At 38.7% G+C, this 72,089-nt stretch overlaps 2 protein-coding genes across 2 annotated transcripts; both read right to left on the bottom strand.

The window, feature by feature from the left end:
- Nucleotides 1–48,716: 48,716 nt before the first annotated feature.
- Nucleotides 48,717–56,908, bottom strand: LOC311289062 (uncharacterized protein; the record flags this gene model as incomplete). Its single annotated transcript, XM_084406821.1, has 8 exons — nt 48,717–52,625; nt 52,721–52,805; nt 52,936–53,051; nt 55,125–55,288; nt 55,415–55,583; nt 56,107–56,189; nt 56,270–56,398; nt 56,845–56,908. 8 exons carry the CDS (start codon nt 56,906–56,908, stop codon nt 52,524–52,526), a joined length of 912 nt encoding a protein of 303 aa, XP_084262947.1. The 3' UTR covers nt 48,717–52,523.
- A 2,055-nt stretch (nt 56,909–58,963) lies between these two features.
- On the bottom strand, nt 58,964–61,113 carry LOC311289742 (coiled-coil domain-containing protein 63-like). Its single transcript, XM_084407986.1, has 5 exons — nt 61,058–61,113; nt 60,483–60,611; nt 60,104–60,402; nt 59,811–59,974; nt 58,964–59,101 (listed from the first exon to the last, which is right to left on the bottom strand). The coding sequence occupies exons 3-5, from the start codon at nt 60,258–60,260 to the stop codon at nt 59,087–59,089; spliced, it is 336 nt and encodes a 111-aa protein (XP_084264112.1). The 5' UTR covers nt 60,261–60,402; nt 60,483–60,611; nt 61,058–61,113; the 3' UTR covers nt 58,964–59,086.
- Between the last annotated feature and the right edge of the window lie 10,976 nt (nt 61,114–72,089).

The raw sequence follows: 72,089 nt of genomic DNA, 5'->3' as shown, positions 1-72,089 counted from the left end.
TACTGCTAATGTAACGTTATGTTTTGACAGGATATAAAATATTACCCAGAGCACTCTGCTTTAATACGTATGTAGCCTTAATGTAACTAGAAACACTATTAATACAGTATAATATATAATATTTAAAATAAAATAAATACATTTAAATTTATTTAAAATAAAATGAAGAAATACATCTTCATTCCTTCCCATACCCACTAACATTTCCCTTAGTTTCAGATAACGTAAGCTAGCCAAACTGAGCCAAAGCTTCTGGCCTGGTTGCAAAGTAGTTGTAGAGTTTTTGACTGCATCAATGATAATGTAGACGATGGGCTATATATTAAATGTTCTAGCCTAAAAATGTTAGACAAGCTTTCTTCCAACTTACCTTCTCCATCATCACGACGTGTGTTCGCGCGATGTTGTTGGTTACCTAGTAACGAACGTACGGTGGCCGAGAATGTTCCGTCAACTTCCGTGTTTTCGCGCATCTATGTTGCCTAGTAACGAACGCAATCTGGCCGAGATACGTGCTGGCGGCAGGAAACTTCACTTTGTGTGCCCGCGCCTCATATACAACGTTATATATAAAGCTTGTAGGACAATTTGGTTGGCATTGCCTTTTCAGAGTGAGAAATACACGGTGTGGCGTGTGAGCGTGTGAACTGGTTGAATTGCGTGTGTCTCACGGCCAATGTGTGAGACTTGAGAACCCTGATGACGTTACACCACCGCATCACGTAACTAACTAAAAACCAACTTATTTTTGAAACAGACACTTGAACTTACACCAGCGTGATAAAAACGACAGCAAATGAAAGAAACCACCTTTGGAAAAAAGATATTTGAAGTGTAATTTAATTGTTTAGTTGGTCTCACGTCCCGTTGAATAACATGGGGAGGCGGGGCTTATGACCTATACTAGGACCAGTCACCGGGGGGCGATCGAGACGTTTTGGCTTCACTTTTCAGGGCTTGTGTGGCACGCTTGCTCGGTCCTCACAGCGCCGCCAACTTCACCAGTTCAGTGAGTGTCGTGTGTGAGAACATTTGAGCTGATAGTGTGGCTGTATACACCCCTCTAGTGGTCAAGCGATTTTTTTTTCAGCCTTATAGTGTCAGCAGAAATCAGGGTCCTCACAACATGCTATGTGGTCATGGTCCTCACAAGGATAGCTAAACACGTATGTGTGTGTGTGTGTGTGTGTGAGCGTGAGTGAGTGAGCTAGAGAGAGAGAGAGACAGTCCCATGCCGTACGATTGTGACGTCACCACAGATCTCGTCTAATCACCACCACAACAAACAACTCTATGATATATTAATTATATATTTTTTTATTTAAAACAACCCAAATATGCCGTAATACATTTGGATGCTGCATTAAACAAATTCTTAAAGGGGAACAAATGTAAATAATAAATAAACTCCATAGCTGATTCCAAGTGATCAAGGACGTTCCAATTCAGCCCGCCGCAGTTTCCGCCAGTAGTGGGCACTCGTGCAACGTAAGCAATGACATACATCCGAGTGAACGAGACGGAGGGAAGTTAGCGAGTGAAGGGCAGGATACGCAGAGCTGCATGAAGTCCAACAAGCCTATAATTTGTATACCGCACATGACAGCTTCACACACTCATTTGAAACGGATCTAGACTATGACGTCGTCATATGACATGCAATTGAACAAAAAAAACAAACATTTACACCACATGTATCTTATGATCATCGCATATCTTATGAACGTAATCATTTAAAAAAAATTTTTTTTACTTCTCTGTGAGTCTAACAGTAACTGTCAGTGACAGTGATCACTTGGTCACAGTGAAGTTGGACTTTTCAGTATAAAAACAGATACAAGTCAATTACATCAAATCGTCTACACGAGCCACTGATGCTTTAATATTTTATTTTATAATAATAATTTGTTTGTTACATTTATATAGCTATTTTCTAGGTACTCAAAGCGCTTTACATGGAAGGGGGGAATCTCCTCAACCACCACCAATGTGCAGCATCCACCAGCAGCCATATTGCGCCAGAACGCCCACCACACACCAGCTTACTGGTGGAGAGGAGACAGTGATGAAGCCAATCAGTATATGGGGATGATTAGGAGGCCATGATGGACAGAGGCCAAGGGGCAAATTTGGCCAGTTTATCAACAAGTATTTTTATAATAAGTAAATCTAGCCAGCACATTAATTAAACTTAAAAAGATAACAAAAGCATGTTGATGTGTGTAAGATTTACCTGTAGTTTACTGTATTAGTGTGAAACTTGCTTAATACTCATTGTTTTACCATATTAGTTAACTATAAAATGTATACTTGAGTATGAAGTGCAGTTCATCTGTGGTGTTCTTTTTGGAGGGGCAGTCAGTGATCTCCGTAAGGAAGTTGGGCATTGCTTTCTCTTCTTCATCCCAATGAATGCACTTTTCCAGGGCCCAGCCTGCAGAGTCCTTCCTGAACGCCTCCTCTAGATGCCAGGCGACCGCATGCGCCCCTCTCCACAGGGCGTTAACATCTCTGCGCAAAACAAGTATGTCTTTATTCAATGGAGCCATTCACTTTTCTGTATGTACACATCACAAATAAATTATGATATTATTGTCCCCATTATTAATCAAATAAGGAAATCAACTGGTTTTAACCACAGTGCTTAAATAAAATGCTCTGAACAGTTTTTTACAAGTGCCAGGACCCATTTCTCCATTTCACGTCAAGTCAAGTCAAGTCATCCTCATTTATATGGCGCTTTTAACAATGTAGATTGTTTCAAAGCAGCTTTAGAGATAAACGTATAATTTAAGGTAACAAGAGATTGTTTTGGCTTTATAGCGGTTCTTTAATAAAGATATTTTCCAGTTTTGATTGATTCGCTTCCGTCGCAACGATCATTTGTTATTAAATTAGGGGCCGCTAAGACGACACCATTCCCTCTACATAGAATTTAAACGTGAACCTGTGAGAAACGCTGATGCCGTTCACATGCGCATTAAGAATTGGTTCTATAGTTATGTGCGTTTGAATATATGTGTGCAGATAATTCTATGAATATATGTGCATTTCACCCATTTCGATAACGGGAATGTCCCAAAATAACGCTTCAAAATCAAAGTCCTTTTAAACAAGTAAATAAATTAATATTTGTTTATTTATTTGAATAAAATCATCTTTCTGCGCATCAGTCGACTCCTGACATGATTCACAGCGCCACTGAAGCGACTCCCACTGAATTATGATTCACATCATTAGTAGAAGTCAGGGGGTATTATTAGCCTATTATCATCCTTCAGTAGACGAAATGTTGAAGGAATCTTCGAATTAAGTTGTAATATTGTAAGCTACTTAACTCTTTTCTGAAGGGTGTTTTATCCACTGAAGAGCTCGACGGCTTGTCAATATATTGTGAGGGTAAATAAACACACTTCAGCATACAGAGCTGATGTGTATGGCCCGTTTTCGCCACATTGAGTAAAAAAAAAAAAAAAAAAAGATTCTTTAAGTCATAATAAAGAGAAACTTTCTCGTAAAAATGACTTAACATCTCAAAATAATGAGAAACTTTCTCATTATAATTATGTCCCATTATTGGCTGTCAGCCAACAGCAGTGACCTGAAGATCAACCAAGACTGGTTCGAGGCGTCATTTGACAGCTAGACGCCCCAGAAAAAGTACTTCTGGTTCAGAGCATGACTATAGTAGACATACAGGAAAAAGGAGGGGAAAGGGTTGTCAGGGTACGCCACAAATTGTCAGAGTCTGTTGCAATGAATTTCTCGCATCAAGCTTAAAATGCCACAAGTTTGCATGTTTTGTGTGTGTGTGTTGGAGGGCGGGGGTTAATTACAGGTACAGGGTAATTAATAGTGTTTAAAAATGTTAATTAGTATATAAGTTAAAAGTATTATTTAGTATTTATCAATTCTGTGCTATGAATTCTTGTTAATAGCAACTGCACATAAAACTCATTTCTTGCATCCTTTTAAAGTTTACTTTATTTATATATATATTGTGAATTGTAATGTTGCTTTTTATGTACCCATAAAAGACAAACACATGTGTAATAAAAAAAGATTGTGTAATAAAAAGCGATTTGATAGAGTTGACCAATGAAATCGAGCCATAGACGCGAGTCATCGCTGCGGGGCGTGGTTTTCGGTTAAGGGGCGTGGTTTGCGCTTAACTGGTTTGGGGGGAAAAATCACTCGTGCCAGAGCCGTTAAATATGATGTTTGTTTTGTGAACTTTTAAAATGTTTTTCAACGGCTCTGACTCGTGCTTGCCAGAATCTCCATGACAACGCAAGACAACTAAAAGGAAGGTTTCCCTCACGGCCTATGAAATCGCTGAAACTGTATGTAACATACTGATATATTTTAGTGCTTTTGAACTGCAATTACAACAAAAAGGTTTAGCAAGGTTTGTTTATCCACAAAACCATCCGGGAACCGTGTTTCTCAAGGTTTCATCTTGATTTTAAACTTCAGACAAGCAGCGCATGTGTATTCTGGCTATGCCAATATCCAGGCCCAAAAATACAAGGAGTAATCAATCACACACTCCAAACACTCTCCTTAAAATGGCTACCAGGAGCCCTTTTATAGAGTTAGGCTCCTCCCACTTCTGGAACATACATGTATAAATAAATAATCATTTTAAAGCAAGATAAAACTACACAAATATTTTAAACAAATGGTATTAACATGCAACCTATGCATCACACTATTAATTACAAAATGATGTCTAAACATTGCAAAGAAAAATGTCTGAGAAATGATAGTTTCCCTGATTTCCCCCTGTGATGTCACTGACAATGAAAGTGCCCTTCATACTGGGCAAATGGAAGCTTTAAAATGGCAGCCGTCGCTGCACATGGGTTCGCCGGTAGAGCGGTGACCCACAATGTGAGTATAACAGTATTTTATGTGTATATGTTAGTTTGTTATAGGGGAAATAAACTGTTAACAATTGTAAAAGAGTTTGGTGTGGTTTTTTTGAATGTTAAATCATTAACAAAACAAAACATTAAGCATTGAGGCAAAACAAACAACCAACAAAAGAAAAGAAAATTATATTTAAAAAAAAACATGGAACTAAGCAGAGGGCCTATTACACCACCTAAACAGAAAAATAACCACACATCTAGTATATGATGTTATTTTGCCGGCATGTAGATTGTGTGTGTGTGTATTGGTGTAAACTGTTTATGGGTGTACATGCACTTCGGCAGTCCTTTAAAAATAAAAGTCCTTTTAGTCATAGGTCACAGGCTATCTGTGACAGTACATATATTCACAGACGGTACTTTAAAATGGTAAGAAGGTCATTTAAATTTGAGATGGCACCATGAGTTTAGATCGTCGACAGTTCAATAATTCGCAGGCTGCATTCTCACATCTGTGAGCAGGGCCTGGACGAAAACCTTGATCTGCGCTGTGAGATCACCTGGGATGGCAGAGGTATGGAAGCAGATTAGTCTCAAATATAATTCACGCAAAAAACATGATTCACAAATGCGTAGACAATTTCACATGCATGAAACCTAATTCACGTGCGTGAAAAAAAAAAATATATTCACAAAAAGCAATTCACATGCACAAAATAAAATTATATACTCAAAAAATACATTTCACAAATGCAAAACACAATTCGTAGATATACAACTGTGCACAAAAACCTTTGAATGTTTAAAATGTACGAGTGTATCCTTGCATTTGAATGTGCAAATCGTCATTCAAGTACGAATCGCCTTAGATATATGTGTGAGTTTTTGAGACTTTCCTGGCAGTATAACACTCGTAACACAGAGCAGTCGTACTCTTTAGCCAATCAGATTTAAGCTTATCAATCGACCAATCAGTATCACGTGAGGGCGGGCCTACCTACATGTTACGTCATCAGCTTTCGACCAGTTCATGGCTGAGCAGAGGTAAGTGCAGTTAATCGTTAATTTCTGTGTTAACTGAAGTTAAAGAAGTTTGAGATCAGTTGAAGCAATAGTTTATGAACTATTAACTGATGTAAGCAAGTGTTGTTGTAATCAGATGTCCCATATCGTGTCAAAAATGAAGAAGAATGATGCTTGTTTTGTTGTATTTTAGCTGAAGGTACAGACAGCTCTCACAGCTACAATCACGCTAATGATTGCAAAACCATCATCTGTGGTCAATACCCATCGAGATTGTTCTTTAAATAGTGAATAGACCTATTTTAATGAGCACCCAGTGTTTTTTTGCCATTTGTGTATGATGTTAAATTATTATTAACACTTGTTTCCCTGCATTTTATCAGGATTACTCACCTTTGGTGTGACATCTGGATAGCAGTCACGAACATCTTAATTCATGTTGTGTCTTTATTCTCTTTTATACTTTTTTTTTTTGTATTTGTCTTAATTGGTAACACTTTATTAAAACGTTTCATTAGTTAACATGAACTAATAATGAACTGCACGTGAACAGCCTTTATTATTTTTTGTTAATGTTAACATTTACTAATACTTCATTAAAATCTTGTTAACATTAGTAAATGCACTGTAAACTAACAATGAACAGCTGTATTTTTAACTAACGTTAATAAAGATTAACAAACACAGCAACAAATGTATTGCTCATGGTTATTTAATACATGAACTAATGTTAACTAAGTTATTGTACCTTATTGTAGAGTGTTAGCAATATATTCAACATGCATTTCCTTATGTTTTGTGCTGTATTGTCATCGCAAGGTTTTTAAATAAGGTTTTTTATTGTCATCTTAAGGTCTAAGGACAATATTGTGAAGCATTAATTTTACTTTGCCTAGTAAAATAGGCAAATCAGATTTTATGCTGATAAGACAAAGCTACTTGTCATAGAGAGGCAATTAAGATTATGCGACTAAGATTACTCAGTAAACTCTATTCAAATACCATCACTTAATTTCCCACGTCCTCTGTCTGCAACTCTTGTACTATAGGGTTTTAGTACTTTAAATATCAGGACAAAATCTTATATGTCCTAACAGAGAGGTCTACTGATGACCGGACTGAACACAATTCATTTGTTAACTTTTCACTTGATGTATTGCACTTATATTTATATACTCTAAAAGCAAAGTACACTCTGACTGGATCTCACAACTCCTGAAGAAACGTATATTTCTCTGTACTGAATATTGTGCTTCACAGTTTAGACTGTCAGTTCATGATCTTCATATGTAACAGGAACATTAATCATGATCAAGTCATTTTATATATTTTATTCCCAAAGGATTCAGAAACTTTCAAATGAATAAAACGTATACATCAAATTGAACTATGTCTGAATCTTTTAATTCTTACAAGGACATTTAATAATGCATGCATAGCAAGGCTTTATTCCTAAAAGCGTGTACATAGGCTATAGTCCGCAGGAGACAAATGAATACAGTAACAATGCATCACTTTCAACCACTTGTTGAAACAACTGTCAAAATGGATGGCTTGCAACATGACTGTTTTCAAAGAATTACAGTAGAAATGGTAAGATCACAGTACTGGTTGTCTGCAACTTCATACATCATCTGTCTTGGAAATCTGAAACAATAAAATTACATAATATATGCAGATCAAAACATGTATCCTATTTATGCCAGTCATTACATTATCATCAGTTGAATGTGTGGTGGACAGGACATGAAAATCCATCAATACTAAAAATAAATGTTTATGTTCACATGTGGACTAAACAGCAGTTAATAAACTATTGCTTCAAATGATCTCTAACTTCTGAACACAGAAATGAACGATTAACTGCACTTACCTCTGCTCAGCCATGAACTGGTCGAAGGCTGATGACGTAACATGTAGGTAGGCCCGCCCTCACGTGATACTGATTGGTCGATTGATAAGCTTAAATCTGATTGGCTAAAGAGTATGACTGCTCTGTGTTACGAGTGTTATGCTGCCAGGAAAGTCTCAAAAACTCACACACACATATCTAAGGCGATTCGTACGTGAATGACGATTTGCACATTCAAATGCAAGGATACACTCGTACATTTTAAACATTCAAAGGTTTTTGTGCACAGTTGTATATCTAAGAATTGTGTTTTGCATTTGTGAAATGTATTTTATGAGTATATATAATTATATTTTGCCTATGTGAATTGCTTTTTGTGAGTATATATTTTTTTCACGCACGTGGATTTTTTTTGTGTGTACGTGAATTAGGTTTCATGCATGTGAAATTGTCTACGCATTTGTGAATCATGTTTTTTGCGTGAATTATATTTGAGACTAATCTGCCTCCATACAGAGGAGGTTGACTCTGGGAGCAGCTTCTTCCAGCTCTCTGTTCTCTTCGGGCCAGAGCTCCAGCTCCTGACATCCTGATCATCCACCTGGTTGGGAACAGTTTGTGTCAGGAGGGCTGCGATCGCCTTGGTTTCCTTCAGGAAAGAACGCGTGACCTGGCCAAATGCTTCATGATGTTTCCCAGTACCAGGCTGGTGTTTTCACACATTCTGCCCCATCTGATTTGGAGAGGTCAGAGAGCCAAGACTGGCTACGGCGTGGAGAAGGGCCGGCGGTGGATCAACGGGAAGGTGACTGGCTTCTTGGCAGGGAGACAGATGTGCTGCATTCGCCACAGAAACATCTGTCTAGCGATGGAGTCCACCTGAGCTCAGAGGGAAACCAGCTTCTGCTGAGCAACCTCAGAGAAGCTCTGCGGGAGGAACTCCAAAGCTGAAGTCATCAAATGTCCTTTTAAAGGCAACAACGGCTCTTTTAAGAGCCACCCACTCATTCACATAAAGAGCATTTTTACAAGTGTGTCAAATTCTTTGTTATTCACATTATTTGAGGTCCGGTATCATATATACTTGTTATAAAATAAAATTTATAAAATGCGAAAAAAAATGAAATGAAAGAAAAAGTGCTTTTAATGTGATTTTAAATATATCAAATATATATAGTGTTCACTCAAAACACCCTAGCAACAGTTTAGAGCCACCTAGAAACCATATTGCAACATATAGAAGCCATATTTCAGCCACACAATATCGTACAGACATGGTTGTTCAGCCAAAACAAAGTCTCATAGACTTAACATTGCCACAAAATTTGTGAGATTACATCTTTGGATCAGAAGGTTATGGGCGATTCCATGCAAATGTCAACCTTGCCATGAAAAAATAAAGTTGTTATCAAAATATATAAACCCTTTCTAAGTTGTCCATTTGGGTCTGTATTTTATTGTATTGATGTGCTGTCGTAAATTTTAAGGAAATGTCTGTGTTTATTCACCTCAGATAAGGTGTGTGCACAGATACTAATTGCTTTTTCAAACAAACATATTTCATGCTTTAAAAAGAGGGATCAAAGACTCCTTTTTTTATACTTTATGTTGACAGTAAGCATTTTGCAGAAAGATGGGAGCATGACTGAGATATAAATACACTCACTTTGTTATAACTGCATTGCCCTTTAAATTTATAAAGGCTATATTTAGGAAGTCACGACGCTTCAGTGCTGTGTCACGTCCGTAACGATTTAAAGAATAAGTTTATATTGTATAATAATTATTATTACAATGAATTTGAAACTTTATGTACAAAGCCAAAATATGTCCATTCTAGTTATGATTGACAATTCATCTCACTTATTTAATCTAAACAACCTAATTATGCGTTACGGACGTGACTGTTATGGACGCTTCATATTAAATCATGCATGATTTGACCAGCGCATATTTGTTGAATGAATGATTAATTTATTTATTTCAAGCAATATAATGACACATAACAAAAGCCAATCAAGAAGCATTCTGATTAAATCAATACGAAAATATAAATTCATCAACTTTACAACATAAATCGATCTATTGCTTGAAACGGAGTGGGAAGAAGTCAAACTTATTTAAACCCACCCCGGTCTTTCAACATGTTCAACATGTTGTTACTGTTAAAAAAACCTGCACATATATTAAATTGATCTCTTACTGTACATCAGAATATTTTAGAAATCAATTAATACTAGTACCATAATGTTAGCATTATTACAGTCTCTGAGAAAGAGAGAGAGAGAGAGAGAGAGAGAGAGAGCGAGAGAGAGAAATATGAGACATGCCTTTCGTGATGACGACTCACTTTCTTTCCCGCACGCGCCCTCTGTGGTCAAGAGCAGTTATTTCTGTGGTGATTGTAGATCTGTGATTTCTGGACAAAATCTCTACTTTATTTGCAGCAATTGGTAAGTCATTTGATATTTATATGTACATTTTAATTTAGAGAAAAAGTGTATAAATTACACACTGGCCATGGAATGGCTAATGAAAAAATCAGCTTATTCAGCTTTGAACTATTTTTTATTACAAAATATCAATGTGAATAACAGTAATTAATACAATAACCAATAATAAAAAATAAATACAATAACAAATAAAGAAACAACAATAAAATGTATTTATAATATATACATCTTATCCTACAGCGCAATAGCAAAAACTAATACTGAAAGACAACGTACATTCTACAATGTAGAAAAATAGGAATAATGAAAATTTCAAGGAAAAGGAAAGGATAAGGGAAAAAGCAGAAAGACTAAGAAAGAAAGAAAGAAACACAATCAAACCAAGAGGCAGAAACAGTTAGGGAGCTTGAAAGACAAAGAAGAAGTCACAGGTTCCTGCTTCGCAGGAGTCCCCACAAAATTCACCTTTTAAAACAAGACAATCACTAGGCAAGGCTGTAAACAAGCACTCCAAGCTTTACCTAGGAGCCCTCGAAAAATATGTATAGTTATAAAAAAAATTTAAAAAAATCGCAACATCACTTCAAGAGAAAAAGAAAAAGAATAATACCACAACTACTGCGTATGATCAAGTCAAGGAGTTCTATGAGAGAGATGACATCTCAAGGCAAGCACCGGGGATGAGGGATGTGCTCACAGTCAGAGAGGGAGGAGTAAAAAAAGAAAATCCAGAAACAATAATATCAGAATAAGTATCTCGAGTTGTGTATCTCTGTATTTTGCTGAAAGCTAAAGTAGGACCTTTAATTTAGATTTAGGTCAGATTTAGGACCTAAATCTGACCTTTCACCCCTATTTCAAGTTCATCTTATGAACTATTCTTCAGTTCTTATTTTATCTCAATATTTTGACACTCTTTATGATAATAGTTGTTGCAATTACATTATTTCTTAATTTCTCAATTACCAATAATTATTGATAATAATATTATAGAAAAATAATGTTACCTTTGCAAAGAAATTCATATCTTATTATTATTATTATTATTATTATGCAATCAACAACATTGATTCGTACTGTAGGCTAGCACCATGCACAATCAATGCCCACATTTTTAATAGTCAGTTGTTATTCTGGTGTGATCCAATTGCGTAATTTGTAATTCTTTAAATATAATTACTTTTAAAATATTTGTTATTTCAAGTGTGATTGGCTGAGACATACAGAAAATCGTTTTATAATTTTCAAATTTAAACCACTTGTCAGATCAGAGATTACGTTATCGAGGTAAGCTGTGTTTTTAATTTCGCTAAAATAAGTATTATTTTTGTACATTAATAGATTAAGTATAAGCGTGAATACTTAGTTGACTCGTTTGTATTACATTTCAAAGAGCGGCCGCTATCTGCCCCACATTGATAAAATGTTCTTGCAGAAAAAATGGCACTCAAAAGTCCATCAAAAATTACCTGTGTGAAAGGAGAGGAGTTCGTCAAAATAAGAGACCAGTTTTGCTTACTAGCGGTAAGTAGTAACATTATGTACTTTGTATGTTGTTAAACAAATCGGTTTAGTTTTTAATACTGGTGCAAGATTATGTATTTGGAATTTTTTTTAAAGTAAATGCTGGTGTGTTATTTTGTGCAGTATTTAGTGTTGGATGAGATGATGAGACTGTGAACCGTGGGAAACTATACCACGAACTGACAGAGTTGGGCGAACGGGTTATGCAAAAATTTGCTGGGATGGATGCAGAGAATAAATATTTAAAAAAAGAGCTGGCCAAATCTCAGATAATGATTGAAAAGATGGAACGGGAGTTGGAAGTTACAAAGGCGGCACTCGATTTTATAAAAGATGGTACGTAAAGACTGTTTTGTTTATTTTTGTTTATGATGTATAAAACTTTATTGTCTTTTCTTGTTGGAATATTGAACAGTGGCGGAGCCAGAGGGCTAGTTGGGGTGGCAATTGCGTTGCACTGTAGTGCTTAGCATTAATACTTCAATGAGCATTACTAGTCTCGTGAAACTGACTGACTAATACTGTCACGCCTGAGTGAAGATGCTTAAAACATGTCGTTAGCAAATGTTCAGCAACAATCACAGACATTAGGGAAACTGAAAAAAAAGGAAAGCAGCTTTATTGAGAATACTAAAATAATACACTTACAATCTACTTAATACATTTATGTTTGAGATGCAAACATAATTACATTGCATAAACTCCAAATGAAATTCAACACAGTCATCAAAAAGTGATATGATCATGTTGCAATAATATGTTCAAATCAATTAAGACTCAATTTACCATCAAACAGATGGTGTTCACTCAAAATGATTTTACTGCTGTTCCATTTACTTAATTAAAATGAGCTAATACAACACAATTGTGTTGTATTTTGGCACTTAATTTCATCATGTATAATTAACCTAATTCAGTTGTTGCAACATGTAAATATTGCATCAGTGTATTTCTGAAACTGCATTAAAAAAGAGAGGTACATGTTTGTTTCAGCTTATTCTATTTTATTTTATAATTTTTATATGATGCAAACAAGACGATTTGGCTTCCATGCGTTCTCAATCTGAATATTTAGCAAATGCGGGTTTCTGGTATGTCATTTCAGTGCTGGGAAAAAAGACATATTTTTAGACTTATGTTGAAATGCTGCCCACAAAGTCAATTTGGCTTTTATTGAAGAAAGGAAGAAGAAAAAAAATCCCTGCACATTTTTTTTTTTTTTGGTCTGTCTTTTTTGAGGTTATTACTTTTAAATCTTCGTGTGCGCGGGAGTATTTGGACGAGAGCGACCGCGCACGCGCAATACACGACAGGACCGTTGGTCTGGAGCTATTTTTACAGTCTATGGTCTGGAGAAGGACATCTGAGGGGATTGACTTTATGAGGTAAGAATATCATTACAAATTTAATATTATATTCTGAAAATATCTGTCCATCTAACTTTAAATACAATAAATTGTTTTTTAAGATAATCCCACACTTTTTAAATCATGTCGACTGTTTATTTCGTCGAGTGTTGTAACGTTAGCCGCTTGGTCAGGGTTTGTCCTGCATAGAAAACTACGAGGTTTTCCGCCTGACCGACTCCATAAAAGTTCGTCCCACTATATTCAAAGTTATCAAAAGCCATTCTATAGATTAATGTGAGGGACAGAAGAATATTTACATCCTAAAATTAAAGTTCACGGAAACTTGTCTTCCGTCTGCTGTGGCTGTCAATCATTCTCCGTTCAGCTGCAGCATTCCAGCGTGCCTCATATGGTTAACGTTATATGATATAATCCCATTATAATGCTTGATCTGTATAGAGCTGGTAAGTCCCGCCCCTTCCGTAAAACCCCGCTGGACCTCAAGGTTGAAAAATCGTCAATGCAAGTGAATGGGAGAAAATATTTATTTTCTGGACCCGTTTGAATTTTGCCATGAATGTGAACACATGTTGTCTGTGAATTTTTTATATAATTTTTCATGTAATGAGTTTGACAGTATATTGTATGATTCTTTGGCTAGCAGTTGTGGAAAAGACAAAACTAGAAAGACTACATGTCGCATATGTGACGTCACCCCATAACACATCTTCCCTCCACAAATCACGGTGCGATAATCTATGAAGACAGATCGAGATGCCTATGTGTTTTGTACCCAAATGTCACCATTCAAACAAAATGGGCTGTTCTTTCTTCAGATTCCCGTCTGAAGTAAAAACTAGGAATCGCTGGATAAAACGGATCAGGTATGTGAATCTAGCAAACGTTGACTTACCCACTAACGTTACTCTGCTAGAAGCTCCTGAAATATTAGCAGGTTTGCCTAGTAGCACTAACGTTAGCACAATAAAAAAGGTGCTGCTTGAATTATTATAATTTCAATAAAACCCCTCAACCAAGTCCTCCTGGCAACAATGAGATATGCACAGTATGATCAATCAGTGCAGCAATTCACAAAATTCTAAAAGGTTTTAATAGGTGCACATGATGGCATACGTTAACTGTGTAAAGGTGATTTGGTTTCAGAGTTATGAAGAGAAAAGGTAGCACTAGTGAGCAAAAGGTAATGATAAAATGTATATTCTTTGAGGTGAAATGTAACTGGTGATATAATTGTTAAGGAAAGTACCCTCTTGTAATATTATGTAATCATGCAATCAAAATGAAAAACCAAAATCAGACAGATCAGGGAGAGTCGTAGGGACCATCAGCCATGCATGAAATTCTTTCATTGCTTTGAGGGGTGAGTCAGACCAATCACTGTTACTGTTACCATGCGTGAATGCGTCTTTATAATTATCATTTTTAGTATTTCTTTCCTCTGACATTAAATGCATCATGTTCTGTTTTGTCCCTTTTATTTGTTTTGCAGGAACTGCCAAAGACCCCCAAACAGGACTGGTCCACAGTCATTTTCAGGTCATGTGTTTTATTAACTATAGTGCATTACAGTTCGCAGTTAGCAGTGTCATCATACATATCAGTATTTTAAATTTAACAGTGACCAACTGGGCACTTAACCATGAACATGTCCACATATCTCAGTCACAGAAAGTATCCACAATACACCACCCCACGTTGATCATATTGCACACAATATGAGGGATGTGGCGTGGTGCCTTGTGCATATATTTTGTTAATTAATTACTTACACCATCCAGACCTCACAAGAACGTTTACACACCAAAAATGTAACATGTAGCTTGAGATTTAATGTTCATCACATGAGCTTATGTTATGTTCTTCTATCCTCAGCTCCATATGTTCCTGTGTGTCCTGCTTGCAGTACCCTGGATTTATGTACCATTTCAAATAAATGAGGTTTACTGTACTTTACTTTGAGGACCTTATGCTGTGTTTCTTTCCGAATGAAAAAATAATGTTTGTATTTAAAATACAATTAGTCGCATAATCTTACAGAACACAAGCTGACTTCAATAAGTAGTATTTATAACATAGAAAAATATACTAAGTGTAATCGCTATAGATTGAGTCACAAAGTTGGACATTAATTGAAACAACTACAAAAACCGTGTCTTATCCTGTAAAATGTATGCTGACATATCATTAAAGAAGAGAAGGAAGGCTGGAATACACTGCACAACGTTATCTCCAGGCACACCACCTGATGGGACGATCTCAAAGGTCACAGTGAGGGTCAGGACTTCACAGTCCTGGCAAGGGCCTAAAGGGAGAAGGAATACACACATGCACCATAGGACTAACACCACTCACTAGCAATAATAACTTAAAGTAAACAGCCGCATAGGGCTTCATTTAAGAAACATTAATTCTGTACAGACCGTGAAGGGAACATTTCCTTTGGTTATCTCTCGTGTCAAAAGTCAGTGCGGATCATGGACCATGTCTTCATTGATCTGCCTAAATCAAAAGAGAAAAAATAAACAGTGACACACACACACACATTACTTTCATAGCACTGCAAATACTTACCGGTGATAATTTCTCTTTTTTTTTTGCAGACGAGCTGACAGAGTACCCTGTTTACATAATACAACAGATTTTAGTTTACAAGAACTGTAGTAGTACAGTCTGTATCTGGATCATTGGCTTCCCTGATTACAGGTACTGACAGGAGACGCGACGGGAACGCTGATCCACGGTTTCCCAAAATGTTTGGAACATGAACAAAAGAACTGATTGTATATATATATATAAAAAAAACTATTTACATATTATTTACAGATTCAGTCCTCTCTACTGACCAACACTGGGAGAACGTGCTGCCGGTAGAAGTCCTCGAGCACGAGGACGTGTTGTCCCCACGCAGGGTCTTTGGCGATGGGGATGATGACTGCCTCCTTCGTGGTCCACACCACAAAATAGCATACATCCCGGCCAGCTAGGTAAAGCTGACCCTGGACCTGGTGCCAGTATGTGTGGGTCTTTTTGAGGGCATACCCCTGCCCCTCCACACACAGGCAAAACGATGGGACCTCTGTGACAGCCTCTGTGATGGTGTTGTTTCGCTGGCTATAAGGGCACTTTACCTCCAGCAGGGCAGATGTCCCAATCAGCCCATCAGGTGACGCTCCCAGGATGCCTGATCGGCTCACAAAGAGTCCACTATCAAGCACCTCCAACCTGATGAGCCATTTTAAAGGCTTTCACCCCCTCTGGCTCATTCATTACGCCCCAGTTGACAGCGAGGACACCATCCAAATTCTGTCCCCCAAGCAGCCGCTTCATGAGGGATGGACAGGGAGCAGAAGACCGGCGCGAAAGCACAGCGCCAAAATTACTGGCTGTCAACCGGCCCTGCCTGTGCTGCTGCCACTGGGGATTTGCCCGTTGCCCCACGGTGGCTGTTAGGATGGCCAGGCGTTGATCCTCAGAAAGCACCAAGGAGGCAAGGACTGTCTCCAACCCCCGGTCCTTGTGCTTCCTCACCAGCTGAGACACAGTGGGGAGAGCCTGATGCTGGGGCTCTGGCTCTGGCGACAACAGCCATGTCATCCCACATTGAGTCCCATGAAGCGCCGACCTGAACCAGCCCATGTCCTCCTCAGTGACGTCCCAGGCAAGAGCGTTGTATGTCTCCTCTACCTGGGGATACAGCTCAGACACTGGCCTTGTTGCTTTAGCGGTGGCAGGTTTCCTCCAGCGGCACTCCATGTCAGTCACGCTGACCTCCCGCATGCCAAAAATGGCAAGCGCTGCAGCATGACTGCATTTAACGTCCCCCACCGCGCACTCACAGGAGGACCTCAGAATGCTGCCATCATCACGCAAGGAGATCTGTTAAAACAGGAGCTGGGTAGAATATCAATCCCATGGTTAGATCGTAGATGGTTCATAGCTTGTTGTGGCTTGGATACACAGTGGCTTGCGTGTTTTCCAGACATCCCAAGTCTACCGGATGTTCCGGGAGTCTCCCGCATATTGACAGCGGCTCCCTGATGCCCGCAAATGAGTTAAAATCTTCCGGAATCTAGAGAGAGCGAGCGAGCGAGCAAGAGCGCGCATGTGAGACAGAGACTGTGTTTCAAACTGTGTAGCGCGCGCACGGCAGAGAGGGAGCGAGAGCGAGAGACCTTGCGCCATAGATGGTGTGTGCCTCATGAAGCGCATGTAAGCTAGAGAGCATCCTGATTGGCCTGTTTCGGTAAGTCAACCAATCAATTGTCACTGTGGGCGGGCTTTTATCTCTTCTCCCGAACCGCAAATTAATCAGCTCAGTGTATCTAGAAACAGGAGAGCCATGGCAGAGAAAGAGTGCCACGAAAAACAAAGTATAAGACACATTTTACGCCAGACTACACGAAAGTGTACCCCTGTCTTATAAGAGTAAAACATAATGACAGTCTTGCACTCTGTACAGTTTGTAACAGTGACTTCAGCATTGCCCATGGCGGGTTAAATGATTGTAAAAGACATGTTGAGGTGAGTTCAACAAGTTTCATTTCATGTGCATATTATTCAGGCCGGCTAGTTGCCGAGGTATACATGAAAACAACAAACTTCTGTTTAAAAAGACTCAAAAAGAAAACCAGACATCCCAACCTGCAAAAAGTCATTTTTATATATATATATATATATATATATATATATATATAAGACTTACCAGCTCTATATAAAGGGCTGTGGATCTGCATAAAATTACTTCGTCTTGCTGAAGTGTAACGTTAATGCGGTTTCTAAACGATGTCGTCACTGCTACTGGTGTCTGTTAGGCCTCGTTCAGATTTTCAGTCCATCACACTAGCACTAATACACTAATTGGCATCATAAGCAGAATAACTGGAATTTAAAACTGTAAAGAAACAAATGATCTATAAACTGTTGGATAGATATACACTAGGATGTGTGTTTTTCATACATTTCAGTGCGCACTGTGACTCCATGGGCATATTGCAAACAGCAATATAACTTAAATAGTTTTTCTTGAATGTATTTCATAAGTATACATGTAGTAATTTGTATTTTATTATTAACATGTGAAGATTTTATAAAATTACTGTCCACCCTTCGCAGGGAGCTTGATTGACAGGTGATCTGACCAATCATACTTCGCCATCCGCCATTTTGTCCGACAAAGCAGTCAGGAGAGTTAGTAGATTAACATGGGAGGATTTGAACTTGTAAAACGGAGTGTACTGACGTCTTTCCGTGGTTAAAACAACATTCCTTCTTATGTTTGTTCATGTTTATTTGAGGCTATAAATTAACTAGAAGGAAGAGATGATCGGTTCACGAGCAGGTTTAACTGATGCTCTACAGCGATCTGTCAAGATACATTAAAGAGCCACAAAACGGTATTTATTGTTTAAATTTCTTTAAAATAAAGACCAAATTTGAAAGGTGAGACTTTGTTTAATATGTTTAATATCAAACGTAACCGAAAAGTAACCTGGTCTGTCCTGTCTGTCAGCGTGCCGCGATGTATTTTTCACTGCGTGAGAACATGGTGTGGCGTGAGAACGGCGCAAGTTAGCTTGTCGGACAGTAACTAAGGGGGGCGGGTCTTTGCGAACGGTCAATTGTCATATATTATGATTATATAATTTTATTATTGTTTTTATTTATGACTAATTGTTTCTATTTCTCTCTTTTCAGTAACATTTGCTGTATGTGGACTTGCAAGGCCTGTTCAGTAGTTGTAACAAGTAGGTTGAAACTATTGCAGCATTATAGGCTGAAACAGACATTTTGGACGTAATAGTTGTTTTCCATGTGTATATTTAAACTGCCCATGCTCGTTTAGAACGTGGAATGCTCTTAAGATTCATTTGAATAGATTCCATGTGACTCAAACTAGGCAGAGACAGTCTAAAAATAGCATATTTAATTGCCATATATGTAATTGTGGAGATCTGTACTCAGAGAAAGATTATTGGGCTCATATTAATGCACATTTGAAAAAAAATGAATTGATAACGTGCATGTTTTTACATTGTAACTTTAAAACAAACATCTGTGGTACGTTTAAATCTCATAAAAACAGAAAATATTCTTTTTCACTTAAAGATTTTAAACCTGGGATAGTAACTACTACCACAGTAGTTTCACAGGAATCAGATGTTGAAGAGGATGAGGTAGAGGCATGTCATGATATAGATTCTGCTTCTGATGTCTGTTCCACAAAGGACCTACCAAATATAATCAAACACAATTTTGCAGCAGCGTTGTTAAAGCTTGAACATTTGGCCCATGTACCAAGTTCACAAATTGATGAATTTCTACAAGAGCTTTACAATCTAAATAGCACTTTATAAATTCCTCTTAATACGGATGTTCTTTATGATGCTTTTCAGAAGCATAATCTTCAAGTTGAGAAATCTGTCCTGAAAGAAATAGCTACTACACTGTGCACAGTTAACCCTATACACAAAGCTATACAAAAAGGTGGCTCCCTTAGTTCTGCTTATCAGCGTAGGCAGTATTATAAGGCTAACTTTAATGTAGTTGATCCAGTTGAATATATTCTGGATGCTAAAAACAAAAAGACTTTTCAGTACATTCCTATTCTTCATTCCCTAAAAGTTCTTTTGAATAGGAAAGATATTTTAGACAACATATCACAGGATCTGAAAACACAAGAAACTGAGGCGGAAGGTCTATATCAGTCTTTTAGAGATGGTCTTCATTTTAAGCAAAATAGCTTCTTGTCAGGACAGGACTTAAGACTGTTTGTGGGTTTATATATTGATGATTTTGAGCTCTGCAACCCCCTGGGGACATCCCGCAAAAAACACAAGCTTTGTGCAGTCTATTGGGTGCTGAGTAACCTACCTCCTGGGTCCAATTCATCATTGTCCTCCATATACTTGGCCCTACTATGTAAAACTTATGATGTCAAAACATATGACTATAACACAGTGTTAGAACCACTCCTAAAAGACCTCAAATCCTTGGAAGAAAATGTAATTTTTATACCACAGCTAGGTAAATCACTGAAGGGTACAGTTATCACTGTTGCTGCAGACAATTTAGGAGCTCATGCTTAAGCAGGCTTTAATGAAAGTTTTTCAGGGCATTATTCTTGTCGATTTTGTACTGCAAGCAAACTAGACATTCAGTCAAAAGAGGTAAGAACAGGTGCTTTCAGCCTCAGAACAAAAGATCTCCACATTGCTCACGTGAGGTCAGCTGAAGATAATAGTACTAGTTGTTTTGGAGTGAAAAAAGCTTGCCCTCTAACTAAAGCTCTTTCACATTTTGATGTTCTAACTGGATACCCTCCAGACATTGCCCATGATATTTTTGAGGGTATTGTACCTGTTGAGCTTGCAAAGTGTCTCACATTGATAATATCAAAAAAGTACATTACTTTGAATGAAATCAACAAAACAATTTTAGATTTCCCATACAAGTGGACTGATAAGACTAATAAGCCACATGTTTTGCCTCAACATCTCTCAAGCAGAAAAACAATAGGAGGTAATGCTCATGAGAACTGGAGCTTGTTACGTTTGCTTCCATTTATAATTGGTCCTCAGATTCCTGAACATGAGCCTGCATGGCAGATTCTCTTGGAATTGAAAGATATTGTAGAACTCGTTGTTGCCCCAGTTCACAATGACGAGTCCATTGCATACCTAGAATGTAAAATATCGGAGCACAGACAAAGATATAAAAAGTTATTTTCTGAAGAGAGATTGCTGCCCAAACACCACTACTTGGAGCATTACCCGCAAATAATCAGGCTGTTTGGTCCTCTTGTGGGATATTGGACAATCAGGTTTGAAGCAAAGCACAGCTTCTTTAAACGAGTCAGTAGACATACCAGTTGTTTTTAAAAATGTCCCACTCTCCCTGGCTACAAAACATCAGCTAATGATTGGGTACCAGCTGACATTGCCAAGTCTTGATAAGTCAGAGCTAGATGTGTCAAGCGCATCTGCAGTCCCAGTGCATATTTTGAAGGATGAAATAGCTCAGGTTGTGAGGCAGAGATATCCTCATCTATCTGAAATCCATATCACAAAAAAACGTTTGGAGCAAGGGTATCAACTACAGGACAGGAATGATTGTAGTTCATGGATCTGAAGGCGGATTACCTGAATTTGGTCAAATTGAACAAATTTGTGTTTTGCATCAGAAGTTGTTCTTCATTTTGAAAGAGCTGTGTGGGTGGTATCGAGAACATTACAGAGCTTACGAGCTAAGTCAGTCCCCTACGCAAGCACTTAGTCTTGTAGAAGTCAGTGAATTAACTGATGAATACCCCTTGGCTGACTATTTGGTTGGACGTGTGCAGATGGTAACACTGAAGAGATTTGTCTGTGGTAAAGGTAAGAAATAGAAACCTAAAAATATATTTAAAAACTAAATAAATATATATATTTATATATTGTGAGACAATGGATGATAAATAGGGATATGAATTTCTGCCAAAAATGCCATTCGAAAATCGAGGAGCAAAAGAATATTGTTCGGGAAAAAAAGCACATTCTCACAGTGACAGAAAGTGAGGCCAATTTCATCGATTTGTCATCAAACTGTTAATTGAACATGTTTTTGTCGTTTTTTTTTTTTTTTTTAGATAGTTTCTAATTCATACTAATTGGAAGAAGAAAAAACTAAGCACGACAGTCCGTTTCTGCATTGCCAAACCAGATGCTCGTTAGACTAAAAAATAAAATAAATGCGGTAGGAATCAGGATACATGTTATGAGTTTATGCAAACCTGCCTTGTTACCGGCAATAGCCTACTTTTTAAACAAATCAGTTTCAATCAATGTAACTATTAATAGTCTAACGGCCGGTTCACACCGACTGCAACTACATCACTGCAGCAGCAAACGCGACTCCTGCATCGCTCGCTCTGAATGCACTCATTGATTAACATGCACGCTGAAAAAAATACGTGCTGCTCACGTGCCAAACGCAGATGTAACCTGCACTAACTAAAACTAACTGCTTGTATAGAACAAGCAGTGCTGATACTGGTGAAATAGTCAGATTCAAGGATCGGAACTGTTCGACAAACAAAAGCCCAACAAGCTTATTGTCAGGTTTATGTTCTGTCATGTGGACCCTTGTTTTATGATTCTGTTCTGTTTCCTTTAGTTCCTATATATAAAAAATGTTGAAAAGTATACTGTTGTCATGAACTGCTCCGAGACTCGAAGGTAGATCCAAATGCAGCTTTTATTAAGAGGCAATCCAGACACGTAATCCAATAAACTGGCAGTGGGTCAAAACACAGGTAGGCAGTCCAAACAAACAAAAACAAAACAAGACAGGCAGGGGTCAGAGGCAAGAGAGTAATCCAAGGAACAGGCAAGAAAACCAAGAAACAAGAAAACCAGGAAAAACGCTCAGAGTTGCAGTGTGACACTAAACAAAACTTCGCAATGATTGAATGAATGAACAAGGAATAAATAGGCTGAAACTAACAAGGATGATGAGACACAGGTGAATGCAATTAGTGATGATGAGTCCGGGCAGTGAGTTATGGGAAATGTAGTTAGTGAGAGAGTGACAATAGTCGGGTGTGGAGTGCCCTCTGGTGGTTCTCAAGGGCACTCCAGCTGGTGAGCGTTACAACTGTAGCCAAACTTGTTTCACCATCAACATCATTTTTTTGGTTTGCCCACAATTATTTTATGTGTTCACTGTCTGTATAAGGAGAAAAACAAACAAATAAAGACATTGGACAATGATGACATCTGCACTAAGAGTAATTTTAGGCAAGGACAGCTGCCAGAGAGTTGTTTTTCCAACTGGCTTGCCTGAGACATTGACCGAACTGGAGGATGTGGTAAGGAGTCAATGTAAACTTCAAAGTGCCTTTCGCCTGCAGTTCATGGACACACTTTTTGAGGACCAGTTTATGAACTTAACTTCAGTTAATGAAATAAAAAACAAAGACACAATCAAGATAATACACCTGACTGACTCCCTCACACCTCTGTCTGGCACAATGAACACGTCGAATTCTGCTCCAGGACATGCTGAACTTCCCTCACCCCCAATTTCCACCGGCTGCGTTACGGCTCCGGCACGGCGGCGGAGTCAATAGGTTTCCATTAAAGTCAATGAGTGTATTTCCACTGAATGCGGTACAGCTGCGTTCCGACTCCGGCGATCCGCAGCCCTCCGGAGCAGATACGCAGAGCTTCTATTTTTGCCGGATGCCGGAGAGCTCCGCAGCAATTCAGCACTTATATCGCGCGATCATACGTGAATTTGCGAGATCTCGTGGGTCCTTGTGACTTCAGCTGTCAGTCATGACGGCAGCCGTTTCGCAACAAATCCGGACCTGGTGGGTATTGACGGACGACGGAACACGGAGCTGTCACGCAGCGGAGCCGTTCCGCATCTGGTGGAAATTGGGGGTCATCCTGTTCTTCCGCTACTATCATCCTCTCCTCTCCAGAGTCCACCACCACCACACGATCATCTTGGCCTGATACATTTAGCATTCCACATTTTTCCTATGATGCAGAATTTAAACTTGAACAGGCCAATGGTGTCTTTAGAGAAAAAGGAACACTGCTTATCCCTGATATCAAACTCAAGTCTGACATACTCGAGGGGTTGATCCAAAAAATTGTTCAATACAAACTCTGTGTCACAGACAGGCAGACCTGCCAACCTGTACGCATTTTGCGTAGCGGATACGCATTTTGACTTCAAAGTACGCTGGTACGATTTGTTAGTCTAAACTACGCAAAAACCTGGTGACGCCTCTGCACGCGAAGTCCTCAAATCAAGCAACAGCAAAAGAAGAAGAGTTCGACCAATCATAGCGCTGGATTCATTCCCCAACTAGCAAGCGGGGATGATTGACAGATGCGTAAGGCCTATCATTAAAAAGAGACTGAAAATCGACACCAATAAAGAATCCCGCTCGATCCGCCTTCCACTCCCGCGGCCCGCAGTCTGGCTGATTTCATAAGCGAGGACAGTACAGTAGTCACTGTACATCTGACTCCTGAAGGTAAACGGCCTGGGCTGGGCTCGATATGGAAAGTTGAAATATTGTACTGAGTTAACGTAATCCTATGGATTCGATGATCACACGGATCGCATTATCTTAAAATACTCCGTTCTTCATGGTCACTCAGAAAAGAGGAAGACATCATTCAGCCATGCAAATAATAAAATGCTCAAGAAATGCTGAACGATAAATCTTAATAAACTTGAAATCGCTATGGCTTAGTGATTATGGAAGTGATGTGATTTGTAGATTACGGATAAGCGCGAGTCTGGAGAAACAGGCGTTTATTAATTAATTCTCAGTGCTAAGAAACGTAGCCTTCATGTGTTACGTTATTATGTTAATAATAACTAAAGTAGCCTACCTAATTATGTTACATATTTATTTTGTATGAAAACTAGCGCGTTCGTTACAGATTAAAAAGTAGGCTACTACCGCGTTGTATCAGTGCTGCGCGAGCTCTCTCTCACAAACACGGACGCGCGCACAAAGAAGAGAAGATAATTGTAAAATTAAATTTGACTGGCTAAGTTTAAATTTTGTTCTTTCTTGTTTTAGTTTTTTTTTTTTTTTTTTTTTGTTTTTTTTGTCAAAATGCCAGAAAGCATTTTGTATTATCCATCCTTGTTTTTAAAATTCGTTATATGACGAACGTTTTACTGTTAACAGCCCTTATGTCGGATTCGTCTAACTTACCGGTATACTTGATTCTTTTTAGAATAAGTGATTCGTTATGCTATTATTGGACTCCTGTCTAATCATTGTCAACTGTTTTCTATAAATATGTTTGTATTGGGTAACATTTATTCAGCTAATGCGTGTCCTGTTTAAAATGCGCAATGTTCAAAGGCAAAGACAGCACGTCACAAATAGAAGCCCTTTTCCCTGGGGTATTTAGTATCATATTTGGATATTGGAATAATAAATTAAGTAGCCTATCTTAATTGTAAATTTTCTTTTTACAGTTTTATAGGGGTTTTATATTTTATATTTTATACTGCATTTTATGCAATGCAATATAATGCATGTGAGTAGTCGTCGTCCACAACCCCCGTCGTCGTCGTCGTCGTAGTAGTAAGCCCCCCCCCGTCGGTACGCAAAAAATAATTTCAAGGTTGGCAGGTATGGACAGGGAGTTTGAACAAGTCGCAGATGCACTCACGAAGAGGCATCCGTGTTTAGCAGAGAGGGGCTCAGACACTGGCTATGGAGGCTGGAAAGTGACTCTAAAATACAAACTATCGAACTATCGCACACATCTCCGAAAAATTGGTTGTCCTGAAGTTACTGTAAATGAGTTAAAAAACAAGCCAGATGGAAAACAAAGTCCTGCCTACAATGTCAAAAAACCCAGGAGAGGTGAAGTGGACTACTGCCCGTCCTAACCCATTGGAGAGAATGACCAGACGCTAGAGACTGCCAGAGTAGAGCTCCTTTCTGATGTTAAAACAAGAAACAACAGAGAGACTATTAAGACTAAAATGCAGCGAACATTTGCACTTAGAAGACGTGAAGTTCTTCGTTGTGCTCCTATGATCAGCGACTTCCTAACAAGATGGCCAGCTCTCTTTGATGTGACTGAGGTTTGTGACAGGTGTTTACTAGGGCTGGGTATCGATTCAGATTTTACAATTCGATTTGATTTCGATTCGCAAGCTATCAATTCGATTCGATTCGATTTTGATTCACACAGGATGTTCACGTCATATAATTGCAAAGAATCAATTATTAAAAGAATCACGACCATTCCTCTACAGTCAAAATTTCTATCACAGCTTGACCTTCACTATGCAAATTTCCTGAAGGTTTTTGAAAGGCGACCAGGACAGCAAGGCAGAATGCTGAAAGAAATGATGTCAGCTGTAATCCAATGGCGCTTTTCCACTGCATGGTACGGCACGGTTCGGCTCGGTACGGTACGACTCGGCGCGGAACGGTTCGGCTCGCTTCGCTTTTCCACTGCGTGGTACGACTCGACTCGGTACGGCACGGTTCGGTTCGCTTTAGCTCGGTTGCTTTTCCATTGCAGTTAGTACCGCTTCAAACTGGGTGGGACTGATCGTTATAGTTGCCGCCTCTACTGCCATGACATCAACGTAAACGCGCCACATTTCAAACGCACAACACAGTGGATGGTGCTCTTGATTCTCGGCATGTGGATGTTTTTAAATTAAATTAAACGTTCTTATAATGGTTTACTATATGGAAGGAAAATTCTTAAAGTGTAATTAAACGTTGCGTTCATATTCTGGGCTCATCTGATTTTTTGTACATAGCATAGCATACTTTGTTATGATTTTAGTATCATAATGATTAATAAATGCACGCACAATTATCCGTGAACTTGATTTGAACAAATGCCTTTCAACTTGTGTGTGCAAAATTCAGAATTAAATGAATGTGCAGCAATCTTTACAAATAGAGAGTCTAGGCCTAATGTACTGTTTTAAACTATAGCCTACTGCCATTAAAAAAGCGCATTTAATGTTAATGTTATGTTATTTTTTTCCATCTGCCTATGTTGATTATGAAAAGTGAACAGCACGAGTAGAGAGACATGGAACGAGTCAGACATAATTTTGACCACTTCATTAAATTTTGTTTTGTAGAAAGCATTTCTTTAAAGTGAATTTCGTTTTGTATAAATTGTATCTTCATTTTAATAATTTTTTCATCAAACAATTGCCTGGATTGAATAAGATGCAAAATAGACAATTTAATCATTGAGGCGCCCGAGCGGTCACTTGCATTGTACGTTAACTGGAGCGCATCTCATCCTCAAATACACAAAGCTTGAAATGTCTTTAAACAAAATAATTCAAAACAAAAAGAAATAGGCTACTCTCTTATGTAATCCATTATGTGCATTTCTCTCTATAGGCGCGTTTACTACGAACATGGCGATCGTCAACTTCATCTTTGCCATGCAGACACTGACAGAAAACACTATTTTATAAATAAAAATCAGTGCACGCGTTTTAATAAAATTAAAACTTTAATTGTGATCATTAAAATAGCCTAATTGAATATTAAATATTTTGTGGCCAAGTTTTGCTCATTTATTAATAGTATAGCCTATATATATAGGCTATATATAGGCCTAATTTTATTAAATTGAACAAGCGCAAAATTCAGCATTCAATCAAATATTCAAAAAGACTTAATAATAATGTTATTTCAACATAATATCTCGTTATTTCGACATAATTCGTGCAACAAGCAAGATGTGCATTTGTAAATCCGGGGACGCGTGCACTGATTTTTATTTATAAAATAGTGTTTTCTGTCAGTGTCTGGCAAAGATGAAGTTGACGATCGCCATATTCGTAGTAAACGCGCCTATAGAGAGAAATAACATTATTATTAAGTCTTTTTGAATATTTGATTGAATGCTGAATTTTGCGCTGTTCAATTTAATAAAATTAAAACTTTAATTGTGATCATTAAAATAATTGAATATTAAATATTTTGTGGCCAAGTTTTGCTCATTTATTAATAATATATATATATATATATATATATATATACACACATATGTGTGTGTGTGCCCTCAGAAACTACAGCGTTGGCTGTTGTCTACTGGCTATTTAAATCTAGCGGGTTTGTCTCGTGCATGGTCTCGTGTCGCAAATACAATGACACTGGTAGTGACGATTCTGTCTGACCAATCAGTGATCTTCAGTGTTTTCACGTCACATTTTAGTATCGGTACGGTACGCTTGGAACCTCAACAGAGGTGGTACCATTTAAAGCGAGCCGAAGCGAGCCGTACCGTACCATGCAGTGGAAATGCGCCATAAGCGAGCCGAAGCGAGCCGTACCGTACCATGCAGTGGAAAAGCGCCAAAGCGTGCCGTACCGAACCGAGCCGTACCGTACCATGCAGTGGAAAAGCGCCACAAGTAAGAACAACAGATAGTTAAAGGTGTTTTTTTCGTGTGCTGGGTTCGCAATGTTTTTGTCTACTATAGTCACTGTGTCTGATTATGATTTTGACTATGAATTCTTGTCATGTAGTAGACATGAAACATGTCAGTCTACACGTTGCAGTGACGGTTGTTGTGCACTGACACTATTTGAGATGAAACAATTGATTCTTGCATCCTGACACTCATTGTAGTTTACAAATCAATACAACACCCTATGTCAAACAGATCAGGCTGATATCAAATGTTAGAGATGAGGCAGAAATATTTCATTACAATTTTTTATAAATTCTTAGTGAATGAGACCCATTTAGCTTTATTTGTTAGTGTTGAGTAGTGTCTATAGCTGACCTTTTTCCATTTCTCGCTCTGACTTCTTTTTAAGGATGACATTGATGCATCACGAGAACTTGCCATCAGAGGACTCTGCATCTATCTTAATGAGGACCCTAAAGATCTTATGCAGGAGTATGTGGTAAGTGGTTATAGCTGCATAGACTGAACTTGTTTGTTCTAGTTTTAACGTCGCCGTCGTCCTCAACTCCCCACCCCGTACGCAAAAAATTATTTCTAGGTTGGCAGGTATGCTATGAACAGTGGAGGAAAACTAATACTGGCTTTTGGGTAATGGAGAAATAAATATGGGAAAAAATCGATTCGAGGCGTTTGAGAATCGATTTTCAATCGACCACATATTAAAAAACGATTAATCAAAAAATTTATTTTTTTGCCCAGCCCTACAAGACAAGTAATTGGCAATGTTACTTTGTAAAGAAAGACTACACGCCCACCCATTTACGCATTCAAACGTGCATGCCTATAGATTAAACATGTAATATGTGCATACCGTACAGCCAAAACAATCTATGTTGCATTCATTTCCTGTTATCACTGTAAAACTGTTTTGAAACCATCTGTATAGGCTACGTGCACAAGCGTAGTGACGAACTTCCACTATTGTCAAAAGTCGGCATATCAGTTTCCGGTTTACAACTGTCTTCATCCGCATCCACTATAAACAAACAAGATGAGTGCTGCTGTTGTACGAGAAAAAGTTTCTAAGAACTGTAGGTGGATCTAATGCCCGTTTCACACATACTCCGTTTGCAGTGTGTATGCGGTGCAGGAGCAGCACGCGAGTGCTTTCACATATGCTGCGTTTGCAGTGAATAACTGATCCGCGGCTGTAGTAGCCTACACAAACACATACTTACTATTTATTTTATTTAAAATCCAGAAGTTATGCTGCAACTTTTATTTAAAAAAAAAAGTTTTGTCAGCATTGCGATTCTCTTTGTACACATTAGGGGTTGCACGACTACTGATTTCTGCTAGTCGATTTCTTATCAAAACAATACTCGAGTTACTCGACTACTCGTGGTTCATGCTACTGTAAATAAAGACATGAAATAGCTAGATCTTATCAATAAAAAATTTTTTAATTCATAGCCTAATGCAACAATTACATAAGTAAACTCTCAAAACATTATAATTATGACATTTCATTTTTAAATTTTCATGTAACAGTCTAAAGCCAAATAAATAGCCGTTCTTGCCTTTCATTTCAGACGTCTGCTTCTAGGAGCCGTTCACAAATCGCGTCTTTTTCGCGCTCAAGGTCGTTATTTCAAATGTAGGCGCGCTCATAATGGAAGCAACGTGGTGTGCTTTATTTTCAGGCGGGTTTTTCCTTCTCATCTCCAGAAATATATTTAGTAGTAAAGCTAATGCAAGGGCTAGAAATCAATTAATCCTTTGCTGATACTTCTTCGTCGTCATCATGGAGAGCGCAGTTCATGGTTGCATAGCGCAAGCGCTTGTAGGAGACAGCGACACGGCCGCGCTTTCCACATGTTTTTAGACGCAATATGTGAACGGCCTCTTGCAGAGTTGGCCAATTACAATATTTTTGTCATCCTTGATGAAATACTTCCACACATCTGACGTGTGGTGTCTGTTGGTGACGTTCGCCATTTTTAATTAATTTATGGTTAATGCACGCTCGAGTAGACGATTGTTTCCGACAGCGTCAACTAGTGGTTAAAGTAGTCGATCTATCGACTGCTCGACTAGTCTATGCAAGCCCTAGTACACATATTCTCTCTTTATTGGACGCATACACGTTTAAACACAATTTAAACAACGTAGGGCTATTATTCCATGCATTACTTATATTAAGTTGCTCAAGCAAGTGGTCAAATATTTAACTTAAAATTGACAAAAACAGCCTTTTCTTTTGCATTTAAATTTTAATAAAATAAATCATGCATGTCACAAAGAACGTTTTTCCACCTCCACGAATAAGACGAGTGTTGTTCATTATGTCGCCTTGTTGAAGCAAATTGTAGTTTTACTTGCTTTACCCAGGTCTTCTAAAAGTAAAAAGATGACTGTGAAAAATAGTAGTATATAATTAAATGCATTTATGGTGAGATTACTACATTTTATTTAATTAAACGCATTTATGGTGAAATTACCACATTTTCAGGTCAATCTTTGTTCATTTTGACCACGAAACATGCGCTGTCACTTTAATTCAGCGTTTCCAGCACAGCAAAAATAGACTCAGTGCGGAAACGATCGCTGCACTGCTGTATACTGTATTTGCCTGTATGCACCTGGAGCGGATCAACGGACTGCAACCTCGTGCAGTGTGATCTAACCTGTTAACATGGGTACGTAAGGAACACTACTGTGTGCCACTTTGCTCTAGCTTCAAGTCGCTAACAGCCATTTGAGCTTCAATTTCGCTGCACAAAATAGACATTTTGGGCGACGCGCAAGTAAACCGGAAACAGATATGCCGACTTATGGCGACAGCGAAAGTTCATCACTACCCTTGTGCACAGAGGCTATTAGATTAGTGTTTATGTACTGCAAATTATTAAAAATGCACTTGCCCAGTAAAAACTCTAAAAGCCTTATGGCTTTATCCCTTATGGTTCGTGTTAGTGTTTTAATTATATACCCATCTAATCTTTTAATACTTTCTTCAGGACATGGATGAGGATCTGTTTCACAGTGCCATTGAGAAGACCACCATGGGGATCTTCGTGATAAAGCACATTGCTGAGAATGAACCCCGAGATGTGGGAATTGTCCTTGAGGGTGTGATTGTGCTTCAGGACCTTGAGAATGTGGCTTTTGCAACTACAGTGTTGTTTGGTCTAATTTATTCTCTTAACCTGAAGTACCCCACAATGTTGAGATACACTTTTGAGATTTTGCCAAAAATCATCATGGTGTTGGATGGGGGTGAGCTCTCTATCAAGGCCCAAAACTTCAAATCCAAACTTCACCTGTGAGATGTACTGCTTTTTCGCAGGATGCATGAACTAACAGTTCTGAGTACTGCCTTTTCTTAGGCACTTACAGTTTTGAGGTTTCTTCTACACATTCAGCACAAGTTCTACACATTCAAGTTGTGCAGAGGAGTCAGAGGACGGTTTTTTTTTTTTTTTTTTTTTTCATGAAATCAAATTATTTGTGCTTCAATGTTCTATTTGTTTATAAAGACACAGTTTCATGAATGCAGGTATGAGATATAACTCATGGTCATGATCTTGTTAAAACATTTCTTATGAAGAGTTCACGTCTTCGATCTAAAATGGGCATGCATGCATATTGCGTAGAAAAGGACAGGTTTTTTTCTTCTTTTTTTTTTACACACTAGTTTAAGTCATGTTGATATTTAATCACCAAAGAGATTCTAAAAAGATGTTATTTCATAGTCAATTCAAGATGTCAAAATTTTGTTCAGTGCTGGACTGACCGTTTTGATGTTTACATTACACAAGGTCTGCACATTAAATGTGTTGAAGAGAGTCAGAGAACAAAGTTCTCTTTGAATTGTGCAAAATTCAGTTTTCACAGAAATTTGAGATGTTATATTCTTATCTATGATTTGAATCTGATGGTCTTCGTAAATTAGATTATAAGTCTAGAAAATAGAGAATGTTACTGCATACATAAGATTCAGTACTTTTTGTACGTTTTTACATGCATAATTTTGAATTGAAGTGAATGAATGAATGTTCAATAAATGAAATAAATGTGTTTTTGTACTAAACAATAAAAAAGCATTCATTTAAACCATTTAAGTAATCACATAAACCATTAAAAATGTAATAAAAAAATGATGTAAAGAAAACTTGATTAGATTGTGTAGAATTAACATGATCCAGGCATGTATCTAAAATAAAAGAATAATATTCAGCTAACATGATTGAATTATGTTAGGTTAACTTAAACAGAGCATGTACACATTACTTCATTAAAATACATGTGATTAACACAAAACTATTGTACAGAAACTATGTGAATGTGTAGGATACTGTGAACCCAAACAAATTATGTGGAACCAGTGTCCATAATTCAATTGAGTAAATCCAATGGATTTTTTTTTCAGTGTAGGCTTATTCATATTGGCACGTGTAATGCAGCATATTGAACTAATCTTAATAAAACCACCGTGGAGATAGTAGATGTGACTGTAGAGATGTACTGAAGTAAGTTTGTGTAGACATACAATTTATTAGCACTTAACATAACATGTCTAGACATCTTTAAGCAATTTTCCTTGTGTTTTCAAATATGCTAGACCTCAATATACTCAGATTTTGTCGTAATGTATTACTTTAGTATTTGTATTATTAGTAACGGTGTACTCATGGTAAATAATAACAAGCAAATTGTTCCAAATTTTGGTTTCTTCATGAGGTGTGTAACCAAGCTTTCCTTTGAATAGGGACAGCAGAATGAAGAGAAAAAGTGATATCACCAACTTCTTTCTAAAGAAGCAAAAGTCAGGTGCAGATCAGGGCCAAACAGATCCCAGTCCCAGTGTCAGCTGTCGTAGTGAACCATATGTAGGTGGTGGATAGGGAAGTCAAGAAGAGAAAGATGATGACACACAAGAACCCAGTGTATAAATTGCCGCCTTCTTTCCAGCTTTGGCTTGACGAACTTACAAATACTCTTCATCTGGAACGTATACGGCTCCATCTAAGGAATAAAAGACAACAGTTTGCTAAAATTTGGGAACCCTTCATAAGGTATTTAGGCCTAAAAAAAAAATCTGTTTGGTTCCGGTTTCCGACCGACCCTGTCAATTTATGTGCGACCCAAATTTATTTTATGAGACTGGGGAAGAACGGTCTTTCACACATCGTTAATTAAATTACAGTTTCCTTTAAATGCTGTTTTACACTTAAGTAATCCGTTAAAAACCATTAAGTATTGCATCAAAACCCTTTAACTGTCAATTCCTAAAGTGAGCTATAACTTAAGGTTTGGAAATCGTAACATTAAGAGAAGGGAGTCAACAATATATCGCGGAACAGAGAGGGCACTGACAACATGCTGACAGACAGGACATAGTTAACATTACCAGCTTACTTTTAATATGAAACAAAGTCTCATTTGGTTATTTCACCTTTCAAATGTGGTCATTTCTTATACCGTTTTGTGGCTCTTGAATGTGTCGAACAGATCGCTGTAAGTTAGATCATCAGTTAAAACTAACTGATCGTCACTTGCTTCTAGTTAATTTATAGCATCAAAATCAAATAAACCACATAAATGAACATAACAAAGAATGTTGTTTGACTACAAAAAGATGTCTGTACACTCCGGTTTTCAAGTTCAAATCCTCCATGTTAATCTACTATGAGATCGCCTGTCAAACTCCCACGTTTTGCGTGTCTATGGCAACAACAGACTTTAAACGGGAATACAGAATCACTGTTGTAAAAGTTTGATTCGCCCGCGTAAATTAGTAATATCAAATACAGTAGCGTAACTTTAGCCTAGTCCATATCAACATATTATTCTTTCTTTTGCAATGATGGACATGTGTAACGTGATAATTATTTGCCCATGCAACACTAGCATGTCAACCAAAATTGTAAAATTGGGTTTAAAAACATTTGAAACCGTGCTTCAAGAAGTCAAAAAATGCTCTTGTAGATTCGTATCAGCTGCCGGCAAAGTCGACAGAGCTGAGAAATGGACAGACCTAGCAAGCGATGTGGTGTCGACACCAACTCACCAGCTTGGTTCGGTTGTCAGTGGTGTGACGTGTGTGTGTGTAAAACTGCCACTGGAGGAAAAAAAAAAATAAATAAAAAAAAATAAATAATCCCTACCGACCCATGACCTCAACTGACAACCAACCGGAACCAAACTTTTTTTTTTTTTAGGCCTTAGGTGGAGGAGACTTGGAGGAAAGAGGCTGACTCAATTTGAGTTGGACCTAAGACCACTCCAGTGTTGGTAGCTGTTTATCTTTTGTTTGTTTGTTTGTTTGTTTGTTTGTTTAAGTACTCCTTTTCACGCAGTGCGTATCAGGCGGATGGGGAAGAGGGGTGGGTGGGTTGTTCTAGAAGTTTTGTTTAAGAGCTTCTGTAGGTTGGAATATATGCATATGTTTGTGTGTAGGTGGCATGTACATGTATAGGCATGTTAGTGAATATATGCGTGTGTGTACAAATGTATGTATAATATGAATATATATAATTAACAACTGCAGAAGGAAATATAATATCTTGTTAGATTTTGTATGCATAAAGAAAAGACGGAGGATCTTCAAATGTAAATTTTGCTAAGCCTGTCTGTACACTATTTCTCCAATAAAAAAAAAAGAACCGAGTGTATCACCAGCAGGTCAGAGCAGTGAGCAGAGGCAGTAAATTGTGTCTTAAATTCAGATTGTGTGATGATTTTTGCGCTAAGTATTATGATATAATATCCAATGATAATTTTATAATTAATTCAATTTCAGAAGAAGACCAGAGTGAGATGGTTATTTCTACCAGTGATGAGGAAGATGGCGAGCCAGTCCTAATAGAAAAAGAAGAACAATGCACTGAACTTCCCACACCCAGCTCAAGCAACACATGTGCACCAAAAGGACCAAGTGGTAGGTACATTAGCCATGTACATAAGTGTTGTCTGACTGCTTTTAATCTGTGTATGAATCTATTATTTTCCTCTGTTTCCAAAGACTGGAAAAACTTCTGATGCACTTTATAAGATTTTTCTGATTCATGATATAATGGTATTTTGGTCTTGGTCGTTCAAGGCTGTTGAGTGGTTTAACTGAAACCCTACAAGCAGAAGCTTCATATGAAAAAAAAAAAAAGATTTTCCATTATGATTATTTTGTGATCTGAAGAGCTGTGTTCAACGTTTAATGCCCAAGTTTAGAAATAAATCTCAGTATCCATGTGTCTTATTATTTTTTGTGAACATGTTCTCATCAAATGTGACACCATACTTACAGTAAATTAGATTATATAGCACTCCTATTTTCAGAACAATATTAAGGTTACAAAAACTCAGATTTTGGGTATTGATGTGTGTAAATTCAGATCATTCATAAATGTTTGGTCTAGATGCCTTTTTCAATATGTTCAGTATTTAACTCTGTATTGAATATGTAATAATAGGATCAACATGACATCCACACAAGACGACCCAATGTGCTACGTGAACTTCCTGAGAGAAGATACTTAATGCTTAATGCAGGATAAATTATTATTATTCCACCGAATTTTATTTCTTACAAAGTTAAAACGACCCAAGTTAAAATTCTGTCATCATTACTCATCCTCATGTCGTTCCAAAACCTGTGAGACATTTTATGGGATCAAATTCCCACCAAATATATAGCGGTCACATATCAAAAAATAATAAGCATCAATCAAAATTTTAAAAACACATGTGAAAATATAATGGAAAAAAAATTAAAAAATCAATGCAAAGTTAACCAGAATCTCAAACAACGCGGTCACGGAAATAAAAATAAGCGTGAATCAAACATTTAAACAAGTTTAAAATTATATTGCTCAAAACTGAAACATGCATGCAAAATTATCTGAATCGCACACAAAATCATGTTTTCTGCTCTTATTTTCATTTTTTGTATGTCTGTGCTCTTTTCTCCTTTGCTCTTGTTTCCACATTCTGCGCTTGCGTTTCCAAAAGTTGCCATTAGAGTTTCATGTAAATCAGGGGCGGGTCTTAGCATCACAATTGGTCCACTAGTTCTAGATTGACAGCTCATCCTCTAGCCAATCAATCGAAGAGGGAAGATGACCTCACTCCAATGCGACTCATGGATGCTGTGGCTAATTCGTACAGGTGTGAAGATGGATCATCAGCGTCAGCTGGCAAATGCCGGACAATCTCAGGTAATTGAACATGAATATATTGGTAGTGGGTTAACCCTTCAAGGTCTAAGGGGTTTTAAGTCCGCCAGGCACTATGTTAATATTTTGGCTTCTGGAAGGGTCAATTTTCATAGCAGAGTGAAGAGAGTCATATTTCTGGATTCTATAGACCCTCAGCTATAAGGTGGATGCATTGACAATACACTTCTTGAGACACTTGTATGGGTTCTGATGTGATATATCACCAAGAAATACAAAAAACGGAAGTTCAAATTTTTGTTTTTTATTATATAAAAATAGTAAACCATAATGAATAAGGGATTTTACATCAAATATTGATTCCTAAAAGGGTTTAGAACACCTGTAAAAAATTGGGTGAAAAAATATAAAGAAACAAAATAAATATTTACATTTCTGTGACTGTAGTCACCATACGTTTTTTGGGGAAAAACAGAATATTAGGTTAGGTTAGGTTAGGTTAGGTATACTTTATTGTCCCAATGGGACATTTGTTTTGGGCTCACGAATACAGCCACTGCATTGTCAAACATATAAAACAAACACATAATATAATAACAGAGAAGAAAGATACACATTTACAATCAAGTAATTGGCCAGAAGCGGTGCTGTGTAGAAAAGGGCGAGCGGTCTGGGCCCTGGGTTCAGCAGAAGATGTAGGCTACTCGGCTGCTCTGGGGTTTCCTGATTTAGACTAAAACACACAGATTTTTTTATTAGTTTACATTCCCACATATCAAAAGTTGTACAGCCTTTAGTACAATGTGGTAAATAAAGATAAGCTATTCATCATCATGTGTGTATTTTTTACATCAAGTAAAGAGTCATAGAACTTCTAACTACAAAATTAGTATTTCTATTATCATAGCAATGATGTAAAGTATGATATTAGTAGGCTATCATGTAAATGACACTACTTTAGTAAAAATGATGTAAATGAGAAAATATGAGTAAATACAATGTCTAAACCAAACCCCCTCCCCATTTCAGCTTTATGTAGACAAATAGTACAGGCCTTAGATAAGGCTTACTGCACCATTATTTCTGAAAAGCTACAATAAAATTTCCCTAAAAGCATTACAATAAAATAGACAAGCAAAGTAAACGAAATATAGCTTATTACTATGCAAAAAATGAAGATGTACTACATGCGGCCTAATCTGCAATCTCATTTTAGCAATAAGCTAATGTACTACCGTTTATGTAGCAGACAAAGGCCCATGAATTTGTAAATCTACTTACTAATAGTAATAGCGCACATTATTTGATTACTGCACCGTTATTTCTGACAATAAAATAATTTTAATTAAAAAAAAATGACACAATACATATTAGACAATATATTATCAGCAATATTGCCTTCATACTTACTCCTCAAATGGATCGATTCCGTCCAGAATTTTATCCTCTTCATCTGAATCATATCGGTCTGGATCAGATCCGTTATCACTCTCATCGCTCTCAAAAAAAAATCATTGCAGCAGCAATTGCTCGGCACGAGTCGGCTGTGAATCTTCGTTTGACCATGTTGATTTTCTGTAAAATCTAACCAGTACAAAAACGTCTATCTCCACAGTAATCCAAATGTATCGTGTCCAAAAACCGTATATAAAAAGATTGTGTCTGAGAAGAAGACGCGCGAGATTTATTACAAACCCCTCCCTTTTTTACGTTCCTAGGACACTGTTTGTTTTATATGGGTCTGTGATTGGTTCACACACCAACAGCATTATATATCATTTGATAGGGTAAAGTACCAGTCCTCTGTTTTGCGGTAAAATGCTATAGATTTGCACTCAAATACGGAAGGCTTATTTTTTTTTTTTTTTTTTTTTTTTTTTTTTTTTTAAATGCTTGTAGAAGATCGGAAGGCTTATCATTCGCGGAAGTCAACACAGTTTACTCATTATTACGCAGACGAATGTCAGCTTTTTCATAGAAAAAAAAGTAAGTTAATACCTTATTCCATTCCGAAGCTATTAATAGATATGTCAGGCATGCGCACTTTGACGCTCTAGAGCGTCAGTCGACTTTGAAGGGTTAACCGGATATATTTTAGGTGCATTAACTGATCGCTTTAATTTGTTTAGATAATTTCACTTAATATTTCGTGTATATTCACAGGCAGTGTCAAGGCTGCTTTTAGAGAGACTCTTGTCGCGACTACAGGAAGCCATGCAGCGCTTGCCTCTGGACCTGGATTATTTATATTTTATTTGCACAAATGGTTTAACATTGATCATTAAAACAAACAACATCATAATTGTTTTACTTTTTTTTTTTTTTTAAGTAGCCTACACATTACTTTTCTATTTAAGTATTATATAAATATACTATTAACTGTTATAACTACGTTATGTAATTAACCACCGCAAAATAAAATGTTACTCTTAGTTAGCGACTAGTAATTTAATGTTTAAGTTGGAATTGATCAATGATCTTATTTAATTTTTAACATACTTGTAGCATTAAGATCAGAGTAACATTAAAGGTGCTAAAAGCTAAAGCGATGTCACACGTTTTTAAGGCCAAAAAATGTTTTGTCACATACAGCAAACATCTCCTCACTATCCGCTAGCTGCCTGTCCCCTGAACACACTGTAAAAAAAAAGTGGTCTCTGTAGACACCACAGGCTCCACAAACGGCAACAAAAACAAACTGGGCTCACCCGCACCACGAAACACAACACACAGTGTTCCAGCCAATCACTGGCAAGAAGTATTTGAGGGTGGGGTCTGGGGGGTTAGTGCGCGTACACATGAAGGGGGTGTGGAGGAGAGAGAAGCATGAAGAGGGAAGTTTGAATTATGGCCGACACACGACCAAAGAGACGACGTTCCGATGAACAAATTGTAAAGAAGAGGGACATGGATAAGGAACGCGCGAAGTCCCGAATTTACATCGGAAAAACCTTTGAAAGGTGGTGAGAACTCCGCCGGCAGAAGGGCTTCCAATCCGACATTCAGTTGCTCTGTTTTTGCAGAACAGGTAAATCCATTTTTCTTTCTAAACTGACGTTCATGTTCGCCAAACCAACTTGACAAGGATGTTACGTTAATTAGCTAGAACTATGCAGTCAGTGTTAACTTTGGTGAATACATACAACATATGTTTCTAGCAGCTAGCGATCAATCTCTATTGTAAATTATCAAGCAAATTCACAGTAGGGCGACAATTTGTGTGAATGATTGTTTTCACCCACTGTTTGTTATGAATTTGAATGTTCATTTATAGGCTATTGACAACTTTGACTAAATTTGTTTACGACGCTGCCGTTGTTTATGCTCACTGGGAAACGCGAAGCTAACGTTATCTTGCATGGGAGCTTTAGTTATAACCTCAGGTGGCCAAACTATTTTAAGATAATGTTTCTCTTGTTCTGCAATATATAAAAGCATTTATCTAACTTGGCGACATTACACATTGAATGAAGTTATCAGTAAAACTTAACTTTGTTTGTAGTGACTACTTTGACTTTCCTTTATGTCGGAGGGAAGGGGAGGAGGGAGGTGTAGCGTTTATACGCCCGTATAAATATAATTAATTATCATTCATAACGGATTATGAATAATAATTAATAATTTAATTATTTTCACAATTTACTGTAGCAGAATCAATAGTATGATCATTTTATCAGTTCATCCAATGAACAGAAAGCATAAACAATTATTAACTCTAGGAAATAAAATATCTTACTGGCCAAGAAAGAATAATCCCCAGCTAACAATAAATTAAGAAATAATTAAGGGTAAAGCATAGGTAACTTAGATCGAAGTTCAAGACAATAAATTCGTAATGCAAATAACACAAGTAATCTCTTTTCAAATACAAACAACACTTTATTGATTATATACTAACACATAAAACTAATATCTAACACAAACACACACACACATTCATACGAGTTGCAAAAAGGGAAAGAGTGAGGGAAGAGTGAGATGATGAGTGAGATGATGAAATCTCACGATTCTATGCACTTATAAGACATGACCTGGAACGAACCATTAATCATTAATTAACCCTTCTATCGTTTCTTAGACAGGTTATTAAATGTATCAATACACCAGTTCAGCTTTCAGTCTGGAGGTACTTGCTTGTCCTTTGCGTTCCTTTTTGGGAATTCCCTTTGTTGCATAAAAGGGGGTTTCCCGGTCCGTTCATTGGCTGGTCTCCTAGTGCCTGATGTCTGCGGCGGCCAGTCACGTGGTGTGCTGGAGCTGCTGAATGAAAAGTCTTTGAAGTTGAAAGCGTGCGTTGCAGCCGTGAATCGTTGACCGAAACTTTGCCGCAAAACTTTACTTAAAACCGAGACTTTCAATCGGAAAGGGAAAATAACACAAAGAAAGAAATAAAATCAGATATGGAGAGTAGTTAGATGACTGGAAATGAATCTAACCCATCTGATCTTAATTTGGGTTGGTCTGCTCCTCAGTTACATGGTTACTAGTCTTGGGAGAGCGCCTTCTTGAGAGCGAGAACAGAGAGAGAGAGCAGCACACAGATCGAGAGAGCACAGAGAGAGCAGAGAGAGCTTTGTTTCGGTTCTTAAGATTTTAAATTTAAAGTTTGTCCCACCTCCTGAAGAGATCGGACCAATTAGACGCTGGCTTTGTTTGCAAAGTCATAAATCATGTCTTGGGGGTTCTCTCGTCTTAAGCGGAGACCAGATGCAAAAGTTTAGACATGATTTCTAGTGATCAGAATACGAAACATTTTACACAGATTTCAATCAAGCCATCTTTTGAATCACGAGCATACGGTCATGCTGACAGGATGCACAACACACTTTCATTCAAGCATCTAATAGTTATAACACTTACATGAATTATATGGGATCAAAACATATTATCTTATTAAAATATGCCTATAAGTGGTAGAAACCACACAGGATTAGGTAGTTGCATGATTGTTTGATCATGAGTCCATTGAAAATTGTTCTTGAATGGTTTTATGTATTTTGATATGTAAAGTTTCTTATGAGATATGCTCACGACATTCCAATCTGAGGTCATGGATAGTTCCTGCTGAAAGCTGTTTTTGTTCATTTCTCATGGGACCTTGGTCTCGGTCATTCTCTTAACCCATCAGTGTAGCCAGACTGGTCGGCGCCTGGACCCCATGACAAGATGGACGAGGATACGAAGTCCTGACCAAATCTTCCCCTTTGTTCGGCAGGAAGTGGAAAGTTTGAATTAATTTTCTGGAAGAAGATTAGTTTGTGGTTGGTTCCTTCTCATTGTCGCTACAGAGGAGACGGGATGAGGAGGAGGGAGGGTCTAGCTAGCCTCCGTTTTGTTTGACAACAATTTGAATGTCAACAAGAAGTTACGTCTCCCGGCATCGCTTATAGCACCTTTAAGCATTTATGATTTATGTTTAATGATATGGAGGTGATAAAACGCATCAGACTTCACCTTTATGGAATGCATTGAAAAAACACTTAAAACATAGAAAATGTATTAAAGGGTCATGAAACCCCCCTCTTTCAGCTCAAGTCTAGCTCACAATCTTTTTGAAAAATGCAACTTAAATGGGCGTGGTGGCTGTGAGAAGAAGGGAGGGGAGTGGGTGTGGTACGGCACGGCAGGGGAGGGGGGGGAACTGTCATCGCCAGTGGCCCATGCATATCGACTGTCACTAAAAATCAGTGGTAAAACGTGAGGAAATGCTAGATTATTTATAGCTGGCAAAGTTAAAGTCTAATGAAATACACTGACACCTTATTTTTGTCCTTTCAAAAGAAACTGAATGCCCTGCTACATATATTAGCCTACAATAATCATAATTGTATTTAAAACACATAAATGTACATGTATATGTTTATGTCATTATAAAATATATATTTGTTTATATAAATACATATATTTGAAAATAATAAATTTTCCACTTAAAAAAAAAAAGAAAACGTTCTGTACATAGCCTAGATCTACGCGCCCCCTAAACCCACATAATAGATGAAACGTGACATAGAAATTTGCACAAATTAAGCATACGTTCCATATAATTGAAGTATTATCGAAATATCTAAATTTTAATAACGAGTGATTATCTAACAAAAGGCAAGTTTAACGGTCAGGGTTACATTTTAGACAGACACACATACACACCTCTGAAGCGATAGAAAAGTCCTCACGACCGCATCACTCGCAAAGACGAAACCTGCATTGGTATTCAAGTCCACCATTCACCAGTTGAATGGTTGCTACACACACAGTTTAGATGTGTCCGTGGTTGATGGCCAACCAACCGCCCGCAGTCAGAGTCTAGCCTTGGCAGCATCGTGGTGAAAGATGCACTGGAACTTTTGCATCACGAAAACAATTTTCCGTCTCACCACGGCCCCCTGGAGCGGGCGGGAAAGTTTGGTGGACCTACGACTTCGTTCAGGGGTCGAAAGGTCAAAAAAGACACTGCAAATCCATCAAAAAAATGGCACCTGGGACGGCCCCCTGTTCGTAGACGCAGTGTCGTGGTACCTTGATATTTGAGATTTTGACTCTCCAGGGGCCCCCAACGAATGGCCCCGAAGCGTGAAAGTCTAGGACCTTCCTGAAAAAAACACCCAACCCCCGCTGCCATCAAACTCAGTCCACTTTCGCATCCAACATAGAGGCTGATTTTTTTTGCCTTTGCTCTACAGACCGGCGCTTTCGGCATGTCGCTCGGGGGGGGGGGGGCCCGGGGGTCACCATGCCGAATTTGGGGCCCCTGGGACCTTTCTATGAAACTCCAACTCGCCAATTAAATTTTAGAGGCTGAAAATGTTAGTTTTAGGCTTAGGGTTTGGGTCAGGGAAAATATGTTTTGCCTTCGCTCTAGAGCCCTGTTCTTTCGGTATGTCGCTCGGGGCGTGCCCAGGGGTCACCGTGCCGAATTTGGGGCCCCTGGGACCTTTCTATAAAAAAAAAACGACCATCCCCGCCGCAATCAAACTCAGTCCACTTTCGCATCCAACATAGAGGCTGATTTTTTTTTGCTTTCGCTCTACAGACCGGCGCTTTCGGTATGTCGATAGGGGCGGGCCCAGGGGTCACCCCTGGGACCTTTCTATAAAACTCCAACTCGCCCACGAAACGAATGTGTTTGCCATAGTACGTCGACGCAGGGTCGTGGCACCTTGATATTTGAGATTTTGACTCTCCAGGGGCCCCCGAGTTGAATGTGGACCTCAAGTCTATAAATGATCCCTGCACTGGTTAACCTTTGTCATTTTCACCCACAATTCTCACATTTTTACACTCTCACTCTATTTCACTACCATTTACACACAAACACACACACTGCACCCGGTTCTCGACGCGTTCCTCACTAGTTTTTTTTTTGCTCATAGGGGCTCATAGTTTGCTCATTGCTCTGTATATTCTTATTATTTATATATCGCTATTATTTCATTAAATACATTATTATTATTATACATACATATATATATATATAAATATACATATATACAATATACATTATCTATACGTGTAAATTATTATGGCAACACAGGAGTGCCCGCTGTGCCACAGGCTCTACAGTCAGCTGAGCCAGCACCTGACCATGACCCACATGGTCAAAAACAAGGAGGAGCGGAAGATGCTTCTCGCGATTTCATCCGGGAGGGTGGACGTCCGCAAGGGCACCTGCCCCGTGCCTGCCTGCGGCAAGTCCTGCTCCCGGATGGACCGCCACTTGAAGGGGCATACAGAGATGACGGTGGCAGTTTGGCGAGACCCTGCAGGCTTTTAAGCGCCAGAAGATCCAGCAGGACCTCGCCGAGCTGCGGGTGAGTAACCCGACCTTGCCCTTGTCCTCCTCCCTGGACTTGGTCGAGTCTGGTGACCTGGAGGAGGACAACATCCCTCTGGAGGCGGTGGCGGAGGAAGAGGAGGAGTGGACCTGTGACAAGCCCATCTGCCTGAAAGTCAGGGATCAGGTGGCTGACCTCAACAGGCAGGTGGACATTCTCAGCCGGGCCCTGAGAGATGTGACCCGCCGCTACCGCCTGTTGAGGAGGAGGTCGAGGCCCACCCCCTCACCAGCAGGCTGCTGTCCGCTCTCCGCAACCCCGAGTCGGAGGGGGAACACTTTCCCGGACCCTCTGGGGAACCGGCCGACCAGACCCCCTCGGACCAGACCCCTGCCCCCCAGCCGTCTGAGCAACGGGAGGAGCACCCCTTCCCCGACCACGTGGCGGCTCTGAGTGAGTATCTGTCGCTTCTCCCTCTCACCCTGCAGCGGTTGTTCCGACCGTAATTGTTTGTGTTCTTACCCTCATTGTTCTTGTGTGTTTTCTCTTTTCACAGACATCCTCCTCGAGGAGTTCCGGGGCCACCAGCAGGGCGCCGACCCATCCCCCCGGTTAGTCAAGAACTTCATCTCCTACATGGCAGTGGGGCATCCGAGGAGGAGTACGGGTGGTTGTCGGAGTTCCTGGTGGTGAGGAAGAATTTAGTGGGCGGTAGAAACGCCCACTATTTCTTTTTCACCTCCAAGCCCAGCTCGTGCAAGAATTTAAATCAGTACTTTCAGGAAGCATGGGCTGGGATGGAGCTGCCGGGAGCTCCGACGTTCACTGACCTCAGGACCTCCATCGCCACCCACGTGAGTTTTCCCGCCCGTGTTTCTGCCTCGTGAATTTCTGACGTGCGTGTGTTTGTTTCTAACTGTGCTTTTCTCTTTCCGTACAGGCCAAGAACACCCACAGCCCCGGGGACAGGCAGAAAGTGGCACGATTCATGTGCCACGACACCTCCAGGTGTGAGGATGGTGAGGGTGAGGATTCCCCCCCGGGGACCCCGAAGCGCCCCGCCACCTCCTCCGGGCCAAAGCTGGCCCAAACTCGTAAGCTGCCGTCCCCCGCTGCCGACAACGACTCGAGGGAGTCCGCTTCGGTGAGTCCGTCTTTTGGTGGGTCTGTCTTACCGTTTGTCTGACGGGTGGACGTGTTTGCTGACTCTTTGCCTTTCTCGCTCTTTGCAGGAGGAGCCCAGCCCGGCGAAGCGGTGGCAGCAGCACAGGGTGTTCATTCCAAAGAACCTGAGCTTGAAGTACCCTGTTGTTCGTCTGTCTCCGCTGAAGTCGCCGCACAAGGTCGCCCAGAAGCTCCTGAGCGCTGCCCTGAAGAGGCAGCGCAGATGATTGTTTTTCATTTGTTTTGTGTGTTCCTTTTTTTCTAAATAAATGTTTCAAAAGTTACATCTGTCTTGTCTTTTTTACTGAAAAAAAAAATGCATAAACACATTTAATAAATAAAAAAAACCATTGATTTAAAAAAGATAAAAAAAAATACAAGTTATTTTATTTTATAATATTTTGATGAAACCCGTTTAGATATGGAGATCCCATGTAGCATTTATTCCATTGTGCAAAATAGTGGTTTCGCGGACAGTGGAATTCTGGGATGAAACTTGGTGCTACAGACTCTGGGGGGCCTGCTGAGTGCAGTAAAATAGTTTTTATCATGACAGGAACTTTAATTCAAATGTCTACCAAAGAAACTGCCTATGGAACTCAGGGGGCACTCACCCGTATCTATCCAACAACTCATCCGGCCATATCTCGGCGCCTGGTGGCGCTAGAGACACGGGACCAAGTCCAATCGACCAACTGCGGCACAATTGCTATAGCCACAAGACTTGAGCTCAATAGGGCAAAAATAAGGGTGGTGCACTACCATATCTCAGCGCCTGGTGGCGCTAGAGAGACGAGACCGAGCCCGTTCGACTGCGCGTGGCCCAGTCAGTACACGTACCGGAAAAAAAAATTACAAGTTATTTTAAAAGTGGACGGGGCAAATCAACTTATGGGCGTTCCTTGTTAATGGATCAGGTGATTAGTTGCCATGGTAATTAACAAGGGTTGCGATTGGTTCAAAAAAGGGTGTGTTAAAACCACCACAGTTCCAACGTGTTCATTCAGTGCTCTACATTAACAAGGTGAGATTCTCTAACCTATTCTATAATATCTTAATTTATGCAGTTATGTGTTATTATAGTGTTATAATGTTATTATAACTATAAAATATATGTGCCTTGATCAGTACTGTCCGGTGACTTCACAGTACACACTGCTCATAAAGCGTTATTGTGCAATGACTTTGTTGATAGAGTTTAGAATGGGACGAGACCTTTCCAAAGAGCCCACCCACGGCCTCTGGGGCCCCCGGGGGCCCGAGATACTGCCCCCCTGAGTGCAAAAAACGCACATATCTAGGCGAAAACTCTGTGGATTTGGCGATCACCGAGCTCGTTGGAACCGTCTAGTTGCCCTTAAAATAACTATACAAGTTTTATAATTTTTGGTGGTGTTTTCGCGTAGATATTAGCCGAAAACCATCGGGCGCGTTTCAAAATGGCTCGGGAGAAAATCGCTCGTATCTCGGCAACGCGAAGGCCCAGAGAGCTCAAATTCGGGTGAGGAGGTCACACGGGGGCCCTTGCTCGAAGGGGAGAGTGGCGGGCCTCCGGGGACACCCCCTGCCGGATCACCGACTTTGAACGGTTATAACTGGGGGAATCCGGGCGAATTAGACCTCGTGGGTGGGCTCATTCGAAAGGCCTCGTCCAACACAACGATCGATTAGAGTTTGGGGAATATTGAGCCAGGGACTCTCGAGTTATATGCCGATAAAGGTGCGCCTTTGACCGGGTGTAACTCCCTGGCCCGACCGCCCTCGGGGACGCGGGTGGGCTCGTTAGATAGGCCCCCTCGAGTCCTACGAACGACCAGAGTTTGAGATTTTTTCCCCTTGTCATTTCTGAGATATTTGCGAAAAACCAAAACCCCATTCATTCTGGTGATTGTGCACTGATTTTGTATAATAAACTGTATATTTTCGGGCCTAAATGTATCCATCCAGGGTAGTCATTTAAGGCCAAGGTCCCAGAAGGGCACAGGAATTGTTTTATTGCAATTGTTTTATTTATTTAACATGAATTCAAACATGTCAGAAGCTGACTTGTGTCTTTTTATTCTTTAAAGATGGTAAGACGCATAAGAGTGGGTAAGTTGATCGATATATTGATCGTAGTTCCTTATGCCATCACAAAATGTTACAAATGGTTTATTGCAGGGGTTCTTAACCTTTTTGATGTCGGGGCCCAAATTTTACAATACAAAGTGGCCCAGGGCCCATTCAGATATTAGCACTGTATTGGTTTATTGATCTCACCCTTGGTTTGATTTGTATTCAATAACTAAATGAAATCCACTTGCAGTTTAACAGTTTATTATTCATGTGTATGTAAACCTCCACATACAATTATTCATGGAACAAATCAATCTGCATCAAGAACAAATTTAAAGGCTCAAGTCAGGCATATTAACACAAAAATCAGTTAGATTTGACAAATTTTACTTACAAAAAAATAGAAAATGTATATAAATAAAATAAAAACAATAAAATGTGTTGCTAAAATAAATAAATTCAAAATAATATTTTTCAAATTAAATAAGTTGTAAATGAAAATTGAAATAAAGTGCAAATGAAAAAAAAAAGCTTTATAATCTGCAAAATAATTTGATAATTGTTTCAGCAGTTAAAATTTTTTCATGGCAGAACCTGAAGTTGCTCTTCATATCTGTTATAAATGAACAATAACAGTCACAGCAGTACAATTTGAACAAGCTACAACTCCCTATTTATGTTCCCCTCCGCATATATCCGCAGCGGCAGGTAAAACCAACTCCTCCGCTATCGTGAATGCTTAGGCCCCGATCACACCTGACGCGTTTTTTTGCAGTGAGAGGCGCCTATTTTCAATTGGTTTCCTATGGCAGCGAGCATTCTGCGCGCTGTTTATGCGCCTCGTGTTTTTGCAGTTGGAAAAAAAAGCAACTCCGAGCGGAAAAAGCGTCTGACGTCATCGCGTTTTTTTCCACTGTCCAATCGCATGAATGGAGAGGCGGGCCTTCCGTTTTAGTAATGAAAGCTACAGTTGCTTGAATGCCCGGAGAGTGCGATGGTGGAGGATAAACTTGTGGTGCTCTCGCGGGTTACCAGGATCTTAACGACTTCACGAACCGTAACTACCACAATGTTAACAGAAAGTAAATAAAGTTAATAGGCTGATTTGACGTTTACTTGACTGACAGGACCGCTGTTACAGTGGTCGCCTAGCAACATAAAAAACGCAGCGCACTGCTCGTTCTGTGTAATGGTAAGTGCTGTGCACCTCGCGTTTTCGAACCTGAAAAACGCGTTAGGTGTGATCGGCCCCTAACTGAGACATTAACTTACTGCCACTAGTGGTGGGATGGTGTACTGTAACTGTCTCATGGATAACAGTGGTCATTCTGGTGTCTTCAATTGATAACTTGTTTGGTCCCGCGGCCCTCACGGCCCACAGGTGAAAAACGTAAAAAAAATTGCGGCCCTCCAGGTGGCGCTCGCGGCCCTATGGTTAAGAATAGGTGGTGCATACAAAAGTTTAATAACTAAACTTTTAAGGGATGCAGCAGAGGTCCTGGAGCAGAGCTCATTGACAACAGGTGAAGCAGTCGATTCAATAATTGACAAGGTAAACACATTTTCAGGTGACACCTTTTATGTTCCCTGTATGAAATAAAAATGAATAAATATGACTAAAACCATATATTGCTATTTTTACCTTCTTTATTATTTTTCACATGCAAGATACATGGTTGCAACATGACATTCTAATCATTATTATTAATTAACATAAAATTAAATCAATCAATTAATCAAGTTAATAAATGGTGTTATAAATTGGGGAGATGACCACACAACATTGCCACCTGAATTTCTGTTTTTGCTGTCACATTCCAATAATGGATCCAAAAATGTATGAAGAAAACATGAGCTATAAAACTCAAGGCACATACCCATTTGGCATAAAAAAATCTATTCTAAATTATAATTATTCTAGACAGTGGAGATAATAATTCCACATACAGGAGTAAGGTATAGTGATATAACAAGACTTTGTTATAACAAACAAAAAGCCCATACTTGTCCATGGACTATAGCTTTCTTGTAATTTACTTGCCAGCAACTATTAGAACATAAAAAATAACCTATCCTGCAATTTCAGTTTAAACGAGCCTATTTCTTTCATTGGGCCTTCAGAACCTCTTTAAACCTTAATAAACATTGCACTGAAATAAATTTGAAAAGAAAAAGGTGGATTGAATTGACAGATGGGGAAAAACTCGCTTTGAATAAAAAAATTAAATAAAAAAAAATAAAAACGGAAAAAATACAATACTCTTTAAACCTTTCGGCTTCCCGTACATTCAGTTGTGCTTCTTGCTCGTATTCAGTTCTGATGGTACGTATGGTAACTCGGCAACTACGCATGACTTGTAGGCTAGTATGATTGCCTAAAGGGGGTTGCACACTGCACTCGCAGCTCAGTGGCCCGTTCTGTCTCAAAGCTCCGCCCACGCTACTTGATTGACATTCCTCATTTGCATTTGATTTATCATTTCCGGCTTCCGTTTGAGCATTTGATTTATCATTTGCGATGTGCGTTTGAGCATTTGATTTATCATTTGCGAGGTGCATTTGAGTGAAAACTGGGGGGGGGTTTCTGGGATAGTCCTAAAATGGTTCAGGTCATACTTGGATGGGAGAGGTTATTATGTGAGTATAGGAGACCATAAGTCTGAGTGGACATCCATGACATGTGGAGTCCCTCAAGGCTCAATTCTTGCGCCACTCTTGTTCAACCTGTATATGCTCCCAATGAGCCAAATAATGAGAAAGAACCAAATTGCTTACCACAGCTATGCAGACGACACACAGATTTACTTAGCCCTATCGCCTAACGACTACAGCCCCATTGACTCCCTGTGCCAATGCATTGATGAAGTCAACAGTTGGATGTGCCAAAACTTTCTTCAGTTAAACAAAGACAAAACTGAAGTCATTGCATTTGGAAACAAAGATGAAGTTCTCAAGGTGAATGCATACCTTCACTCTAGGGGTCAAACAACTAAAAATCAAATCAGAAATCTTGGTGTGACACTAGAGTCAGACCTTAGTTTCAGTAGTCATGTCAAAGCAATAACTAAATCAGCATACTATCATCTGAAAAATATAGCAAGAATTAGATGCTTTGTTTCCAGACAAGACTTAGAGAAACTTGTTCATGCTTTCATCACCAGCAGGGTGGATTATTGTAATGGACTCCTCACTGGCCTTCCCAAAAAGACCGTAAGACAGTTGCAGCTCATACAGAACGCTGCCGCCAGGATTCTGAGCAGAACCAGAAAATATGAACACATCACACCAGTCCTCAGGTCTTTACACTGGCTCCCAGTTAGATTTAGGATTGATTTTAAAGTATTATTACTGGTATATAAATCATTCAATGGCCTAGGACCTCAATACATTGCAGATATGCTCACTGAATATAAAACCCAACAGATCACTCAGATCATTAGGATCATATCAGCTAGAAATACCAAGGGTTCACTCTAAGCATGGTGAGTCTGCTTTTAGCTATTATGCCAGCCACAGCTGGAACCAGCTTCCAGGAGAGATCAGACGTGCTCCTACAGTAGTCACATTCAAATGCAGACTCAAAACACTTCTGTTTAGCTATGCATTTACTGAATGAGCACTGTGCCAATGTTCGTCCAACTGTTTGTACTGTGCTGTATTTTATTTTACTTTTCTAAACTGTTTTAATTATTCTTATTTCTTTTTATTATTTTAATTTCTTCTATGTAAAGCACTTTGAATTGCCATTGTGTATGAAATGTGCTATATAAATAAAACTTGCCTTTCCAAACTTGCCTTGTTGTACCACGGCATTGGACTATTTTCTTAAATCTTCTTTAAGTGCAACGGAGCAACTGTGTCTAAAGTGCTGAAAAAGAGAGAGTTAAAAGTTTCTGTTGCAATATCGAGTTCTTCTAACCTATCCGGGATGCTGAGATGATGAAACTGATCAGGAAGATTATTGATAAAGCGATCTTTAGTGGCAGAAGTGATAGGTCTCACATATTTGTAACACGGAGTCTGCTTTGCAGCCTTGGCTAAATGTAATTTACACGATACTAGATAATGATCTGAGATGTCATCGCTCTGCTGCAGAATTTCAACGGCATCAACATTTATTCTGTGTGATAATATTAGATCTAGAGCCCTATTTTAACGATCTGAAACGCAAGTGTCAAAGCGCAAAGCTCAAGTAACTTTGTGGGCGGGTCTTGGCGCTGTTGCTATTTTCCCGGCGGGATAAATGACTCTTGCGCCCGGCGCAAATCTAAAAGGGGTTTGTCTGAAGTAGCTTCATTATTCATAGGTGTGGTTTGGGCGTAACGTGAAATAAACCAATCAGAGCGACATCTCACATTCCCTTTAAGAGCAGGCGCGCTTGTTCTAAAGTGGATTCCTATTATAACGGCGGGTTTGCCAGACGCATGACAGGAGCGGTTCACAGCCGAGGAGACCGACGTTCTCGTCAGGGACGTTGGGGATGGAGGAACACACCCAAATTAACTTCGGTTAAACAGGCGTATGATAATTTGGGTAAATGTGTAAGATAGATGTATGCTTTTATAATAAAATGTCTATCTATCTATCTATCTATCTATCTATCTATCTATCGTAATAATGTATGATTTGCAAAAATGATAACTGCTGCTTCTCTGTGTAGATGAGAGAATCAAAGTGTATGCGCGTTGTGCACACGCTACATTGATTATGGCCAAGCATGCGCCCTTAAAATAGCATATGAATAACATGCGCAACACGCCACTGACTTTAAACTGTTTTTTTTCGGTCAGTGGCGCAATTGTTTTCTAAACCTGTAAAATAGCATGAGGGAACGTTTGCGCCGGAACACGCCTCCTCTTTGCGCTGAACCGCCCCGGGGAGCGCAAGTGTATTTCTTAGTTAACCGACGTGCTTCTGTGGAGGGAAAAGTCCGCTTTGCGCGGGTGCAAAATAGGAATGATACATGCGTCGGTGTACAAAGTCAGTTGCGCTGGGTGCAAGATAGTGCCCCTAGAGTATGATTATGACAATGAGTAGGTCCTGACACATGTTGTCTAACTCCAATAGAGTTCAGAATGTCTTTCAATGCCAATCCCAATGCATCTTTTTCATTATCTACATGTATATTAAAACACCAACAATTAGGACTTTATCTGCAGCCAGTACTAACTCTGATAGAAAGTCAGCAAATTCTGTGATAATGTCTGTATGGTGGCAGATCTAGTCTGTATTAAAACTCACCCTCTCTCATCTGACACCTCTGCCAGTGGGAATAATAAAAAAATAAGGCCGATAAATTACACAACACACACACACACAAATACTTAGTGTGTCTTAAGACTTCAGCAAACGCTGTCTGCTGCTAGACATGGTCCTGCTCTTATAGGTTTTCCCATCTTTGCCTCCTCCTGCACGCAGAGTTTCTTTACGCATGACCTGCGACAGAAAACCCACAAACACCATTTAACTGTAATGCAAACAATAGTTAATGAATACATCAGAATGGGAAAGAGCTATGCTGTGTGCCTTACATTTCTCAAAGCAAGCTGACGGAGTTCTTTGTGGGTCAAAATTCGATCCTCCTCACAGTCCTCGGCCTCATAATCACAGCTTAATCTTGCACAATAAGACCAGGAGCATATATTAATAAAACAATAAAGTCATTTCCACCTATTTTGTGTACTTTTGTTTTATCTCCATAGACTGTGTCTATAGCTCAACATACTGTATGAGAAGCTTCTCTCACCTGGTAATGGGCCTGGACGGACGTTCCTGAAGGATCTCTGTGTGTCTCAGCACGTCTGGTTTCTGACCCAGCAGGACCTGAGCAACCTCTTTCAGGTCGCAACTCTTCTTCCGGTCCTATTTATTAACATTAGTTACACCACTGGTCAGCATTTCAGAATAAGTACTTTTATACTTATCAAGGATGCATTTATTTGATAAAAAAATACAGTAAAAACAGTGAAATATTATTGCAATTTAAAAGCACTGTTTTCTATTTTAATACATTTTTTAAATGTAATTTATTCCTGTGACCAAAGCTGAATTTTCAGCCTCATTACTTATCACCAAATCTGAGTAAAAGCAAAATGATGCTATTTGGCAACGGTAATTCCAATGCTCAGGAATCAATTCAGATAGAGGGTGTTGTTATAGAGCGGGAGCATGAAATCTAATTCCTTGGAGTTATTATAGATGATAGAATTACTTGGAACTCTCATATTAAATACATAATCACTAAAATATCAAGAAGCATTTCAGTAATTGCAAAAGTAAAGCATACTTTAAACATCAAAGCTCTGCATACTTTATACTGTTCTCTGATCTTGCCCTATTTACATTATTGTTCTGTGGTATGGGGTAGTACTTATATAAGCACATTAAAACCAATAGTAATGCTGCAAAAAAGAGTTATCCGATTAATTCATAAAGTTGTTTTTGGACCAAAGATCAAAAATCAAAGATCATGAAGTTTTATGACATTGTTGAGTTCCAAACAGTACAGATGCTATAGAAAGGTTCCAAGAACGTACTGTTTGTTATGAATTACGTGATGAATTAAATTTTAGGACTCAGAAACATAGCGCAACAAAAAGTTTTAGCGCAACAAAAAGTTTTAGCCCTACAGTTAATGGGGTACAATTGTGGAATAACTTGGAGATGGACATGAAACGATGTCCAAACATCAACCTGTTCAAATATAAATACAAGCAAAAGATTTTTGAAAAGGTTAGAGAAGAATAAATAAATTGCCATTAGGGGTATTTCTACCATGATCAGACACTGCAAGTGTATATAATCTAATTAATCAAATTATAATCAATATAATATATAATCAAATTATTATTATTATTATTTTTTGCTGTTGTTTCCTTGTTGTTGTTTTGTTGCTTTTGCACTATGTTCCTTTGTACTATTGTAAAATGAGAATTTTTATTGTATTAATTTTGGGGGAGGGCGCTTTTGCTTCGGTCCACTCCTTTTGAGCAGAATGTTTACTGCTCAAATAAACAAACTAAACTAAACTTAACTAAATTACTCCAGTCTTCAGTGTTAGTGCACGCTGGACTAAAAGACTTTATATATACACACACACACACACACACACACACACACACACACACACACACACACACACACACACAATCGTTGTGGTGTAACATTGTATTATTGTACATTTTCTTTTCTTTTGTAAAATACACTTGGGTTGGCTGCATATTTATCAGTGTTGCTTTAACACTATGGCTGTGTTCAAAATCGCCCCCTATACCCTCATTCACTATTCCCTAAATCACTCCACTAATATAGTCGAGTTAAAGGAGTGAATGAAAACGAGTGAGTGAATTCGGACATTGAGTGCGCCGGAAGGGCTGCCGGTTTGCATCGTTTGTGCTTGATGCTTAATAGTCATTTGAAACTTAGCAAACTGGCAGCTCTAATAATAAGAAACTCTTTATCACAGTGCATTGTGGGATTCAGGGTTCCTACACATATTCCATTTAAAAATGCCATACTTTTCCAGACTCAAATTACTTTAAAAAAAAAAAAAAAAAAGTGTGCAAAATGTGTAGGGCAGTACATTATATTTCAAGGCCTTGGGTCTGCTTTAACACACTTTAATGGCGGCCAAGAAACCACACCGTGAAATGGGCTGATGGTGCAATAGGTGGCTCAGTGTGCATTGTCTATGCTAAGTTTAATGGTTTCCCAGAAACCCAGAACACATAATCTTTTCCATAATCTGCTTTCTTTTTTCCATACTTTTCCAGACCTGGAAATTACTCAAATCAAATTCCATACTTTTCCAAACTGCGTAGGAACCCTGGGGATTGAATGTGTGCACTCAAATAGTGCCCTATTTAAGGCTACAGGGGGTGATTTCGGACACTGCCTATGAAATAACCTGTTGGTACATTCTGGTCCTTTCTGTACCTTATAATTAATGAAGGCTTGAATGATGAGCAGTTCACTGATTCTCTGCTCCACCAGGCTGAGGTACTTCATGATGTTACTGTCGCTGATGCTAAAGGAATAGCCCAGCATGTCTAACACCTGTGTTCGGTCGCAGTCGATCTTTTGGAACACACTGTCTGTCCCTAAAATGACATCAACATAAGCTTTACTGTATAAAAACGCAGGTATCATTCTTCTTCTTCTATGTTGTCATTTTTGATTCTTCCACGTGATTATGTTAACGCATGTTTGGGTGATTTTACTAGTACCTGTTTTGATCTGATCAAGGGTCTTGCTGATGTCATCAGCCTGGGCTTCGTGCTGTTGAGCTTTTGTCTCACACTCTTGCTGTAGTCCCTTCAACTCTTTTAATTCCACCTGAATTTTCTGTTCCTTTTGGACACATTTCATGTGGATCCGCTTCATCTCTTCTCTAATCTGGAACAGAATCAACACAAAAAATGGATTCCTACTGTTGTGTCTGTATTAAAATGTGAATATGAATAACATTCTGCTCGGTGCATGTTCATTTGGCCCAGGTTGGCCAATGTTTTGTTTGGTTTTAGTGTTGTTCTTATTAACTAAAACTAAAACTATTAAAATTGCTTTCATTAAGTGAAATAAAGCTTAAAATGAATTAAAATAAATATTAGACGAAAAACTTCAAAAACGTCCATTAGAAATGTTGCTTTGACGATTAACTGAAAAAAAGTGGAAGTGCTAAAATTACTATAAAAAGAAAATAAAGCTAAACAGAAAAAAACTAATTCTAATAAAAATGACAAAATCACAAAAGAAACTTAACTAAACATGGAGTATTATAGTATAAATGCTATACTATATAATACAAACACTATAATAGTACACAAATAGTACTAAAATAACAAAAGTAATTTTACAAAGTTCAGTTCATCTTGTGAACGGGTCTTTATTTGACTAGTTCTATGATTCACACACTGACCTCCTGGATTTGCTTTCTCGCTGTCTCAACTTTCACGTTCTCATTCATCACAAAGTTGCAAAGAGAAAAGTTCTGGTCCTCAACTGTTAAGAAACACATAAAGAGTTGTAGCAGAATGCATTGCAATCATTTGTCTGCACAAAACAGAAAACGTAAAGCTCACCGTGACTGAAATGTGTAGCCAACATCTCCAAATGATCTTCCCCAGTCAATCTCTGGATCTCCTGGAAAACCTCCTCCAGAGTGTCAAGCGTCTCCCCTTCGGCGTCTGCCCTCCTCCGCTCCTCCATCTCTGCCATAATAGAAAAAATAGCTGGATTCAGAATCAATTAATCAATCAGTCTGTTACAGAGTATAACAAAAGTTTGGGATTAGCAAGTAAATTCTATTTTTACTCAGCAAAGTAAATTAGATCTGCAAAATAGATCTGCTACACTGCTGCATTTCCAACACACCACTGTGAGCAAGATAGAGTACAACACAGTATTCGTTAATTAGCCGTAGCTGATGTGTACAGGCGGAGGGTTTCTGAAAGCGTATTTGAAGGCTGAGCAGCCAGCTCATTGGCTACTGATACAGCAGGAACCAATCAGCTGTGCCCAATAGATACAGATGTGATTGCAAACATAGTTAAGGGCCTATCAGCCGGCGCCATCTAGAGTTTCATGACAGAACTTTGTCGGTAGTGCACACAATTTAACCAACAACAATTCTTGGTTACAAATATTGCTCTCTGACCTCGTCTGCGTCTCTTTTCCTGTCCATCATCCATGGCGGTTCTCGCCTTGTTCTTGGTAGTCATGAACTTGTTGAATCTGTGTTTATGAGATAGCTCTCTTCAGCTCCTCCTTCTCAGCTGAGTACTCCGCAAAATCCTTCTTCATCATGGCAACTTCGGTCTGTGCCTCCTCTCTGAAATACACACATATATAAATAGAACCGGCTACAAATGTCCAAAACACGTACTGAGGGTGAAGCGATGTGTAAAACCATACAAAATAATAACTCTTATTATGCGTGTCATTACATCAGTATCAGTATGTGCTTTCTGCCATGCACAGATAAAAAAAGTCACTGAACTTTTGCTGTGCAATTGTAACTCAATGAGCACTCAAACACACCAAACCAACACTTACTAAAAACACACAAAACTGATTTTGCACGGGCACTTTGCACTAGTAAATAAAAAACTAAAACAGATTTTTTTTTTGTGACGTTTTTCATGATTTTGGGAACTTTGTATATAAGCGAAGAAACTTAAAATCTCAAAGTACCTGTCATCAAAAGCTGTGGCTGTATTGTCCATAACTTCACCAATTTCCTTACGAACATCTCGCAATACCTGAAAGAAAGACAACAGCACTTGTTTGACCTGTGTTCAATCACTGCATCCCTCACACTCATTAAACACCCAGAATGACCAACCTTCTCCCGTCTGCCATGCAGCTTCTGGAATCGGGTGCGTTCCATGTGGAGTGTCTTGACCTCTTCTCTGAGCTGGCTGTTCTTCGTCAGCCGTTTGTTACACCGAATAATACCCTGCAGGGACAGCAAAAACATTTAAGGAGAAGTTCATGATTTACAAACAGCTTTCACCAGCGCAAACCCTCTTTTGGCGTTAAAAAACTACTGTCAGGATGTACTAAAGACACGCAGTGAAAAATGACCGTAGAATTATCACGTGCGGCTGACATCATTGCAGATGCTTTCCCTTTCAGACACAGTATTTATGGGAGGAGAGTATTTATTGTATATTTCAGTCCGATCGAGTCAAATGCAACATTAGCTTAAATATGCATTGGTCCCAGGCAAAAAATTCTGCTTTATGATTGCGAAGAAATCTTTCTACAAATATAATTTTTTTATATATTTCACAAAACAGTCAAGTCATATATCACAAGAAAGCTCTCATTCTAAGGAATTTGTCTATTAAATCTTGTATCTTCTGAAAGAATAAAATGATCAAAATCATAAAGCACCTATTTTTCTATATTATAGCACAGACAACATATACTATAATATTGATCACATTCAGCAGTGTTTTATATCATTTCAAAGGGTTTTCTGTAAAATGACACTGGAATATTGCATATGTACCACTGTATATGGGTATGAGCAGAGTTTAGATTTGGGTAGGTGGAAATTACATAAAAAAAAGGTAATATTCCTCCCTTCAGATTAATATGAACATCTTTTTCATTATAGAGAATTTTTTTTATTTTTTCCAGTGTTTGCTGGCATCTAGAGGAAACAGCCATACTTGTCTGCATGTTGCTAGAGCCCACAGGGCCTGAGTTATAGACTTTCAAAAATGAATTTAAGAAAAAAAAGAAAAAGAAAAAAAAAAGCGCCTCTTTTTTGGGGGGGTTATTACAGCTCAGACAACATATACTTCAATGTTTATCACTTTTAGCACGGTTTTATGAAACTGTAAAGGGTTTCCTGTAAAATGACACCAAAATTGTCTATTTTGAAAAAAATATGTGGAAGTGGGAGGCTTTCCCCAAAAATGGTCCAGGAGCATAAGAGGCTAAGGAACAAATGAACCGTTTTGTATGGCCAAATGTTTGGTGCCCACAGTTGTGTGTTCAGTGAAACTGCATGCTGTGAAATGTTTGATTCTCTGTTTACCCAGTCCAGTTTGTTCTGCAGGGTGTCGGTGGCCTTCTGAGTCTGGCAGGCCTGAGACGTTCTCGCTTCCACCAGTTTGTTCTCCATATTCATGATCTGTAAACAAAATGCATGCAAATAATCATACATCTGTAGCACCAACAGTGTGTGTTTAATAAGTTTAATAACTCGGCACATATGCACCTCCTGTTCCATCTGTGTTTGGGTCTGTCTCATATTATCTAGTTGATCCTCCACCGTGTTTCTTTGCTCTAGCAGAGCTTGGATTCTCTCAGTGTCCTGGCTGTCCTTCTTTCTGCGCGATCGGCACTCGAGCTCACGAAGAAACTCCTCATGTTCCTCACGCAGCCTAGAAATCTCCTGGCTGCGGACAAACATGACACAACAAACAAAATATGCTCAAACACACACATTCCATACAAGACACAATGCAATACATGAACTGTACACAGGGCTCGCAAAATCGCTCGCCCGACGTCCCGGGGCTATTGTGTTTTCCAGTCGGGCTACCAAAATGCATAACCGGCCTGGCCGACGGGCTATCTGAAATAGTGCTCGCTCAGTGTGCATTGTCTATGCTAAGTTTAATGGTTTCTCATGCGCACACGAAAGTCTGCATATTTTTTATTTTTGCAAAGATCCTTTTAGTGGCTCTGTAATACGGTGCTAAGAATATCACGAGAAGAAACCCAGAACACTTATAACCTGCATTTTTGCATAATGAAAAAGTGCACCTTGAATTCAGTTGTGTTAGACAATCACTAAACAGCTGCCATGAAAACACACTTCTATGAGACATTTTTGTTCATTAAATTCTTAATTGTCTATTATAGAAAACTAAACAGGGGCAATAGTCTGGAAATGCAAATATTTTTCCATAATCTGCTTTCTTTTTTCCATACTTTTCCAGACCTGGAAATTACTCAAATCAAATTCCATACTTTTCCAAACTGCGTAGGAACCCTGGGGATTGAATGTGTGCACTCAAATAGTGCCGTATTTAAGGCTACAGGGGGTGATTTCGGACACTGCCTATGAAATAACCTGTTGGTACATTCTGGTCCTTTCTGTACCTTATAATTAATGAAGGCTTGAATGATGAGCAGTTCACTGATTCTCTGCTCCACCAGGCTGAGGTACTTCATGATGTTACTGTGTTTGATGCTAAAGGCATAGCCCAGCATGTCTAACACCTGTGTTCGGTCGCAGTCAATCTTTTGGAACACACTGTCTGTCCCTAGAATGACATCAACATAAGCTTTACTGTATAAAAACGCAGGTATCATTCTTCTTCTTCTTCTATGTTGTCATTTTTGATTCTTCCACGTGATTATGTTAACGCATGTTTGGGTGATTTTACTAGTACCTGTTTTGATCTGATGAAGGAACTTGCTGATGTCATCAGCCTGGGCTTCGTGCTGTTGAGCTTTTGTCTCACACTCTTGCTGTAGTCCCTTCAACTCTTTTAATTCCACCTGAATTTTCTGTTCCTTTTGGACACATTTCATGTGGATCCGCTTCATCTCTTCTCCAATCTGCGAACGGGTCTTTATTTGACTAGTTCTATGATTCACACACTGACCTCCTGGATTTGCTTTCTCGCTGTCTCAACTTTCACGTTCTCATTCATCACAAAGTTGCAAAGAGAAAAGTTCTGGTCCTCAACTGTTAAGAAACACATAAAGAGTTGTAGCAGAATGCATTGCAATCATTTGTCTGCACAAAACAGAAAACGTAAAGCTCACCGTGACTGAAATGTGTAGCCAACATCTCCAAATGATCTTCCCCAGTCAATCTCTGGATCTCCTGGAAAACCTCCTCCAGAGTGTCAAGCGTCTCCCCTTCGGCGTCTGCCCTCCTCCGCTCCTCCATCTCTGCCATAATAGAAAAAATAGCTGGATTCAGAATCAATTAATCAATCAGTCTGTTACAGAGTATAACAAAAGTTTGGGATTAGCAAGTAAATTCTATTTTTACTCAGCAAAGTAAATTAGATCTGCAAAATAGATCTGCTACACTGCTGCATTTCCAACACACCACTGTGAGCAAGATAGAGTACAACACAGTATTCGTTAATTAGCCGTAGCTGATGTGTACAGGCGGAGGGTTTCTGAAAGCGTATTTGAAGGCTGAGCAGCCAGCTCATTGGCTACTGATACAGCAGGAACCAATCAGCTGTGCCCAATAGATACAGATGTGATTGCAAACATAGTTAAGGGCCTATCAGCCGGCGCCATCTAGAGTTTCATGACAGAACTTTGTTGGTAGTGCACACAATTTAACCAACAACAATTCTTGGTTACAAATATTGCTCTCTGACCTCGTCTGCGTCTCTTTTCCTGTCCATCATCCATGGCGGTTCTCGCCTTGTTCTTGGTGGTCATGAACTTGTTGAGTTTGTGTTTATGAGAGATTGCTCTCTTTTCCTGTCCATCATCCATGGCGGTTCTCGCCTTATTCTTGGTGGTCATGAACTTGTTGAGTTTGTGTTTATGAGAGATAGCTCTCTTTTCCTGTCCATCATCCATGGCGGTTCTCGCCTTATTCTTGGTGGTCATGAACTTGTTGAGTTTGTGTTTATGAGAGATAGCTCTCTTTTCCTGTCCATCATCCATGGCGGTTCTCGCCTTATTCTTGGTGGTCATGAACTTGTTGAGTTTGTGTTTATGAGAGATAGCTCTCTTTTCCTGTCCATCATCCATGGCGGTTCTCGCCTTATTCTTGGTGGTCATGAACTTGTTGAGTTTGTGTTTATGAGAGATAGCTCTCTTTTCCTGTCCATCATCCATGGCGGTTCTCGCCTTATTCTTGGTGGTCATGAACTTGTTGAGTTTGTGTTTATGAGAGATAGCTCTCTTTTCCTGTCCATCATCCATGGCGGTTCTCGCCTTATTCTTGGTGGTCATGAACTTGTTGAGTTTGTGTTTATGAGAGATAGCTCTCTTTTCCTGTCCATCATCCATGGCGGTTCTCGCCTTATTCTTGGTGGTCATGAACTTGTTGAGTTTGTGTTTATGAGAGATAGCTCTCTTTTCCTGTCCATCATCCATGGCGGTTCTCGCCTTATTCTTGGTGGTCATGAACTTGTTGAGTTTGTGTTTATGAGAGATAGCTCTCTTTTCCTGTCCATCATCCATGGCGGTTCTCGCCTTATTCTTGGTGGTCATGAACTTGTTGAGTTTGTGTTTATGAGAGATAGCTCTCTTTTCCTGTCCATCATCCATGGCGGTTCTCGCCTTATTCTTGGTGGTCATGAACTTGTTGAGTTTGTGTTTATGAGAGATAGCTCTCTTTTCCTGTCCATCATCCATGGCGGTTCTCGCCTTATTCTTGGTGGTCATGAACTTGTTGAGTTTGTGTTTATGAGAGATAGCTCTCTTTTCCTGTCCATCATCCATGGCGGTTCTCGCCTTATTCTTGGTGGTCATGAACTTGTTGAGTTTGTGTTTATGAGAGATAGCTCTCTTTTCCTGTCCATCATCCATGGCGGTTCTCGCCTTGTTCTTGGTGGTCATGAACTTGTTGAGTTTGTGTTTATGAGAGATTGCTCTCTTTTCCTGTCCATCATCCATGGCGGTTCTCGCCTTATTCTTGGTGGTCATGAACTTGTTGAGTTTGTGTTTATGAGAGATAGCTCTCTTTTCCTGTCCATCATCCATGGCGGTTCTCGCCTTATTCTTGGTGGTCATGAACTTGTTGAGTTTGTGTTTATGAGAGATAGCTCTCTTTTCCTGTCCATCATCCATGGCGGTTCTCGCCTTATTCTTGGTGGTCATGAACTTGTTGAGTTTGTGTTTATGAGAGATAGCTCTCTTTTCCTGTCCATCATCCATGGCGGTTCTCGCCTTATTCTTGGTGGTCATGAACTTGTTGAGTTTGTGTTTATGAGAGATAGCTCTCTTTTCCTGTCCATCATCCATGGCGGTTCTCGCCTTATTCTTGGTGGTCATGAACTTGTTGAGTTTGTGTTTATGAGAGATAGCTCTCTTTTCCTGTCCATCATCCATGGCGGTTCTCGCCTTATTCTTGGTGGTCATGAACTTGTTGAGTTTGTGTTTATGAGAGATAGCTCTCTTTTCCTGTCCATCATCCATGGCGGTTCTCGCCTTATTCTTGGTGGTCATGAACTTGTTGAGTTTGTGTTTATGAGAGATAGCTCTCTTTTCCTGTCCATCATCCATGGCGGTTCTCGCCTTATTCTTGGTGGTCATGAACTTGTTGAGTTTGTGTTTATGAGAGATAGCTCTCTTTTCCTGTCCATCATCCATGGCGGTTCTCGCCTTATTCTTGGTGGTCATGAACTTGTTGAGTTTGTGTTTATGAGAGATAGCTCTCTTTTCCTGTCCATCATCCATGGCGGTTCTCGCCTTATTCTTGGTGGTCATGAACTTGTTGAGTTTGTGTTTATGAGAGATAGCTCTCTTTTCCTGTCCATCATCCATGGCGGTTCTCGCCTTATTCTTGGTGGTCATGAACTTGTTGAGTTTGTGTTTATGAGAGATAGCTCTCTTTTCCTGTCCATCATCCATGGCGGTTCTCGCCTTGTTCTTGGTGGTCATGAACTTGTTGAGTTTGTGTTTATGAGAGATAGCTCTCTTTTCCTGTCCATCATCCATGGCGGTTCTCGCCTTGTTCTTGGTGGTCATGAACTTGTTGAGTTTGTGTTTATGAGAGATAGCTCTCTTTTCCTGTCCATCATCCATGGCGGTTCTCGCCTTGTTCTTGGTGGTCATGAACTTGTTGAGTTTGTGTTTATGAGAGATTGCTCTCTTTTCCTGTCCATCATCCATGGCGGTTCTCGCCTTATTCTTGGTGGTCATGAACTTGTTGAGTTTGTGTTTATGAGAGATAGCTCTCTTTTCCTGTCCATCATCCATGGCGGTTCTCGCCTTATTCTTGGTGGTCATGAACTTGTTGAGTTTGTGTTTATGAGAGATAGCTCTCTTTTCCTGTCCATCATCCATGGCGGTTCTCGCCTTATTCTTGGTGGTCATGAACTTGTTGAGTTTGTGTTTATGAGAGATAGCTCTCTTTTCCTGTCCATCATCCATGGCGGTTCTCGCCTTATTCTTGGTGGTCATGAACTTGTTGAGTTTGTGTTTATGAGAGATAGCTCTCTTTTCCTGTCCATCATCCATGGCGGTTCTCGCCTTATTCTTGGTGGTCATGAACTTGTTGAGTTTGTGTTTATGAGAGATAGCTCTCTTTTCCTGTCCATCATCCATGGCGGTTCTCGCCTTATTCTTGGTGGTCATGAACTTGTTGAGTTTGTGTTTATGAGAGATAGCTCTCTTCAGCTCCTCCTTCTCAGCTGAGTACTCCGCAAAATCCTTCTTCATCATGGCAACTTCGGTCTGTGCCTCCTCTCTGAAATACACACATATATAAATAGAACCGTCTACAAATGTCCAAAACACGTACTGAGGGTGAAGCGATGTGTAAAACCATACAAAATAATAACTCTTATTATGCGTGTCATTACGTCAGTATCAGTATGTGCTTTCTGCCATGCACAAATAAAAAAATGCGTATTTGGCGTGCTGTCCGGGGAGAGGGCTCCGAGCTCGGAGTTAGGCCCGAACCCAGATTTGAAATCTGAGACTGTGTTTCATATCAATAATAACAAAGCACAAAGATTATTGCGATTTATTGGATGGGATGGGATGCACGCAACAATGTTCCATTCATTCATCAACTGAAAACAGGATGACTAATCGATTCTTGGGATTTAAGAATCAATATCGTTTCGTAAAAACGGTGTCTACAGATATAAACAAGTTAAATTTAAGACTTTTTAAGACCTTTTTAACGCCACTTTGAATGAAATTTAAGACCAAACCTGTGATGGAAATACACAATATATTACATGTGTATATGTAATATTTAACCTAAGTAATTGAAATAATTTAATATTCACTTGTTTATTGAACTAAAATCAATGTAACATTTGCAATCGTGAGAATATTCAGCAAAATTTCTCCCGTCATGTTATGTTACTTAACTATATCACGTTATAAATAAAAAACTCAACATTCTGAATTTTTACCTCAGTATGTTTCTTCTGGGAGTTTTTTTGTGTTTGCCGTTATGCTCATTTGTTTGATTTCTTCCTATAAAATCTATCACAGAGACAAGCAGTGCGAGCCTAATTAAAACTAACATCATAAATATTGTTTTTTACTTTGATATTTTTTTTTTACTTTGAGCAATTCTAGAGCTATAATTGACTTTTCTTAGGAGCATATAAAACAAAACAGCTCCTTGGAAAAAAAATGAAATGTAATATTGTAGTTATAAACAAAGGTTTATTTTAGTTCAGATTAACATTTGAGGGCAGCAATTGTATTCATAATGTCAAAATAAAACCGATGTAATGTTACTTGAAGGCATTATGCCTACTTTTCCTCCAAACTTCCATGGTTGCAGTTAGTGTTACTACAGTAAATCCATGGTGAATGTTGCTGATCTGTGGACACTGATAGTTCATTCATGGCACAATGTTTCTTCCTGGTTTCCATGCGCTGTTTGATCCGTGAATAACGGAGAAATGTGAATGTTTCTCACTAGATCTCGCAGCGATGTTATTACTTTTGTGGCGAATTCAAATGCTTTCTTTACTGGATCTCTTATTAGCGCTGTGTAGTAACAGTGTAGCATGATCACGATCGGCTCGCGCTGAACTGGTCCAAACTGATAAACGGTCCTTCAACCACACAATAACGAGCAGTTTCGTTCCGCTTGCATTACGTTTGCCATTTGATGCTGGGTAATGTTGTGGTCGCGCCAGTGTCTGTTACATTATGAGCGCGCTTCCCACGCGCAACGCACCTACATTTGAAATAACGAAATTTTGGTCGGCAGGAAAAATGGTCCAACGAACCATCTGAAAATGCTTACCGAAAACCGAACCGAAAGCCTCATACCGAACAGTTCAATACTAATACGCGTATCGTTACACCCCTACTGGTTATGTAATAAAATCTGAATCATTCTCGCGATTCGATGCTTCACTGGTTATTTGACGGACATTAGACATTAGACACTTATGTCCGTCAGACTGGAGAAATTTTAGCGGTAACATGACCAGAAATATTTAAGACCTATTGAATCTGAATTTAAGGCATTTGAATATTTTATTTAAGACATTTTAAGACTTTTTAAGGACCCGCGGCCACCCTGAAAAATGAGAATCGATTAAAATCGAGAAATCGATATTTTGTACCCAGCCCTACAAAATATAGATCTCTGACACGTGTTCACGGAGCACCACGATTCATCAGGGTTGTGTTGGCGAGAGAGCCGGCCATCTCATGCGTCTGAGATACATAATTTGTGAATAAAGACGTAATTGTTTGCACACACAAGGCATCTGTTAAAAATATTTTCATTTGTGTTCTCCACAAAAGTCTAATGGGTTTGGATCGACATGAGAGTATGTAATTAATGACAGAATTTACATTTTTGTGTGAACTATCCCTTTAAAGTTTTCTAATGTGGTTATAATTGGTCATTGTTCTGTTTTATAAACATTTTCATTATTTTAAAGATTTATTGTTTTGAAAAAATGCTTATACAGAAAAGATAGATTAATTTGATCAAAAGTCACAGTAAAAGCTTTTAAATTGTTTAAAAAAAAATGTTTCAAATAAATGCTGCTCTTTTGAAAGTTCTATTCAAAGAATACTGAAAACTGTATCATAGTTTCCACAAAAATATGAAGCCATACAACTGATAATAATAAATGTTTATTGAGAATCAATTAATATTATAATGAATTCTGAAGGATCATGTGACACTGAAGACTGAGGTAATGATGCTGAAAATTCAGCATAGCATCACAGGAATAAATTACACACTTTATATATTTACATGTATATTTATGAAAAGTTATTTTTATTGTAGTAATATACATGCACATAATAACTGTTTTTATGGTATGCTTGATCAAATGCAGGCTTGGGCCTAAAAAAAAAAAGTTTGGTTCCTGTTGGTTGTCAGTTGAGGTCATGGGTCAGTAGGGATTTTTTTTTTTTTTCAGTGGCAGCAAGAGATAGGTAGGAAATTATTAGAATATTTTAAATTTTACTTTACAGTAGCGATGGATACTCTTTTTTCATAACATAGCCTACCTATACTACATGTACATGCATGTTACACACACACGCTGATTTTAAATGTGTACTTTTTCTACTCCAAAAAAACAGACATCTCAAGCAGTTTCAACAAACGGGGGAAACACGGGTCTAAACACGGGTTTAAAACAATCACATCAAACGTAAAAATATATGCATATTTTTAGGAACACATCTACAAAAATATGCCTGTATTTCAAGTTGATACCACAAGTTCATACCACGTGTTAATAAATGATGGAAAACTACGCCAATTCTAAATCTTTTTATTTGTGTCACATAACATGAACTTAGTGCAATGCTGAAGTAAATATGTGTTGCACAGTAACAATGTAGTGCAAATATAACAGGTAAAATAACTTATGAGCACTTATAACAGGACCTGCAGTGTAACAATGTAGTGCAAATATAACAGGTAAAATAACTTACTTTTTCCATCACTCCATATCATCTGACGTCTTCTGACCGAGACTCTGTTTGCTGACCAAACCCTCACTCCACCTGAACCATTCCCATCACCCTACAGTTCCTTCAACCTTAATTATAGAGATTAGAAGTATTTTTTATATTTCATCGCCAACAAATTTACCACGGTACCATTCAAACAGCAGCTACAAAATAAAAATTGAGGGAAAACCCCATGCCTAAATTGGATATAGGCAAAAGGACAAATGATGGATTATTGCTTCAAGCGATAGGTTAGGTGAGTTAAATTATATTTATATTGGCTCGCTGTATGTGTCATTGTCTTTACATTTTCTGTCTAAAAGTGCCCAAAAAAAGAGTTTTAAAGCAATTAAGCAAAAAAAAAAAAAAACGATTAGTTTGCATTTACAATTAGTTTGCATTATTTATGCAATAAATTAGTTATTAGTTTGCTATTAAGCTATTAATGTTTTCAAGGATTTCAAGCACCCGTACGAACCGTGTCTAGCGATGGAGTCCACCTGAGCCCAGAGGGAAACCAGCTTCTGCTGAGCAACCTCAGAGAAACTCTGCGGGAGGAACTCCAAAGCTGAAGTCATCAAATGTCCTTTTAAAGGCAACAACGGCTCTTTTAAGAGCCACCCACTCATTCACATAAAGAGCATTTTTACAAGTGTGTCAGATTCTTTGTTATTCACATTACTTGATGTCAGGTATCGGATACTTGTTATAAAATAAAAATGTATATGGCACACACACATCTAAAAGTGCGGTCACAGAAAATGTGATATTTTTTTAAAATAATAGTCTGTTTAGACTCAGGCTGTCAACTCTTCTTTAAATATCATCCCATAAACTGTATAAGCACACTGTAGCAACCATATAGATTACCCTAGTAACCGTACAAACACATAAATAAGCTATATCTCAGCACCAGAACATCGTACAGACATGATTGTTGGCTTGTATGCAATCATGTACCACACCCTAGCAACCAAGTTTTGCCACTGCAAGCACCACTCACATTTTCTTCAGGAAATGTACATTCTAGTTGTTGATTACTGTCTGTGTACGTGGCTTAAAAAAAATGATATATCTATATGGCTTAATATGTTGATGTGTGTTGTTTGATTTCATTCCCATTATGAACTGCTCGTCCATTTTTGAATACAGAGGACCACAATGGAAATAAGCCTGTGGCTTTGTTGTGTATCTTATCCTCGACAGTTTTTTTAAAATGTGTATGAATTGGTCTTTTGGGCTTGATTGTACTTGTTTTAACTTTTATTGTCAAATAAATCAAATCAAATCAAATCATGATTTTCAAAAAAAGAAAGAAACTGAGATGTTTTTTTTATTATTAATCAAAGAGTGAAATGTATCATTTAAGTAATTTTTCATATATTTTTTATTTCACATGTAAGCTAATGGTGTAGTTGAGGAATTGTGTGGTAAATATGTACAAAAGTACTTCATAGCTCCCAAAACACAGCATTAATGTATAGATGAGAAGTAAAACCAATAAAATAAAGATAATATTTGTATTTTTAAAAATGTATATATATATATATATATATATATATATATATATATATTTTTTTTTTTACAATTACTCTATCAATTGTTGGGGTCATATTGACCCGAAAGACCATAAGTGTAAACAGGAAACGAAGACCATATGAGGTTAATGGGAGCCTCCAGTGAACATAAAATATCATAACAAGGTCGCGAGCAATACAGAGCTGTTTAAATAAAAATTAAACATAAAATAAAATTGTAGTTGAGAGGAATTCACCAGCAGACGAGTCTAATCAATCCACACACAGGTGGCTATTGACAATAAAGAGAAAATCCACTACATTGATCAGAAATCTCGAGAAAATAATTTATTTGCACAAAAAGTGAAAAACATAAAAAACATAAAATGTGTAAAACATTAATTAGTTTAAATAACTGCCACAAAAGTGATCCAAAAATTCAGGAAGGATGGACTTGTTGGAAGCTCACTGAGATGTCTACGGAAGTCACACCTCGTCTAGAGCGTTTTCTGATGAAAAAAGTTGAAGAAAATCACCAATGCAAGTTCAGCACAGTTGGCTTAATCTTTAGAAAGTCAAACTGGAGCGAGTATTTCCTGTGACACCATCCGACTGCAGAGGTGTGGCTGATGTAGATAGCCACAAGTAAAACATTGTACTTGATAACACGAGATAACACAAGTAAAACGAAGTCAAAACATATTTATCCTTTGACAGCCATTATGAGTCGGCAGAGGAAAAACGCGTCAGAAAACAACGAGGACGTAAAAAAGTCCATCGATCTTTTGTTCGAAGAAGTAACTGCTGTCCGGAGGCAGCAGGAACACCTCCTGGCCCTAGTGGAGGAGGTGAAAATGCTACGCATCCAAATAGAAGTCAAAGACAAACGGATTGTGGATTTGGAGCGGAGGGTGAACGAGCTCGAGCAATACTCCCGTATGAACGACCTGGTCATCACCGGTCTACCGATCAAACCACGCTCGTATGCACGCGCGGTGGTTGGGGACAATGGGGAAGAGCCAGAGCTGGAGTCGTGCTCGGTGGAGCAACAGGTAGAAAGCTTTCTCCAAAGTAAAGGAGTGGAGCTAAACCTGGATCACATCGAAGCATGCCACCCTCTACCCAGGAAGAGCAACAAGAAGCCCACAGTCATCATTCGATTTGTCAACAGGAAGAATAAAACAGCATTGTTGAAGCAAGGACGTAAACTCAAGGGAACAAATGTTTACCTGAACGAGCACTTGACAAAGAAGAATGCCGAAATAGCCTGGAAAGCAAGAGACCTCAAGAAACAACATAAAATCCAACACACATGGGTAAACAACTGTAAAATCTTTATCAAGTTGAATGGCTCAGCGGAGGAGGCCAAGATTCTCACCGTGAGACATTTGGAGGAACTGGACGAGTATCAATGAACGTAAAGAGTCAACGCATATTCCGACGTGAATACATCAAGGTAACCTCTGAATTAGTTGAACTATGATAACTACAGTATGTCCAATCCAAAGGACAATAATACTGAACTATTGCAGAGAATCCATGAACTCCAACTGCTGGACCTGAATATGTTTAGATATACAGAATACAATAATCATGACACAGAGACAGACATTGACCCGGACAATAATTTTCTTTCTTTTGCTAATATTGATTGCAAGTATTATACTAATGCACAGTATAATACTAACTTGATTACAAAGGGTAAATTGTCTATTATCCATTTTAATAGTCGAAGTATGTACTCCAATTTCAGTGAAATACGCGATTATCTAGAGTCATTTGTTCATCCTTTTAGTGTCATAGCAATATCCGAAACTTGGTTTAATGATGACAAAGGAATCAACTTCGAAATAAATGATTATGACCTTAACTACATCAATAGACAAAACAAAACAGGTGGTGGTGTAGCATTGTACGTCCACAAAACAATGCAGTTTTCAGTAGTAAATAGTTTGTCAATAGCACTTGATAATGTGATGGAATGTGTAACTATTGAACTAAAAAATGAAAAGCAAAAGAATATTATCATAAGTTGTGTCTATAGGTCACCTGGATCAAGTATAGACTTATTCAATAATTGCATGGTGAAACTGTTTTCTGAAGTTACAAACAAGCCCTTATTTTTATGTGGGGATTTCAATATTGACCTTTTGAACTCAAACAAACACAAACCTACCTGTGAATTTGTTGATAGGATGTACAGTATGTCCTTATTTCCATCAATCACAAAGCCCAGTAGGATCACCTCTCGCAGTGCAACTTTAATTGATAACATCTTTACTAACAACTTTTTAAACAATACTGTTAATGGTCTATTGATCTGTGATATCACCGACCATTTACCAGTTTTTACTATATATGACTGCAATGTTAGTAAACGTAATATAACCTGCAATGTGAATTATAGACGAGTACAAACTGATGAAGCTATTAATGGGTTTAATGAAGAATTAAGGTCACAAGATTGGAACACTATTTATGGAGAGATGCAGACGGATGTGGCATACAATAATTTTATAGAAATATTTACTTCCTTGTACAATAAGTACTGTCCCATCAGAGTATTTAGTAAACCGAAAAGAAATCTAAAATGCCCTTGGATTTCCAAAGGCCTGCTGAATGCATGTAAGAAGAAAAATAACCTTTATAAATTGTTTGTTAAATCAAAAACCAAAGAAGCTGAGGATAGATATAAACTGTACAAAAATAAATTGACAGCTATAATGAGAATGGCGAAAAAACAATATTATGGAAAACTATTACTAGCCAATAAATCTAACATAAAAAGAACCTGGGCAGTATTAAATAGTATCATTAAGCAAGGATTTAATAAAACGGATTACTCGGAATATTTTGTTGACTCTAATGGAGAAAATTATGACATGAATAAATTAGTAAATGATTTCAATAATTTTTTTGTAAATGTTGGCCCTGATTTAGCAGCCAAAATTCCAAATCAAGAATTGGAGCTGAACTTTGAAAGAAACGACCATACTATTTTCCTCTCTTCTGTCAGTGAGTGTGAAATAATGAATATTGTGCAAAAATCAAAAAACAAGTTATCCACAGACTGTCACTCAATCAATATGGTACTAATAAAAAAGATAATTAAAAGCATTATAAAGCCTCTAACACATATCTGTAACCTGTCGCTTAAAAACGGCTGTGTGCCAAGAAAAATGAAAATTGCTAAGATCATACCATTGTTCAAAAATGGAAATAGGAATTACTTTACTAATTACAGACCCATTTCACT

The sequence above is a fragment of the Rutilus rutilus genome (assembly GCF_951802725.1).
Source record: "Rutilus rutilus genome assembly, chromosome: 4".
Taxonomy (NCBI): Eukaryota; Metazoa; Chordata; class Actinopteri; order Cypriniformes; family Leuciscidae; genus Rutilus; species Rutilus rutilus.
The sequence above is the reverse complement of the archived record's forward strand: the minus strand, read 5'-3'. Positions and strand labels throughout refer to the sequence as shown.

Bases quoted from the DNA above. Each gene is read 5' to 3' on its own strand.
- LOC311289742 (XM_084407986.1), bottom strand. From the start codon at position 60,260: ATGAAGCGGATCCACATGAAATGTGTCCAAAAGGAACAGAAAATTCAG. The intron at 59,975-60,103 runs GTACTAGTAAAA...ATGTCATTCTAG, and splicing joins CCTTCATCAGATCAAAACAG to GGACAGACAGTGTGTTCCAA.